The 72,089-nt window shown below is 41.2% G+C and overlaps 2 protein-coding genes across 7 annotated transcripts; both read left to right on the top strand.

The window, feature by feature from the left end:
• The first annotated feature begins 13,931 nt into the window (after positions 1-13,931).
• Positions 13,932-37,987, top strand: LOC144037676 (protein NYNRIN-like). 4 transcript variants are annotated; one of them, XR_013288994.1, is made up of 4 exons: positions 13,932-14,971; positions 28,343-28,528; positions 34,797-35,278; positions 35,355-37,987. XR_013288994.1 is itself a non-coding variant. In XM_077549336.1 (3 exons), exons 1-2 carry the CDS (start codon positions 33,670-33,672, stop codon positions 35,250-35,252), a joined length of 1,395 nt encoding a protein of 464 aa, XP_077405462.1. In that variant the 5' UTR covers positions 29,400-33,669; the 3' UTR covers positions 35,253-35,278; positions 36,390-37,987. The 4 variants fall into 4 exon arrangements, 3 of the variants coding, with proteins under 3 accessions (XP_077405462.1, XP_077405461.1, XP_077405460.1); XM_077549336.1 differs by lacking the exons at positions 13,932-14,971; positions 28,343-28,528 and having other exon boundaries at positions 29,400-35,035; positions 35,224-35,278; positions 36,390-37,987; XM_077549335.1 differs by lacking the exons at positions 13,932-14,971; positions 28,343-28,528 and having other exon boundaries at positions 29,400-35,035; positions 35,224-35,278.
• An 18,374-nt stretch (positions 37,988-56,361) lies between these two features.
• Positions 56,362-60,770, top strand: tac1 (tachykinin precursor 1). Of its 3 annotated transcripts, none has more exons than XM_077549021.1 (5): positions 56,362-56,719; positions 57,320-57,422; positions 57,506-57,529; positions 58,763-58,828; positions 60,696-60,770. In XM_077549021.1, exons 1-5 carry the CDS (start codon positions 56,603-56,605, stop codon positions 60,740-60,742), a joined length of 357 nt encoding a protein of 118 aa, XP_077405147.1. In that variant the 5' UTR covers positions 56,362-56,602; the 3' UTR covers positions 60,743-60,770. The 3 variants fall into 3 exon arrangements, with proteins under 3 accessions (XP_077405147.1, XP_077405148.1, XP_077405149.1); XM_077549022.1 differs by having other exon boundaries at positions 58,763-58,819; positions 60,696-60,742; XM_077549023.1 differs by lacking the exon at positions 57,506-57,529 and having other exon boundaries at positions 58,763-58,819; positions 60,696-60,742.
• Positions 60,771-72,089: the final 11,319 nt, after the last annotated feature.

The raw sequence follows: 72,089 nt of genomic DNA, 5'->3' as shown, positions 1-72,089 counted from the left end.
GTTCTTCTTGTAAAAGATAGCTGAATTGTTGCCTTGTTGAGGAAGAAGTGACGCATAAAAACGCATGCATGTTCATATACCACGCACACACAGTGAGTCATCAATGACCATAAGGGATTGTGATCCCTTGGGCTCTATTTTCATAGACAGGCACCCGTGCACTTATTGGGTTAAAAACGTGGTCATTTTCATGGGGCAACTACTGTGTTTGGGACCGTGTTGCGCCTTGCTTGGCGTTCTGGTGAACACAGTGGCCGCACCCCAGATCAGGCAATTTGGTGACAGAGAGTAAACTGTTTTTGGCCTAAAAGTTGGCACATCGTTATTTTTTTGCCGGGGCAAGTGCAGTTAAGCATGTTTGTGAATTTGGTAGATGTGTCAAAAGAAGACAAGATTTGGAACTTGCAAAAACAAGGTCTAACTTGTGGCACAGGTGGTGTATCGTAATTGTGTTCGAGGCACAGGCAGATTCAGCACTCCACAGGCGTGTGTGGTGGATGTCATCGTATTTCATTTACAAATATGACACCGGCGTGGGACAGTCTCTGAATCATTGTAAAAATCAATTAATTCACCAAATAGTTATCATTATCATCTTAAAAATATTTTAATAGCATCACCATGCTGCAGAACGGGAGGGGTTCACACACACATTCACACAGATTGCGGCTGCAAGGTGGTTTAATATTGCCCACTTCACATGCACGACTGGAGTGACTAAATCATCCACAAGAAAGATCTTGCAGTTAACTTGTATAATCACACACTTTCCTTTCAAATCCAAGTCTCAATACTGTAACGTTTAGACAGAAACAACTCTAGCCAGCAATCCCACTAACCTGGAGTTCCATTTCTGAGCAAATGGGAAACTTGCCAACATTGTGATGTGATTTGTTAATTTTCTTCTCTAAGTCAATCTTCCGATTTTTACAGAACTTTATTTACTCACACATCATCCATAAACACATTCAAACTCCAAATATATAAAACAAGCTAAACATAATTTACACAGAGGATTTACAATCATGTTTATACACACACATTTCTAATAATCAGTAATTTACAATTGTAAAATGTGCCAAGTGAAAAAGTTCTTTGTGTCCTTTTTTTCCCCTTTTTTTCTTAAGTGACAGAGGGTTTGACTGACCACGGTGTTACTTCAGAGCACTGACCGTCATCCAAAATCTTAAACTTTACATCCCCACCATATCTTGTGTCATAAAAAAATAAAACATTTTACATGTTAGACCATTTCAATCAATCTTTAAATATTCATATTTTGAAATAAAGTCACCGAAAAGTAATTTGTATGCCGGACCCTGTCTGGCTCTTCCCACACCTCTACATATAAATTGTGTGCTCTTTGTTTGTGACTGGTCAAGGCTTAGAAGCTTTTATCAGTAAAACCATGAAGCATGTTCCATTTGCACACTTCCAATGTCAACCCCACACATGCAGAGTGAAAATCTCGTTCCCGTTTCTTTCCCATAAAGTCATTGCAACCTTGATCCTTCCTTTTGCAAATGAAAAGGTCATCACATTCAGGAAGAAAAGCTTTTCTCACAAAAGTGCTGCTCTCGGCTGGCTCTGCATGTTTTCAAAATGAATTAAAATCTGTTAGAGGTCCCTACAGACACCAACCACAATGGTTGGTAAAAAAAGAAATATATATAACCTATATCAGCCAATTGCAAAACATAAAGAATTGTGGTGAGACGTGATTAAACATACATAATTTAATTAATTACAGTCTTTGTAATTAACTTATCTTGACACATTTTAATCATATCACATGACTTGTCCTAAAAAGCAATTTTTTTTTAATTTAAATAGATTTTAGTGAATGAATTAGTAAAATAATAAACACAGATGTTATTACCTCTAGGGGAAAAAAAGGCACTTCAATGCAAAATAGTATAAAAACAAATGGAAAATGTGACTGGCCAGAAGTGAATTAAAGTGCAATTTTATAGCTTTTTTCAGAACAGTATTGCTTATTAAATGGTTTCTTCATGGCAGTTGAAAAGTTGGATCACATGTCAATATCTGTAGCACATTTTTTAAACCTTTTTTCTTCTACCACTATTGGTCTACAGTCCAGAGAAATACACTTTGCTAGATTGCTACATTTCTCTGGCAGAATACTGCCCCAGCACTGGCATTACAACTGTTTATATCTACTCCTGTTTGTATTAAATTGTAAGGTGTCCTTGAGATTCCTGGGGCCTCAATTATCAAGTGTGCGTACACACAGAAGTTTGCGTAAAGCTGCCTACGAACATTCCTACGTAAATTTTGGGGATTTATGAATTTGGACTTGTCCGTGATGATGTGCATAAATTCAAAAGTGGGCACTTCTGTTGGTCCTGTCGTTGACAGATGCCCACATTTTTGGCGAGTGCCCACATTTTCGGCAGTGACTTTATGACGCGAAGCCTTGAACAAAATACACAGACTTAGAACTGACTGGAATGGGTTTTTATCCGTCGAACTGGGTCAGTACAGACGGTCCTTTTCGGTGCCTAACTATGTCTTTGTGCATTTGTGTAGAGCTATAGACTGTATAGGTGTCATGGCATATGCTGACATTTGTTTTCAGAGACAATAAGGAGCAAAAATAGCTTAATTACCTTGTGGAGAGAATACACCACTTTTAATGCCTCTTTTACTGTCAGTACACAATACAGCATGCCAAAAGGGCTGCAATTGTAACGCTGTACATTCAAGGTCAGGACAGCAGAAATTATAGTATCTTATGTCCTGAATCTATTATCAAAGCAACTTAATCATACCCCAATGTCACAATGTGATTGCTGTCATCCATTTCTTGTTTATTAACAATTTATCTTTTTTTTAATTAGAGGTTTATAGACAAATAAATATTGCGACCACTAACCTTATGTATTTATAATTTTAAAACAAACAAATTGTGGCTTGTTCAGCAAATGAAAATTACAATATGAAGGAATTAAGAAAGTTCAAGTCAGGGGAGGACAAATTTGTTTGAATAACTCTTAATCACAAAAGAGTCGCAAAGGGCTTCAGAAGCCTTCAATTGACTTTTGATTTTGATATTAATGACATTCCCTAATCCTGCCAAGAGCACAAAGAAAAACTCAAAATCCCAATGCACTAAAAAGAAGAATCCTTGAGAAGGGATCACAGATGGGGGAGGAGGTGGGGTGTGTGTGTGGGGGGGGGGGGTGCCCGGGGGGGGGGTGCCCCCCTTCCAGGATGACCAGGCAGCACTGGATGCCAAGTGGTCAACCATTTATCACATAATGAGGTGCTATCCAATGTTAACTACAACAGTGTGAGAGTCCATGTAATTAATTGAAGTGCTGCAAGAAGACAACTTTGAAGAAATGAGTCCTCCTCAAACATGGCATGATCAGTCAATGCAGAATTCTCCATACCAATACCTCCGGGAAGGTGGCCTACCTCTGACTTTATGTCGGTGCAGAATCCGTACAGCAGCATCAAATTCGGTCATCGTCACCTTAGACCCCTCTCCAAGCAGGAGAGGAGTGGGCAGGACTAAGAAGAAGCTGTAGTGGAACCTAGGTAGGTAGGCAGGCAGGTAGGCAGGCAGGCAGGCAGGCAGGCAGGCAGGCAGGCAGGTAGGCATAATTAAATACTAGAATATAAAAAGAAATCTTAAATTGAGATTTCATTTAATTATTAAATTATATAGAGGGAGGGAGGGTGAGTGGTAAGGTAGGTAGTGAGGCAGGAAGGCAGGCAGGCAGGCAGGCAGGCAGGCAGGCAGGCAGGCAGGCAGACAGACAGACAGACATTAAGGCCTGGACTCACAGTGAAATCAACACTCGCTATTCACGTTAACAAACAAATTATGAAACAACTCGAATCAGTTACTTATTGTACTTTTCTCCAAAAAATGCTTCATAGTCCAACGAATGAAAAATCTAATTTCACAAAATATTAAATGGTAAATAGTACACTTATATCGCTCTTTGTCTTTATCATACATTTACAAAGCCATATTCATTTGTCTTATTCAATCAAATACAGTAGTAGTGTACCCTACACTAGCCGTTGATGTAGCATATCAACCCAAGGAAAGGTTTTTCTTTTTAGTTTAAAATAACTTACAGTACTTTAATTTCCAGGATCCCACACTGTACCGTGGCCAATGGCAGAGCCCAGGATTTTGTTTTCTCTTTGGTCACATTTTAAATCTATGTCCGTTGTTATGTACTAGCCTGTAGCCTAATCCTAGCTAGCACTAAACTAATTAATCTCTTAGGTCCAGCCTGCATGCCTCCATATTTGCAAACTCCCTTCCGTTGGTTGGTAGGAGGATGTGAGAGGCTAACTGAGGCATTAGTTCTAGCCGACCAACAGCAAGGCGTTAAGCAGCCAAATACATTAATACATACAAACTATTCTCGGGTGTCCGCTTAAATCTAGAATGTACGTAGCACGTGCAATCCCCGCATGGCAGGGAGACATCCCATCCAAGCATTCCTCTCTGACGAGAAAATGCTATGACGCATTCTAACTCAAATGGGAAAATTCTGAATCAGCGTTTGTTTTCAATGGCCAACTCGCTACAGGGACCAGACCAGCTCACAAACAGTGAAAATCTTATTTGACATTCATTATAACTGTATTGATTTTTCTTTTTCATCAATATCCGAAGGCGGCCAGTTTGCCACTTGCTATTGAGTGAAAATGACATCATAGTTGCTCAGGTCTTAGGTAACAACCAATCACAGCTCAGCTTCAGAAAACAGATGAGCTGTGATAGGTCATTGCCTGAGCCCAGAGCAACTGTGATGTCATCTTCAGTTGACAGCAAGTGGCAAAATGGCCACCCCCTGAGATAGAAAAAAAGGGCTGAATTTTGCTGCATAACTCATATTCCACAAACGTAATATTAATCAGAATGTCATGTTCAAACTAGTGAGGTCACCTATAAACATATTGTCAAGAAATGCTTAAGGTTGACTTCCCCTTTAACACAAAACTATTTTATAATAAGTCTCCCCCCACAAAGAAACCTAATCTGTTAATTACAATTTTGAATTGTGATTAATTGGATTATTTCAATAGTTAACTTGTAATCAATCATAAATTAATGGCACGTAATTAATATTATTATATGTGTATATATTAAAATGTAAAATACAAGAATATTTTTCATGTTTTTGTTACTCTTGTTAACATGAAAGTGGACAAATATGTTTATCCTGTGGAAATGTTGTCTTATAGTTCACTGGTACAGTAATTAGGGTGATTCCTAGTTATTTGAAGTTTTAAAGATATATTTATATACAGTTAAAAAGAGTGTAAAATATTGAGGCATTGACTTGTATTGAGTTAAAAGTGTATAGAATTATTCTGTTATTTGTACAGGTATATGTACCGGTATGAGTGTATGTGTATGAGATGTGATGAGAGCCAGATGCGACGGTCAGAACAAGCACGTTCACCAGCAAGATCCAGCCGAGTGTTACACATAGACTCACCAACGAGGTCCAGCCAGCGCGCATTCACTTGCTGGGGAGATGACGGAAGGAAACCTCTGAATCGTGATGGGCTCAGCAGTAATTAGGGTGGGATGAAAAGGGCTGGCAATATCAAAATTTATAGAAACATGGTCTACGTATATAGAATTTTTTAACCTAATTCTGGTTACTTAATTCTGTCTGTTAGCGAGAGCCACTACATCGTGATAACTTACATTGATGTTTCTGCATTTGGCAATTTATTATTATATTATATTATTAGTATGGGATTTTTTTTAATGGGCTTTAGGTGAACTGATGAATACACACACACACGCTCGCACGCACACACACACACACACACGCACATACACATACAAATATATATATATATATATATATATATATATATATATATATATATATATATATATATATATATATATATATATGTGTGTATATGTATATATATATATGTATATATATTAAAAAATATATATATATAAAAAAAGGAGAGCAATGATGATGTCAAATCGAATGAACAATACTGAGCTCTCCTGAGAAGAGAGAAAAAAAAAAAAGGGCCCCTAATAATAGAATGGTTTTAGCAAGATAAGAAATTGCATGAAGTGGACTACAATTCTTGATCCTTATTTTGACAATACCCTGTCTGAAATGTATTAAAACACATGCTGTACTCTACCAGTATATCCTACATATCCTAAGAAAATTCAATTAAATTAGTTTTATATTGGAAAATAAAGGTTAACTAAATCTGATTACGTAAATTCTATTTTATTGAGTTTATATTGTTTTAGTACATAGAAAATAGAGCACCAAATCTTACAGACCTCATGAAGGTTTACTCTTCATGGATGGTATATCTAGGACTTATTGACACACTAGAACAGCTCGACACAGGCCCTCAACATAATTAAACAGGGCAGTAATTTCCGTTGTTATGTGATGTGCTTATTGAGATACAGTAATTGAATTCATTTTTACTCCTAAGCTTATTTCATCCTCCGTCTGTTTGGAAACCATTTGCAAGTTCCAGACCCCATCATAAAGTCATGATTTTGTATTTAGTTAGTTGACGCTATGTTGTGGTTGCAGTAACCAGCAAACCAGGATATGAGCTTTCTCAGACTCAACACAAAAGAGCAGTTGTCGCCTCAGGCGATGCCATGTTTGACTTTTGTTTGGGACGTCTGGACCCTTGTTGGGGTGGGGGGTGGGGGTCATGTTATTTGTGTATATCATACGTAGGGTTGTTGTTTTGGCTTTGTGTCCTGTCTTGCTCGTTACTCTGTATTCGTCATCCTGTTCCCCTGTGTCATCCAATCATCCGCCTCCAGCCACTTGTGTCTTGTCCAGGTGTCTCTCGTCTCGTCAGTTTGCTTGTATTCAGGCCCCGTCCAGACGGAAGCAAAACTGGCTTCGTTCCTCAAACAAATCTCGTACACACAGAAGCATTTCAAGACTTGCGTGTGTCCAAAAGAACAGGCTGAAGACGTTTAACGGCTGTAATGTATATGCCAAGTCTGGAGTGGCGCTACAGCGCAGCCACAGGGAGTTAATGAAAAGCGTAGAAGAAAAATCAGTGACGAAGACGAACACTTTTTTTTTTCTAAATTTATTGCAATCTACAGAACAAACATGGCTTTGCATGTATGAAAACAACATGGAAAAATACGAACACAGGAGAAGTGACAATGACGGTGATTCAAGTACAACACCGCTTGTTGAACGTGGGAATAAAGAAGCAAAATATTTTTGGTGCAAAGGCATAAGCAAGCTAAGGAGGCTGCGCAAAAAGACTACGACGCTGACATATGTTCGTGCGCAGCCACGCGAGAATTGGTGCATACGTCATCAAACTGCGACCATTGCGTCATCACTGGAGGAGTATCCTGCATATGGTGTACGGACGGACAAGTACGGGGCACATTTTGAAATCTTTTCACTCTGGAGCCCGGTTTCAAAAGTGATCAGTTTCAAGCTCCGAAACCGCTCCATCGTGTGGATAAACGGTAAGAAACTTGTGAGGATACATTGAAACTAGCTTTCGTGTGGTTCGGGGCCTTAGTTTCCTGGTTTTGTTTAGTCTTGGTTGGATCATTGTCGCTGTCACCACAGTTGTGTTTTGTTTTCAGAACTTTGTTGGTTTTGTTTATATAGAGTTTTACCCATTAACCCTGTTAGTGTTATTGTCAAATAAATTTTGTTCAGTATTCCATGCATCCCTGCCGTGGTTTTCCTGCCTCCCTGCATTTGGGTCCTCCACCCCACCAGCTTACTATGACAATATCAATACTTTTTATTTACATTTTGAAAATTGGGTCGTTACTTTTGGGGTGCGTGACGACACAACGTAAGACACGAAAAAGCTCACGCGCTGTGCACCGGAAACCAGACGAGTTGCTAGTCAATGATCACACACGTTTGTCAATATGGAAGAAAATGAGCTCCCTAATGCCGCCAGTTTTAAAGCGTCACACAGGAAGTGTTGATTGTGTTCACTAGAAGACTTAACAACATTTACAAAGCGTGTGAGCTGTCAGCCATCCCGACTGCTAGAGTTTTATCATCTGGGAGCTAGTAGCATAGCAGCCGGCTCAAGTAAGTAAATGTTTTACTTTCTTGTCACCCACACCTTTGCTAAACTTGTCACCGGGAATAATAATTTGTTTAAAAAAATAGAAAACGTTTCTGTCGTGTTTGACACACGTATCATCGGCTTCGTAAAAAAGAAAAAAAAACTGTGTTCCAAATTCCCAAACCATGCTATACAAAAAACTAACAAACAAAAACGCACCAGATATATCGAATGATGAAAGCCAGTTGGGTATTCTAATGTTTGCTCGCATCCATTCACAAAACATAGAAAGCCTGCTTCTGTTAAGGCTGAATAATTTTTTTGTTTTTGTTTTTATTTTTGAAAATGGTCCTAATTCCGTCATTGTTTATATGCAATGCTAGTAGCTTGGAGTGTTTTTGCACTTTTTTTTCTTGTTTGCAATTATATTTTCTAAGTTATGACAATGTTGAGAACACCAAATTCCCCAACTGGTTATGAAAAATATAATGGCAGCACTAGATATGCGTCTTGACATGCTACAGATTTGTTCTGTTGATCAGCATTCTGAATTTAGGAAAATAAATAATTAATTCATTTTTTTTTGTTTTGTTTAATAAAGGTCAATTTACTTTTTACTTTTTTTACTTAAGTACTTTTTCAAGTTGGTATTTTTGTACTTTTACTTGTGTAAGAGAGTGACTTAAGTACTTCTACTTTTATCAGAGTAGTTTTTTTGCACAAATAACAGTAATCTTACATTATAATGATGGGTCGTTCACGAGCGAGCAGGTACAAAGAGCTCTTTGAAGTGAATGATCAGAGATCCCTCTCTCAAGAGCCGGCTCCGTCATTTTCCTTCGCTCTCTCTCTCTCTCTTCCTATGTCGCTCTCTCTTTTTCATGTGGCTGAATCGAGGTTTGGCTGCGCTGCTCAGAGAGGGAGAGACGGGAAGTGAAAGGGGAGGGGCGAGGCGTGGGCATGCAGTGAGTGTACTGCACGTGCTCCGTGTCTCCGCCAGTCAGAGAGACCGGAGGAGGAGAAAACAAATGGAGAAGAGAGTTGAAGAATTCATTTTTCTGAATGCCAATATGAAACTAGAAAATGCCATTTCTGAGAAATTGCGTGTGAAGGCTGTAAGGCTTAATGAAAACCTGTGGAATAGATGGAAGGGCTCATGGCATAAATTGGTGGAATATATTGAAGTTGGAATGAAGTGAATGGGATGAAAAATGTGGAAGTAAATGTTAAATGTAGAATCTCCCATTAAAAATGAGAGGGGGAAAGTAGGGTACAAAATGGGGAATTGTGGGTAAGGCGTGAATCGTGGGAATTAAAAAAATAAAAGCACCCATGGCGTGAATATTAGGAATAGTTTGAAATTGGAACTGAGTGAATGGGATGAAAAATGTGGAAGTAAATGTGAAATATAGAATCTCCAATTAAGAATTAATGGGGAAAAATAGGGTACAAAATCAGGAATTGTGGGTAAGGCGTGAATATTTGGAGTAAGAAAAATACACCCTAGAATTTCGTGAATTTTTGGAATATGTTAAAATTGGAATGAGGAGAATCGGATGAATTATGTGGAAGCAGATAGATGCCGAAAAAGTGGGAAGTTTTGAAGTATAGGAATAACCACAGCCTTCACACAATAAAATAAGGTCTTTTATCCTGGACCTGGGGCCTAATTTATAAAACTGTGCGTGAGCGCCTGCGTACAAAAACACTTACAAACAAAACTTAACGTACGCAGAAAAAAAAAGAGATTCATAAAACCATGCGTAGACACACATACGCACACCTGCATGCAACTTCCCTTCATAAATGCCACACGTCCCAACCGGTGTGCGCAGCTGATTCAACGCCGTTCCCCACCATAAGTCTGCCTATTTCCCCCCAAATTAGAGAATGCAAATCTCCTCATTAATGGATTTGCATAAGCAGCACGTGACTGCGATCATCAAATCAAAACAATAGATGACGGACAGGGAAAGGCAATATTTGTGTGTGTGTGTATATATGTATGTGTATGTATATATGTATATACATATATATATATATAGGAGAGGCTTGCTTGATCGGGGATCAAGCAAGCCTCTCCTGAGCGATTCTCTGGAGAGCCAGGACAATGCAAGGCCTTTTTAACAGACTGTGACATTCATTTTGAGTACTCCCCCCAGGCTTTTCCCACAGATCGTTCACGGGTGGCTTTCATGATTTCTCACCTGACTGGGAGAGCTAGAGCCTGGGCCACGGCAGAGTGGGCCCGCAGTTCCCCACTCTGCAGCTCCGCCCCAAAATTCCGAGCCGCTCTTCAGGGAGTCTTTGACCCAGCCTGTTCCGACCGGGAAAAGGCCCGGCAGCTGAGCAGCCTGATACAAGGGAGGGACTCAGTGAGTAACTATGCCATACGCTTCCGCACTCTTGCGGCAGAGAGTGGCTGGAACACCACGGCGCTCTACGACGTTTTCCTCAAGGGACTGGCAACGTCCATCCAAGAGCTTCTCATCGCGGTCGATCTTCCACCGGATTTGGACTCCCTCATCGCCCTGGCCATACGGATGGATCATCGGCTGCAGGAGGTGACGCAGAGCCGCGATCGTCGGGCCAGGACAATGGAGGGATCCCCGCGCTTCCCAACATCAGGTGTGTCAGCTCCTCTCGGATCCCTGTCAGTGCAGCGCCAACCAGCTCCCGCGCAACCAGAGGAGGAGCCCATGCAACTGGGCAGAGCGCGGATCTCGCTGGAGGAGAGACGGCGTCGACAGCAGGAAGGGCTGTGTTTCTACTGCGGGAACCGAGATCACCTCGTGGTCGCCTGCCCTTTTAAAAGGATCCAAATGGTGAGTCAAGTCACGACTCCAGCGGCGGTTCCATGAAAACTCACATCAGTGAGGATCAATCATCACACCACTCCAACAGACCTCTATGCCCTGATAGATTCTGGAGCTGACGAGAGCCTAATTGACTGGGGGCTGGTGAGACATTTAGGAGCCAAGACTGAGCCGCTAATCAAGCCCATTAAGGCTAGGGTACTAAATGGAAGTGAATTATTCATTATTACGCACATCACAGAACCCATCCAGCTCCAAGTCGGCAAACATAAGGAGCACCTAGTTTTTCACGTTTTTCAGTCTCCTTCACGGACCCTGGTCCTAGGGCACCCCTGGTTGTGTGAACACAATCCCCATGTAGACTGGGTAACTGGTGAAGTTCTGGGATGGGGAAAGAATTGTGTGAGCCATGGGATTGGTTCACCAAATCGAGAAGTAGACATCACCACGGTTGATCACATTTCTGTCAAATCCTTCACAGACGCAGAATACCCAAATTTGAGCATCGTTCCTCCATGCTACCATCACCTCCAGGAGATCTTCAGCAAGACCAAGGCCATGTCACTCCCACCCCATCGTGCCTATGACTGTGCCATAGAGCTGATTCCTGGTTCCACCATTCCCAAGGGACGCCTATATTCTGTTTCAGGACCAGAGAAGGCGGCCCTTAGGGATTACATCGAAACTTCCCTGAAGGTTGGGCTGATTCGTCCTTCCTCATCACCAGCGGGAGCAGGTTTCTTTTTTGTGGGGAAGAAGGATGGTTCCTTACGGCCATGTATAGACTATAGCCTCCTTAATGACATTACGATAAAGAACCGCTACCCTCTTCCTCTCATGTCCTCCGTCTTTGAAAATCTCCAACAAGCCACGATCTTTACTAAATTGGACTTGCGCAATGCCTACCACTTCATTAGGATCCGAGAGGGGGATGAGTGGAAGACAGGGTTCAATACACCTAGTGGCCATTATGAATACCTGGTCATGCCTTTCGGACTCACTAACGCTCCTGCGGTTTTCCAGGCCATGATCAATGACGTTTTGAGAGATTTTCTGGACCAGTTTGTGTATGTTTATTTAGACGACATACTGGTATACTCGTCAGATCTAGCCACTCATCAGATCCATGTTTCCAAGGTTCTTCAAAGACTACTGGAGCACAAACTGTATGTCAAGGCCGAGAAATTCATCTTTCATGCTGAAACCGTCTCTTTTCTGGGTTTTGTCATAGCCCCGGGGAGGGTTCAGATGGACCCGGCTAAAACTAGGGCCGTGACGGAGTGGCCCACTCCTGTTAGCCGCAAGAAGGTTCAGCAATTCCTCGGGTTCGCAAACTTCTACAGACGCTTCATCAGAGGGTTCAGCGCAATAGCTGCCCCTCTGCATGCCCTCACCTCCTCTCTGGTGAAGTTCAGTTGGCCACCGGCGGCTGAAGCCGCTTTTCAAGCACTCAAGAAACTATTTGTCACAGCTCCGATCCTCATAGTACCAGATCCACAGCGGCAATTCATGGTGGAAGTGGATGCGTCCAATGAGGGGATCGGAGCTGTCCTGTCTCAACGTGCAGAGAAGGATGGAAAGATGCACCCCTGCGCATTCTTGTCACGACGACTATCCAAGGCCGAGCGGAACTATGGCGTTGGGGACAAAGAGCTTCTGGCTGTCAAGCTTGCTCTGGAAGAGTGGAGGCACTGGCTTGAGGGGGCAAAGCACCCATTTGTGGTCTGGACCGATCACAAGAACCTGGAATACATCCGCAAAGCCAAGAGACTCAACTCACGCCAGGCCAGATGGAGACTGTTCTCCAACCGTTTTTCATTCTCTCTCACTTACAGGCCGGGGTCTCGAAACGTCAAACCCGACGCCCTGTCCCGTCTCTACGACCCCGAGCCTGTAACTAAGGAACCAGAGACCATCCTTTCGCCGGACTGTGTGATTGGAGCCGTGACATGGCAAATCGAGAGAGAAGTGAAACAAGTCAATGGTGAGGCAACCCCACCAAAAGGATGCCCGGCGAATAAACTATTTGTTCCAGAGCAGCTGCGCCCACAGGTGATCCATTGGGGTCACACTTCGCTTCTATCCTGTCATCCGGGAGTCCGACGGACAATTTACGCCATCTCCCGGCGTTTCTGGTGGCCTTCCATGGAGCCGGAGGTCCGGGAGTACATCGAGGCCTGCTCGGTATGTGCTCGAAACAAGACATCCACCAGATCACGCATGGGTCTGCTACAGCCTCTTCCCATTCCTTCCAGACCATGGGCAGAAATTTCCCTGGATTTTGTCACGGGACTTCCTCTCTTCAAAGGAAAAACCACCGTTCTCACAGTAGTCGACCGATTTTCAAAGATGGTCCGATTCTTAGCCTTGTCAAAGCTTCCCTCAGCCAAGGAAACGGCTGAGGTCATGATTAAACACGTTTTTCGAGTTTCGAGTTAGAGACATTGTGTCGGATCGGGGGCCCCAGTTTGTGTCACGCTTTTGGAAGGAGTTTTGCCGCCTAATCGGCGCCAAAGCCAGCCTAACCTCAGGGTACCACCCTGAGGCTAACGGTCAGTCGGAACGTCTCAACCAGCAGCTGGAAATCGGTTTATGGAGCCTTGTCTCTCAGAACCCTGCATTGTGGAGCAAACACCTGGTCTTCGTTGAGTTTGCCCATAACTCCTTGCCCACCTCTGCCACTGGACTCACCCCCTTCAAATGCGTTTTTGGATACGATCCTCCTTTTTTTTCTAACCTAGAGTCTGAGGCCTCGGTTCCTTCAGCCCATGCCTTGCCTTGCCCATGCGTTGCCATCGCGTCTGGGCAGCCGCTCGGCAGGTTCTGGAGCGCCAGAGGGACAGAGGCAAGCGAGCAGCGGATCGGAAGAGGAGACCTGCTCCAGTATACCAGCTGGGGAACAAAGTGTGGCTGTCAGCCAAACATCTTCACTTAAAGGTGCCATGCCAAAAGTTGGCGCCTCGGTTTGTGGGTCCATACCCCATCTCAAAGGTGATCAACCCGGCCGCGGACCGTCTTCGCCTGCCTCGGTCCCTGCGTGTTCACCCAACGTTCCACGTAAGCCAAGTCAAGCCAGTCAGGGAGAGTTCTCTGGTTCCGGCTCCTACGCCCCCGCCGCCTCCTGTGATTGTGGATGGGGGGCCCGTCTACAAAGTAAAGCGATTGCTGGCTGTCCGCAAGCGGGGCCGGGGCAGGCAGTTCTTGGTGGACTGGGAGGGGTATGGGCCCGAGGAGAGACAATGGATACCTTCCCGCTTCATCATGGATGACTCTCTAATTAAAGACTTTTTTAGGGATCATCCTGACCGGCCTGGGCCGTCAGGAGTCGGCCCTAGGGGGAGGGGTACTGTCACACCGCGGTGAGGGTTTCTTGTCATTTCCTGTTTTATTTTGAAAAGTCTGACTCCTCTCGTTTCAGGTCACTTGCCCTTCCTCGTGTGGTGTCTGTGTCAACCCTGATCCCTGATTGTGTCCACCTGTGCCCCATTACCCTCATGTGTTAAATAGTCTGCGTTCCCCCTGTCTTGTGCCGAAGTGTTTTCGTTTGAGCCACTGAAGCCTGCCATAGACCACAGCCATGTTACCTTTTTGCCTTGTTGCCTTTATTGCCTTGTCTCGTGAGAGAACCTTTGTTTGTCATTTTTGTATAGCTTAGTTTTGTTAAATCATAGAGTGATTTTTGTTTTTGAATGTAGTTTGAACTTCCTCGCTTTTGGAGCGCTTTCAGTTAATATTTGAATAGCCTTTATTTTCTCCCTTTTCAACGAAGAGCTTTTGTTTTGTTAATTAAAAGCTGCTTAACCCTCCACCGCTTCCTCTGCGTCTGAGTCCAAAAACAGCCTCGTTGTGTCATACACAAAGCAGTGTCATCAAAACCACTTTCGGCTGCCAGTATACGGAATTCAATGGAGCAGTCCGCAACAGAATGGTCTCCTTGGGCATAATCCATCAGTCTACTTCCAGCCTGCTTGCCCTTGGCAGGATGATCAAAGACTCGCTTGAATTCAGCAAGGAAAGCCGGAAGCGAAGTGCGCAATACTGGTTTGGCATTACTTAACACCATAGCCCAAGTTCCTGCTTTACTCGTAAGTAAACTCATCGTGAATGCGACTTTGGTATTATCTTGAGAATAGGTAAAGTGTTGTTGTTCAAAAATTAAAGAGCAGTGTTGAATGAATTCACCACACAACCCGGCTCACCCCCATAGCAAGACGGATGTGGGAGACTCGGTTCGCGAGGTGAGCCCCCCGATGAGTCCCTGGACGAAACATGCGCAGATAAATCATCAAACTGGGTTGCTAATGAATTTAGCGCCTCCCTAAGCTCAGTCAAGGACTGCACATGACGTCCTACCAACTGTCCCTGGGAGGCCAGGGTATGGCACAGCTTATTTGAGTCTGCGGGATCCATATGGTCAGACGATTGTGTTATGTTCAGGAGTTGGATCCCAAAAACGCAGACACAAATAATAGTTTTGACATTTATTTTTAAAACAAAGCTTCAACTGAAGGTGATGCAATCATCTAGGCTAACAGTGACATGACAAAGGGAACAAAAACTCTTGTATCAGCCAGGGCCAAACGCTAAACACGGTAAAAATGTTGAAAGAAATATGCTCACATTCATAGAAGCGATGGAGTGGCATTTGTATGCGAATGATGCATGTTAAGCCTAGAGTTGCGCAGTTTTATGATGTAAATCAATCATTAAACACGTCTTTATATGTGTAGAATTATTAACTGAAGCTATATCACCATACTCTCATATTTGAAAGTGTGCAAAAGTACATGTTTTTCAGAGAGATCAAGTGGAAGTTGATGATTCTGAGGAGTAAATATAGTAGCAGTTATGGCTATAATTTTGGCCATGATAGCATTAAGCACTGTATATTTTAATAGCAATGGCAATTTCTTTTATCTATTATTGATTATTTTAGTCCGCAACAATCATATGGGCTTGTTCATGCTACTCGTTCACGCGATCTGTGCTGGAGTGGGGTGGTTGCTGCCTGTCATTGTCACCTGACTCACCTCTCTAACTTTGCTAACTAGCTAGATAGCTGACCCTCTCCTGGCGGTCTTACTTCACTAGGGTAAGTTATATTGCCGCAGATGTGGTCAGTTTAGCTGGGGGGGAAAGTTGCTATCTGAGGCTTCGCAGACCGGTATCCCTCAACGGGGATTAGTTTACCGCCTGACCATGTGGTCTTGAGAGAGTGCACAGGAGCTTCACAACTACCGGACGATCAGCGTTTAGATGTATGTGTGTGTGTGAGTGGTTGTGTATGGGTGTGCACGGCGGTATACGGAAGTGTGTGGCATGATTAAATTAATCTGCGACAATAGTCTACTATGTTTTTGTAACAGTATAAAGCAGTCATAGTTACCGCCTGCTCGTCTAGTTCGCTTCCGCATTTTTTATTTATTGTTTTGACATTTTTGCCACTCGGCACTGAGATTGGGTGTCCTTGTGTGCATCATTGCTACCTGTGACAACAGTCATGATGCCGCCTAAAAAAGGAAGTTGAGGAGATAAAGAGGGCGCTTGACTTTATGTCGGAAGAGATTGCTTCTGTTGCTAAAAAATTATACTGGACATGATAAGCGAGATTAAAGCTTTGAAAAGTCAGAATGAGGAGAAGGAAAAGAGGATTGCGAGTCTAGAGGGCCGTGTAGCTGAACTGGAGCAGTACACCCGCTTAAATGACGTAATTGTCAGTGAATTAGAGACCAGACCCCGGTCCTACGCCAGAGCAGTGGCAGGGACAGACGGGAGAGAGCCAACAGAAGCTGACATGGGATTGGTGAAGCAACAAGTAACAACCTTCTTCTACAGCAAGGGCATTTCCATTGACAGCACAACCATTGAGGCTTGTCATCTTATACCAAGGAAAAACAGAAGTGATATACTGGCCATAATTATACGACTCAAAAGCAGAAATCACAAAAATGCACTCCTGAAACATGGAAGAAAACTTAAAAGCAGAAATTACCAGAAAATCACGCTTTTTAACTCTTTCACTGCCAGACGTTTTCAGAAACGGGTTGTCCCCATTGCCAGCCGATTTAAGCATTTTGAGTGATCTTTCAAGGTCCAAAGTTTGTTTCTACCTTATTCCGTTCTTCAGTAATCAACAATAGAAAATGGTTACTTTCACCGAAATTCTCTCTTTTGAAACAAAAAACGGAGAAAAAGAGCTTTTTGTGAAACGATGTTATTTCATGCACTCTAGTGAATTGTACACTTCTTTTTGTCCATGAATGATGCCACAAACACCTAAATAGTGCTTTACTTCTGTAAAACGCTTTCACCAACAATGAAAAAGTGTTTTTTGATTGCAAAATACGTTTATTTCCATTCAACAGTGTAACAATTTGACAAAACAATTTCGCAAACTATTTACAAATGTGTGCAACTGCGGTACTACTTACAATTATGTGGATGTTTCAAATACAGTTTTTCCTTTTGTAACGCTCTCCTGCGTGCAAGGAGACGCCAGGACTCGCACAACAGTTTACTTTCACTTTCACATTGGTCCGTTTTGCGTGCAAACGTTACACTTTCTTGACGGCCTTTTTTTCCGGGGAATAAAAAGCAAGTAGCAGACTGTACACACTTCCTCCGATGAATATGCATTGGACTCGGGGCACTCTCCGTCGTCCGATCGAACGTCCGCCTGTGCGTGCTCGGTTGCGCTCCGCGTTACGACACCGTCATAGCCGCCGCGTTAGCGGTTCCAATTTCGCCGTCAAGCTCGGATTCACCTTCATCATCATCGAGGATGATCACCGTCGTCATCAATGTACTATTTTAGCGTTGGTCGATGCCTTTCGTCTTGTAAGTGTAGAGCTGCTTGCAAACGCTCGCCATTGCCCGTTCCCTCCTCCATCTAGCTCCATCTAACGTCTTCTACTGCCGCGTCAATGCTTTCCAACCACGGAGTCACCCTCATCTTCATCATCGATGATGATCATCGTCGTCAACAATGTGCTTTTTCAGCGATGCTTTTGGTCTTTGAAAAAAACGTCTCGGGTGTGAGCTCCTCGCGACCGGCCGCCATTTTTCCTTTGTCTTCCATTCTCATCTCCTGCTCGACGCTCTAGCTCCGCCTCTACTGACGCCCACCCGATCTTGTCAAAAGAGAGTCATCGCTGCCCTCTAGGGGCCAAAAATAGTCATTAGGCACAACAGACAGACTTTCATCAGACATGCGGAAGGGTTTCCTCTACCCGTTTCAAAAAAAAAATAAAAAATCATTGGATGACGTCTTTTGACGTCATTGGCAGTGAAGCGTAGGTTTTTACTTGACGTCTTTAAACGTCAGTGGCAGTGAAAGAGTTAAAAAAGCAGAAGAAAATCCAGTCAAACTGGACAACAAACTGTAAGATCTTCATTAAGCTGAATGGGTCACCGGAGGAGGCCAAATTACTGACCATCAGAGACATAGAGCAGTTGGACCAGTACCAGTGACCCGGGATGCTACTGCAAATGCAAGAATTAAGACATGGATAAACACTATGTGTGCCTTTGTGATCTGAAGGACCATGTATTCCGGCGAGGAAATTTGTTAAAAAGAAATGTGTACTGAGCTGAACTTTAACACATTGAAATTCACGCACCATAATTTACAGGACTTTGAGCGAGCGATCGACCCGAAAACAATTTCTTTAATAGCCTAAACAACAACTGCAACTATTATTCAGAGGATCAATTCAACAAGCATTCAAATTCAGGATATAGGATATCTATTATTCATTTTAATAGCAGGAGTTTATACACTAATTTTGACAGAATTAACGATTACTTAAGTCACCTAAATAAGCCATTTAACGTGATAGCCATATCTGAGACTTAGCTAAGCAATGAAAAGGGTGTGTATTTTGAGATAAATGGGTATGAACTAAACTACTTAAACAGGCAGAACAAAAAAAGGAGGAGTGGCTCTGTATGTTGATAAAATATTAAAATACAAAATAGTGAAGAAGATGAATATCATTATTAGTGATAGAATGTATCACTGTGGGAAATGTGCATGGAAAAAAGGAAAAATATTATGGTTAGTTGTGTATACAGAGCTCCAGGGTCTAATATTGAATTATTTAATAATTGTATGGAAAAAATGTTTTCCAGTGAAAAAAACAAGGAAGTGTTTATTTGCGGGGATTTCAACGTGGATCTTTTAAATCCTAATAAGCATAAACTAACTGATGAATTTATTGATGTAATGTTTAGTATGAGTTTATTTCCTTTAATCACAAAACCAAGCAGGGTAACATCTTATCCCGCTACACTAATTGATAATATATTTACTAACTGTATGGACAATACCTTGATTTGTGGATTACTACTGAACGACATCAGTGACCATCTGCCAGTGTTTGTTAGGTATGATTGGAATTTTGTTATGTCTATGAATGCCAATGTGTTTAAATATAAAATAATAAGAACAGAATAATCTATTGACATCTTAAGAAATGAATTACTAACACAGAATTGGAAAATAGTATATTTGGAGACTGACACTAACAAAGCATATGAAACATTCCTGCTAATATTTAAAGCATTGGTTGATAAGAATTGTCCATTAAAATGTTACAACCAGAAGAAAAGATACACAGAAAAAACATGGATTACGAAAGGGCTACAAAATGCATGCAAAAAAAGAACACATTATACGGGGAAAACTGTAAAAGCAGAAAATAAATATAAGATATACAAAAACAAGTTAATTAATATTATGAGAAAATCTAAGAAAGATTACTATAATGACATGTTGGACAAGAATAAAACAAGCATTAAAGGCATATGGAACGTGTTAAACAATATTATCAGGAATGGTTCAACAAATACAAGTTATCCTGAATATTTTATTAAGGATAACAAAACATTAAATAATATGAATGATGTGGTTAATGAGTTTAATAGAGTTTTTGTAATTGTAATTGTAATTGTAGATATAGATGTAGATGTAGAATTGTGGGGCCAAAACTGGCAGAACAAATTGCAAACCTACAGCCGGAAAAAGGGCTAGGGAAGGTTGGGGACTTTATTGATAGCAACCCTAGCTCAATGTTTTTGAATCCTGCAAATGAAAAAGAGATTATTGACATTGTTGAGAAATGTAAATGTAAGAAATGTAAGAGCAACATTCATATATATATATATATATATATATATATATATATATATATATCATGTATACTCCTGTGAAGACTTCTGGGAAGTCTTCTACTTATTGCTGCACTTCTTATTTATTTAATTTTAATTTCATCTCTTTCTATTCTGTTGTTTTCTCTTACTGTAAACTGCAGCTGGACGGAGTCCAAGAAAAAGTTCCCCACGGGGAAAATAAAAGTATATCGTATCGTATCGTATCGTATCGTATCGTATTTCCATAGAATGGAACGACATTGATATGTTTTTGATTAAGAAATTATTTATGTAATTGCAAAGCCATTGACCTATGTGTGTAATTTATCCTTGTCATCAGGTGTATTCCCAGATAAAATGAAAATTGCTAAGGTCATCCCGATTTACAAAGTGGGAGACAGAAGTCAATTCACTAACCACAGGCCGGACTCTCTACTCTCTCAGTTCTCAAAAATGTTAGAAAAACGTTTTGCAAATAGACTATAAAAATTCATTAAAAAGTATGAATTGTTAAATGGCAGTCAATATGGATTCAGACCAAAGAGATCCACATCAATAGCACTAATGGAAGAAATAACCAGTTCTCTGGACCCCCCCAAAAAATGCAGTAGGAGTATTTGTAGACTTAAAAACAGCATTTGAAACAATAGGCCATCATGTACTAGTTAGGAAACTTGAAAAATATGGAATTAGAGGAGTTACACACAATTGGGTGACAAATTATCTTTCCAAAAGGAATCAATTTGTGCAAATGGAAAATCACAAGTCAACTTAATTGAGTATCTCTTGTGATGTCCCACAAGGGTCGGTTTTGGGACCAAAATTGTTTATTATGTACATAAACAACATTTGTAAGGTTTCAAAAATGTTAAAGTTTGTGCTATTTGCAGCTGACACAAACATTTTCTGTTCTGGAGACAACCTACAGCAGCTTGTGGAGGTGGTCACCAAATAATTAAATAAATTAAAACATGGTTTGACTTAAACAAACTTTCATTAAATCTGAACAAAACCAAACTGATGTTTGAAAACCGTAAAATAAACGCACAACTAATATTAAGGAATGATAACGTTTAAAACCCATGGGCATTATTATAGTTTGATTAAATTCTTGTAATTTTTGCCAAAATCTGGCATTTCCTTTGAAGTGTGATAACTTAGTCATTTATGAATATTTTTTTCACTTTCAACCGCTCAAAATGTTCACTGGCATCAGACCTATCGACACATATATAGTTTAAATTATTATTTTTTTTAATGCCCTCTATAGACAATAATAGCAGTATTATGCTAACAGCAAAATTAACTATGCTGTATATATATATGTAAAATAAAGGTCTAATTTGAATATTTCATATGACATATTTAGAGGCTTGAATAAGTCCATAAGTCATAACGATAGAATTTTTTTATGCATACCCAGTGTTTCACAATGGCATTTTTCTGAATAGCACAAAACTCTTGTAATTTTGTCAAAATCAGGCATTTCCTTTGAAGTGAGATAACTTAGTCATTTATGAATATTTTTTCACTTTCAACCGCTCAAAATGTTCAGTGGCATCAGACCTATCTATACATATATAGTTTTATTTTATTTTATTTTTTTAATGCCCCCTATGGACAATAATAGCAGTATTATGCTAATAGCAAGACTACTATGCTGTATATATATATATACAATAAAATACTAATTTGAATATTTCATATGACATAGTTAGAGGCTCAAACAAGGTCATAAGTCATAACAATAGAATTTTTTTATGCATGCCCAGTTTTTCACAATGTCATTTTTCTGAATAGCACAAAACTCTTGTAATTTTGCCAAAATCCGGCATTTCCTTTGAAGTGAGATAACTTAGTCATTTATGAATATTTTTTTCACTTTCAACCGCTCAAAATGTTCAGTGGCATCAAACCTATCTATACATATATAGTTTATATATATATATATATATATTTTTTTTTTAATGCCCCCTATGGACAATAATAGCAGTATTATGCTAATAGCAAGACTACTATGCTGTATATATATATATAAAATAAAAGACTAATTTGAATATTTCATATGACATATTTAGAGGCTTGAATAAGTCCATAAGTCCTAACAATAGAATTTTTTCTGCATGCCCAGTTTCACACAATGGCAGTTTTCCCAATAGCACAAAACTCTTGTAATTTTGCCAAAATCAGGCATTTCCTTTGAAGTGAGATAACTTAGTCATTTATGAGTATTTTTTTCACTTTCAACCGCTCAAAATGTTCAGTGGCATCAGACCTATCTACACATACTGTATATAGTTTTTATTTTTTTTAATGCCCCCTATGGACAACAATAGCAGTATTATGCTAATAGCAAGACTAACTATGCTGTATATATATATATATAAAATAAAAGAATAATTTGAATATTTCATATGACATAGTTAGAGGCTCAAACAAGTCCATAAGTCATAACAATAGAATTTTTTTATGCATGCATTTTGTATTCATTTATTAGCCTTTGGCGCCACCTAGTGGATTTTTGTGTTAACACTCTCAACACACAAATTCCTCTATTTTCATGTTTATGACTCGTCAAAGAAGCGATTGCATCAGTAATCACGGAAAATGCATTATAACACATCAGGTTTACAGCATATCAAAAACTGTGATTTATAATGGGAGTCAATGAGCCAAAATCGGGCATTATTACAACAATTTCGTGTGAATCTCTCCCTCCTGTTTGGTAATAATTATAAATTACAGCATGGCGCCAATTTGAACTTCTACATTTTTAAACAATCCTGGTAAAATGTCAGGTCCCTAGTGTATTTTTTTCAAATGCTTTTTCTTTGATGAAAAACAGAAAAAACATAAAAAAGCTAGAAAATAGACAAATAACGCCCAGGGGTTAAATTGAATGGGTTTATGAAAACAAATTTCTGGGTGTGATTCTTGATGACAAAATCTACTGGAAACACCATATATAACATGTTAGGGCAAAGGTAGCACGCACTGTTGGATTTTTGTGAAAGGCCAGACACACATTAAGGTAAAGGTAAATTCCACTGATTGTCACACCCAACTAAGTGGGGGCGAAATTCGTTCTCCGCATTTGACCCATCTCCTGAGGGAGCGGTGAGCAGCAATGATTGCGCTCGGGAATCACATGGTGATCTAACCCCCCAATTCCAACCCTTTGTGCTGAGTTTCAAGCAGGGAGGCAATGGGTAGCAATGTATATTTTGTATTGTTCATTAATATTACCATATTTGAATTACTGTGTAGAAGTTTGGGGTAATTCCTACAAAACCACAATGCAATCACTATGCACATTGCCCCCCAAAAAAGCCAAAAGAATAATAAATTATGTAGGAAACCTTGAACACACCAATAAACTCATTTTAAAATTAAGCACACCAAAGTTTAGGGATCTGGTAGATTTTAAAACTGGACAAATAATGTATAGGGCAAATAGTAAAATGCTGCTGGGCAACATACAAAAAATATTTATAGAGAGAGAGGGGGGTTATTATTCGAGAAGGGAATTGAAATTCAAACAACATTATGCTTGCACGAAACTCAAAAGTATATGCATTTCAATCTGTGGAGTGGTTTTGTGGAATGGTCTTGGGCAAAACATTAAAAGAGGTACAAATATTTGTCAATTTAAGAAATTATATAAAAACTTTATTTTTGATAAATATACTAGGGAGGAATAATAAAACAGTGGCTGAAAGTAAAATTTTTGTTAAGGCATTTAGGAATAATGAGTTATAAGTGAGGTGAAATTGGGATAGAACTAGATAAGCAGTTGCTTCATCCTATTCCATTTCGAACAGTAAGACTTTTCTTTTATAAATGAGTTTTTTTGGAAGTCATTATTATTTATGGAGAAAGAAAACAATTATATTTCATCCTTGTTTTGTGGAATAACTTGAATGTTGTTGTTTTTTTGTCACAATTGTGATGAAATTATGCTCTTTTTTTATTATTATTGTCATTTTAAATGTTTGAAATAAATTTTAAAAAATTTAAAAATGCCCGACAAATCCTGGAGGGACTGGCTAGGACTGTCTACAATTTACCTATAGTTGACATATGTGCCACAAATCACCATCTATCCAGTATTTATTTTATTTGTATTATTATTCTGACTGCTGTAGTAACTGGCAGTGGTAGAACATACATCACCAGTCCAAATGTAATGAATTATCATTATTATTATAATTATTAATATTATTATTATTATTATTGTATGATGTGTCATATTATGGAGTGAGCATTTGTGTGACATAAATACTCACAAAAATAAATGAAAACACCCTATATAGCCTGGACGTAATTTGAATTCCTTGTGTAATAATAATAATAATAATAATAATAATAATAATAGATTTTAAAAAAAATAATCCAAATTGTTTGATATAAAACTTTTTTTTAAGTAGTGAAAATAGTTACTTTGCCTGGTTGCGAGTTATTTTTTATTATGAAGTAATTCAATTACTAACTCAGTTACTTTTTTAAGCAAGTAATGAGTAATTATAACTTATTACTTTTTTAAAGTAACATTCCCAACACTGCTAACTACACAATGCAGCAATGGATAACAATGATGTTTTTACATTATAATGAAGAAGGTAAAGCAAAATGCTTTGGCTTCTTCTTTTTAAATAAATAAATAAAAATAAACTTTTAGGTCCATTTAGACATTGTGATATAGTAGGTTTATTTAGTTACACAGTAGCTGAATATTACAGTACGGCTACACCCTCCCGCTTCTGCAAAGGGGAGCACCCATGTATTTTCCTGCCAGTGTGTAATTGAAAAGGTCTGGGCGACGTTGTCTTTGTCATTGCTCCCTGCAATAGCAAAGTGATGCTACAGTCATTACAACTGACTGGAAATATTACGTAAATGGCTGTGAAATTGTTTACTGATGTACGGGTATGCCTTAGCCAGCAATATGTGTAGACATGTTGATGCAGGCCAGGCCATGACTTCAAATTTATTTTTCACAAACTGATTCACCACTTTCTTTTCCTATTTGTGCCATCTATCATGCTGATTTCTTACTGAGTGGTGAATGCTATGCATGAGTGTGTCGACATAAATTGGAAGCATGCATGGTCTCTACTCTCTAGCACTGGCAAATATAAAATAACTTTGGCAACACCGTTTATAGATGTTTGCGACTTTGTTGCAAACAGTTGCACCAGGCTAAACTGCCAGTGTTCTGGCCTGGGTGGGATCGGCAACCTCTTGTGGATGACCAACACTCTGGATTTGCGTTAGTCTAGGCGAGGTGCTGTGATCTCTTCGAAGGTCGGCCAATGCTACTGCAGAGTCCCAGCGTGCGCCGCAGCTGCATCTACAGGAAGGCCCAAGGCACGTCCAAAGTCGCCAGTGCCTGATGGCGGTGGGGCTGCTCATCAGTGAGGTGCAGCGGGGAAGCGTGCAACGCATCTCCATCCTTTCCACCACACGAAATGCTCACTTTGCACAAGTGCAAGTCTTACCGTCTCCGCTTTCCACATTAAAGATGATAAAAACTTATTGTCATCTACTTCCAAATACCTCCACACAGCTGACATACTGCGCAAATAATAGCTAGTTCCTTATTTAGCCCGCTCGACGGCATTCAGACAATACAATGTAGCAAAGTGACACCATGCTGCACACTTAGCTGTGTAGAAAAATGAGGTCTTACTCTGTGCCACCGCGTAACTCCAGATCTAATTAAAAGTTATCAAAATAACCTAATATATTTTTCCGAGCCCTGATGGGGGGACAATGTCCAATTCCAATCGAGTCAGTTACCACGTGATTAGGCCCGATTTCCGATCACGAAACCCTGAACTAAATTGTGCTGCAACTGAGCTAACAATTTTAGAAAATTTGATTAAGGCACATGCAGATAGATTGTGAGATGCGTGTACATGTGTGGTTGCGATCGTATTTCATTAAACAGCATGGAAACAGCAGACATCAAATCCTCTGAATTGTTGTATTATTGAATTATTGTGTTATACATAAGCCCATTCTGTATTTAATGAGGGTACCCTCCTATATTGACAACATTTACATGCAGTCAATATTCGGGTTAAGGTCAGAATTCCGGTTTGTGAAACAATCGAGGTAACAGGTTTACATGCGTGGAGGACAGAGTTATTCATTTGCTCATTTGTGCTTGATAGGAAAATCCCGTTCAGACCGCGACATGTGGACAATGTAATTATGTAAATAAAGTCATGTCTTTTAACTTACTACGTTCAACAAAAGACATAATATTTATGTCACTCAAGATGCCAAATTAAGTAGGTCAGTTGCTCCAGAAGTGTGGTTCTTTGCTACGAGCGTCAAAACCCGAATATTGCCAGTATTCAGGTTTTAAAAGGGTTATTGCCTGCATGTAAATGTAATCATTGTCTGTTGCAACACCAACTAACAGCAGAGACAATGCTTCTGTCATATGGATCGATGCATCCTTTTACGCACAGAGATATGAATTTAAAGGGAATTTGATGAGCCGCTTTGATCGACAGCAAATGGAGGTGATTGTTTTCCCGCTCGCGATGGCGGAAGCCTACTTTTTTATATATGTACGACACCTTCTCGCGAGTGCAAAATTATCAACACCTGGACTAACATGCATCGGTGCAGATTTACGTTGTGCGTCACATGGAATTTGCGGCGGTCATGAAACTAGAGCCCATAACGTTTGCCTTTTTGATGGTTCTTTATTTGTATTACTACAGACAACCGCAAAATAAATCTGTTGTGACCTGTTTTTGTTGTGTAAATTACATTTACTTTTGTTTCATGGCGTTAACCACTTAATCCTAGGCCACATCCCGACCTTGTACCGGTGTCACAAGTCCTGAGGCCATCATCCAAATCTGGAAAAGCCCCATGTGGTTGGCAAACCTTCGTTCGCAACACGCTGGTCTTTTGGTGTTTCCAAGAGCCCAAAAGAAGTCTGCCGGTTCCAGAACGTTTTCGATTCGGGCTCGAGTGCTTTGGAATGCCCTACCCTCGGAGGTCTGTAGAAACGTTTAAATCGCGTCTTTAGACTCATTTCTATATTCTTGCCGCTGCTTTCTTTCCCTCCCTTCTCCACAGCTTGGAGAGGGTGTTAATGACCGATTTGGATGCTGCATTACGTGTTCAGTGGTAGTTGAACGGGATGCGATCCGGACCATCACCTTGAAGTTGCCGCCATGGAGATAGCTACTCCGACCAACCGGGCTGGATTTGGATGAGGACCCACTTCCCTGACGTCTTGCTGTGCTTCAATTTCTTCAATGGACTTTCACACTATTCTAGTTAATAATGATTAGTATCACAAACTATGTACATTTTTGCCCATTCGGCATCCATTGTAGCCTGATCACCCTTGGAAGGGGGATTACCACATTTGCGAGGTTTCTAATTTTTTGCCTGTTTTTTTTTTTTTTATAGTTTTTCCCCGCCCTCTTGTGGTTCGATTAGGGGATGTTGTTGATATTTGTCAACTGTGGGCATGTGAAGCCCTTTGAAACACTTGTGTGATTAAGGGCTATATAAATAAACTTGACTTGTCTTGACTTGTGAATGTGCTGATTTTAAGTGCGCCGCACCGTGTCCTGCTCCAAACCTACAAATGCGTCATCCGCACCGCACGCATCCGTGCTCGCTGGTGCCAAGTACTGTACATTGACTATAAAGTGCAATTGCACCGTCAGAAAATGCTCAGTTGCTAACCCCGCGTTTGGTGTTGAAGGAACATAAGAGTTTGAGCTTGAAGTAGTTCATTGCATCCTGTGTATGTGGGAGGCAAGGGTGTGCAAGAATGGAATGTTTCAGAACAAACGGTGCCAGTCGCGGAGAGGATGGAGAAACAGATAACACGGAGGCAGCTGGTGGAAAAATACTGTGAGGAAACTACAACCAGGAGGAGCCACCAAACGATTCTGCAGGGGAAGAAAGACCAATGAGAGCAAGCTAAAGTTAACTGCAGTATACACATAGCCAATAGAATAATGCCAGGATGCCTTTGTTGCTGTGCCATTTGCATATTGTGTAGTATAACTCATTGCTGGGCAACTCGGATGTGGAGTACGTCTGCTGGTGGCAACAGAGGCGTACAGAGCTGTATTGAGAGGGGCCCGAGACCCAGGTGCTTGTATTAGATCTGTGTGTTAGGAATAAATCCACTCGTGTGTGAAAATGCCGGCTTCCTGATACCTTTCTATTGCAGAACGAGCGCGCATATTGTTGGATGAGTGGCAATTGGGTAAGGTCACAAATTGGAGTCAGATTACTAACTTGAGTTTATGTTGATTTAGAAATAAATTCCAACAATTTATGGTGACCCCGACGTGATGCAAGAGAGGTAAAAGAAGTCCGGGACTCCAAGGAAAACCACAAGAGTCTGGGACTCGGGTCAGGGACCCACGTCCACACCAGGTGACGACCTGATAAAGGAGCCACACGTCCGACCGTCTTTCTTCTTGGGCCCACAGTGAAACAAGGTAAGCAGATTCCTTTTCAAATTCTGCACATTGGCAACGCTAAATTATAAGAGGAAGGAGGAGCGGAACGGCGTAAAAGTGTAATAGTGTGGACGTTAGTAGGGTATATCTGGGATTTACCTACTAGAATAGTTTGGAACTATTCGTGGTTACGATACGGTTTAAAATCTGGGATTTACGTATTAGTGTGGAAGCGGTGTGAGTGTGAAGACTAAAATTGTTCTGCGTAAAGAGTGGTTGGGACACGCACGGGTGGATTTTAAGATGGCGAATAAGAGGAAGTGTGTTAGTGGTCTCGGGTGTGGCACTTCAGACGAACGGACTGAAGTCTGGTCGGAGATTAATGGTCATTACGCTAAGCTGGAATCACAGTTGATTAGTGGAATAGAAAGTAAGAAAATTAAGAAGGAAAAAGTACGGTGTCAGAAGTTGTTTCTGAAATTAAAGAAGGATGAATTGTTTCGCGGAGAACCTGGAACATGGGACATGTCGAAGTTAGCGCGGCAGTTACAGAAAAAGGAAAGCAGAATGTTGGCAAATATTCGAGATATGAAGGAGGAACAGAGCCAAGTCGGATGGCGACAGCGTAATAAACTTGAGAAGGAAGTGAAGGAAGTGGAGAAAGATAGACGAGGCATTCACCAATTGGCAACTATTGCTACTGCGCTGGCAGCGATAAAAGAGGAAAAGAGTGAGGATGAAGTGAAGAAGGAGGATGAAGTGATTGAAAAGGTGGAAGAAAAGACGGAATGTTTTAGAGGCATTTATCCACAGTTGCCGAGCTCGGGACAGTATGTGTGTGAGCCGCCACCGTATCCGACGGCGCCAGTGATGGCCCCCGTAGTCACTTTGGGGGGCAGAATGGTTTTAGATGTGGAAGATGATGGTTCACGGATGACGCCAGCAACCATACAGTTGATTGAACAGGCTGTGAATAATGAGAGAAAGAGAGTACGCGGAGAGCAGCAGGGGAATGTGGAGTCGCCCGTGCGGACGCCAGGGGCGGCGCTAGCAGGAGACGGGGGCACCACTAGTGCAGGGAGTAAGAGGACTCCGAAGCTGATGAGGGAGGAGGCATCGAGGAAGTTGTTTGATGGACATAGGGTGCAAAGTGAGGAAAGAGAGATGTTAGTGAAAGTGATGACAGGGACACGGAGACATGGGCAGGCAACGCCCAGCGACGCTGATCACCGCGAGGAGGAAGTGGAAAGTGATGAGGAAGACGAGGTGGTGTTATGTGAACAGCGGCAGATGCTCAGAGCGTTGAGTGAAGGAGAGAGGCTGGGTGATAGTGAGGAGAGCATGTCCAGGGCGGAGCGAGGCTATAATACGCGTAGTAAAGGGAAAATGATGGCACAGCAGGAGCAGCCTCAAACAATGGCACCCCTAGTGGTGACTCATGCTGGCCGTCACTATGAGCCTTTGGTGCTTCGGGATGTGGCTCCATTGGTGGAAAACTTGCCCCCCCTGCATAAAGGGGCACGAGCCTGGATTACTAAATTCTTAGCTGCCATGTCAGGACAGGGAGTAGCATTGGGGGATTTTAGACAAGCCATTTTGGGATCATGTTCCCTGATTCAATTACAGGAATATTGAGGGGGCAGCTGGCACCCGCCAGCTGGGGAGAGAAACGCCCCTGGCGGAGATCTCGGAGGCCTTGTTTCGGGAGCTGAGGGCGGCCTTTCCCTCCCCAGTGGATGTGGTGCCAACAATTTTTAATTATGGAAAAGATGTGACTCCCGAGCAACATTATGCTCAGGCATTGGAGCTGTGGATTGAGACCACAGGTAAACACCCAGGCAGCTACCCTGAAGCTGAGATGATGTACAGGACGGCGATGCTGAACGGCCTCCCAAATGAGGTGCAAGCGATTATGAGAATTGATCCGGACATTTTGGTCTGTCCGGAACCGAGATTCAAGAGGCATTTGATACACCATTGCCGCATCTACATGGAAAAAGCAAATAAAGATCAAAAGGAAACTGACGCTCTGGCGACTAGTTTGGTTAAACTACAGTTGGCGAAGTTGCATGGTGATGCAAAACAAGAAAAGGTTAAACAAAAACAGATGTATCAGACTCCAGTGGGGGCTGGACGGGGCCGAGGCCAAGGGTTCCGTGGTGGATACAGAGGGCGTGGTCGTGGCGCCCCCCCAGGACGGGGGCGGAATGGGTTCGCTCCAGGGACTTGCTTCAACTGCGGGTCCCCTGATCACTGGGCACGAGATTGTCATGGCAACCCATCACCACCAGGGGCGGAGCAGCAGAACCAGCAAGCAGGGCCACCACATCAAAGGGGACCGCAGCAGCCCCGCCCGTGGCCACAGCCGAATCCACAGGGGCAGTATTACCAAGCCGACCCGTGGTACGGCCCGGACGAATAGGGGGGCCTGGAAAGCTCGGGAAGCACTGGCCAGGCAGAGCCAATGCTTCGGTTGACAGTGGCGGACACTCCGGTCCAGATGTTGGTGGACACTGGAGCAACACATTCATCGATCAACATGCCACTGCCAAGTACAGCGTTGTCGAAACGAGTTACAATGTTGGTCGGCTTCTCGGGACGTCCTCAGACTCTGCCCTTTACTCGGCCATTGAAAACGGAACTCACAAACACCGGACAGAAATTATATCATTCATATGTTCATGCAATGGACACACCCATCAATTTGATGGGCAGAGACATGTTGTCAGCATTGAGAGCCCAGATATTGTGCGGCGAGAAGGGACTTACAGTGACATTTCCTGACGGACAGGTTCTGGAATGCTCCCAGCCTGTGACACCTCGGGGTCAGTGGTTGATGGCACCACTCCCCACAGTACCGGAAACGGCACGAATCTACTGGGCGAGATTGAATCCTGAGACTCCATTTGGGGGAGGTGTCTACTCCATGTACCTCTTGTGGAAACCGTGGATCCAGGCATTGGCACCGTACCACCCCCCAGTGGATCCATTGCATTGCACTGTATATTATGATAGAGAATCAGATGACATATATAGAGATGCGTTTGAAGAAATTGAGGGAGATGATTGGACATTACAATCACCATCTTTGTGGGCCCCGAGGGGGTGGCAGCATATGTACAGATGTCGCCGGAGCAAGAGCAATGGTATCGAATGAGTGAGGAAGGTTTGCCTCACGTGTCGCTGGCTGTGTCGCCAGGCCATGAGCCCCGCCAATTGGGGCCCATGGTGAAACGATTAACACAACAACATGACTGGATGATGACTGAGATTCCAGATGTGTGGCATTCGGCCGCAACCAAAAGTTACAGGATAATGGCAAAAATGGTAGATGAGTCAGACCTTGAATTGGTCTTCCTGGACCGCCAGCATGAACGGGAACAGACGGACCATGAGTCTGCACAGGCGATGCTGGATCAAATGCCACAGACCTTGTGGTCACAGGGTCCATTTGATGTTGGTTTTTGTCATACGGTTCAGCCGATCCAATTGGAAGTTGATTGCTCTAGTCCGGTTCGCCGTCCTCAATATCGATGGCCGAAGGAAGCAGACAAAGGTATGGAGAACACAGTGGCAGGATTGTGGGATGCGGGGGTGTTGGAAACGTCGGCGTCCTCTTGGAACACACCTCTGAGGCCGGTCCAGAAGGCTGATGGGGTGACATGGAGGATGGCCCACGATTTGCGGCCAGTGAATGACATAACTATAACTCCAGTTTTGCCAGTTCCTGACCCCCATCGCATCCTGTCCTCCCTGGATCCTCAGAAACAGTGGTATACGGTAATTGATTTGGCGAATGCATATTTCTGTTTACCACTGGCTGAGTCAATACGACACGTGTTTGCATTTTCTTACAAAGGGGTGAAATTGCAGTACAAACGACTCCCACAGGGCTTCAAGAATTCGCCGGGACTCTTTAATCAGGTATTGAAGGACTTGTTATTTTCATGTGAACTACCCCAAGGCTCAGTGCTCCTGCAGTATGTGGACGATCTCCTCATTGCAGCCGAAACATCCAACCAGTGTGTGGAAGCCACACGAGCAGTGCTGTTGAAGCTTGCTGACATGGGCTTCAAAGTGTCAAGGAAAAAGTTACAGTGCTGTCGTAAGTCTGTGGTTTTTCTGGGGCGTGTCATCACACCAGCCGGTTTGGCTATGTCCCCGGATCACCGCAGCTCCATCTTGCGACACCCACGTCCAGAGACAGTGCAAGACATGCTGTCTTTCTTGGGATTGTGTGGCTACAGCCGAGCCTACATCCCATGTTTTGTGGATGAAACAGCAGGCTTGCGGGCCCTGGTCAAACAACAAGGGGTCCGAAATTTGAAGGCCACGTTGCAGTGGACCTCTGAGGATGATGCATTGTTTGTGCAACTAATTCAGGAATTGGCATCAGCAGCAGCTTTGGCTACCCCAGATTACACTAAGGTGTTTCATTTAGATGTGGCCATGAGTGAGAAGACAGTGAATGCGGCATTGTACCAAAGACATGGGACAAACAGGGCAGTTTTATTGTATTGTAGTGTGCCATTAGACGGAATTGAACAGAAACAAGCAGACTGCGTTAGGTACGCAGCGGGCCTGGCAAAGGTCCTACAGAAAACGGCACATGTGGTCATGGGGTATCCCGTCCAGGTGTTAACAGACCATGCGGTGTCAGCTTTTGTCGCATCAGCGGCATTTACGTTGACACCCCTAAGACAAACACGGATGATGAAGACATTGATGGCACCAAACGTTACGTATGTGCATGATGGTGTGAACATGGCTAATCACCTCCTGGAAGGGGCACATGAGTATGCTCTGAAAGTACAGAAAGATCAAAAGGTCCGTGAGGACTTGTATGTGGAACCATTGGAAGGTGGACGGGTTATGTTCACGGATGGGTGTTGTTGGCGTGCCAAGGATGGGACACTCCACGCGGCAGCGGCAGTGGTGGAGTGGAAAGGTTCTTCCTTCCTCCCGGTGACAGCTCAGAAGTTGACAATAAAACCCTCCGCCCAGGCGGCTGAGGTGTTGGCTCTGGTGTTGGCCTTGGAACAGTGTCCAGGACAGCAATTAACTGTATACAGTATACTGATTCGGCATATGCAGCGTCGGCTGCCCTGATTGACCTAAAGGGGTGGCTGCACAATGGCTGGCTAACAGCGAAAGGCAAAGAAATTGCTCATAGAACTTTGATGGAGCGATTGTATGAAGCAATTAAGGGTCCCCACGAATTGGCAATTGTAAAGGTCCCGGGACACTCAAAGGCCAACACCATGATGGCAAAGGGTAATGAGAGGGCGGATGCTCTCGCGAAAGAAGTGGCTGGGTACACCCCTAAGGGCGAGATGATGTTAGCAACCACGGCTGTGGTCTGGGATGGGGAACCCCCGGATCTTCCAGTGGCGCCCGAGGTTACACTGGAGGACATTATGGATGCACAAGGTAAGTCGTCGCCGGAACAAAAATCTATGTGGATTGCATCAAAGGCGGTTAGGCGATCGGATGGTCTTTGGGTGGGACCCAGAGGCCAGCCGGTCCTCCCTGAAGGACAACTCATGACCTCGGTGTTGACTGAGGCCCATACAGTGGCACATGTGGGGCCTCAGGCAATGCTTCTAAAACTTCGTCAGTGGTGGCATCCAAGGTTGCAGGAGGTGGTCTGGCAGTTTGTGGCGACTTGTGAATTATGTCAAGCATTTAATGCACGACCGACATTGAAACCCAAGCCAGGAGCATTCTCCCCTGTGGCCTGGCCTGGAGCAGAAATTGTAATTGACTTCACGGACATGATTGACAGGGTCAACGGGAAGCGGTTCCTTCTGGTCATTGTGGATTCTTATTCACGCTGGCCGGAGGCGTATCCGTGTGCAAGGGAAGACACCACGTCAGTCATTAAAGCTTTGGTGAATCATTATATTCCGACACATGGTTTTCCTGCTTTAATCAGATCGGATAATGGGACGCATTTTAACAACAAAGCAATGGCTAAAGTGGAGGCGCTGTTGGGGCTGAAGCATCGCTTTGGGTGTGTGTACCACCCCCAGAGCCAAGGCAAAGTTGAAAGGGTTAACAGGAATTTGAAAGAAAAATTGGCTAAGATCATGGCTCAAACAAAAATGACGTGGTTGCAAGCTTTGCCCCTAGCCCTGTTGGTCGTCCGCCAAACTGTTCACAAAATAACAGGTTTTGCGCCGTTCGAACTGTTAACTGGTCGCCTAATGCCAGGGCCTGCTTCCACCTTGGTCCCGCCAGCTGACGTACCGACACCTGATTTATCACACGCTGCATACTGGAAGTACCTTCATTCACTTGTATCCAGTGTGTCTGCGCAGGTCGCAGACAAGGCGGTTGCAGATTCGTCATCAGCATCACCGGAGTCGGACATCACTCCGTACGTCTACCTCCGGGTGCTTTCCCGGAAGTGGACTGAACCTCGCTGGAAAGGACCGTTTAGGGTTTTGGCTAGAACTTCACACGCCGTCCAATTGGAAACTAAAGGACAAAAGTGGTACCATTACTCACAGTTGCGCCCGGCCCCAGACTTTGTGCCTGCCAATGGTGAGCTTAAAGGTTGACCGCCCGGACGGGCAGGTCAAGAGAGGGAATGTGACGATGGCGAGAATTGGATCAAAGTCGGACTCGAAAGTGTCTGAACAAAGATGACGACGATGCAAATGTTTAACTTTATTGACTATTTTGCTTGCTGGCTTGTGCTTTGTGTTTGAACATATGGTGCGGGATGACAGAAGTGATGGAGCGAAAGGAGAACGAGTGATGGTGTATCATTCCTGTAATGGAACGGTATGGTATGAACCGACACAGGTGAACGCTTGGGTGACAATTTTCAACTGGACTCAACAATGGCTTGATTTGTTAGATAAATTGGACAATTATCAACCACGGTACCAGGACTGGCCCTTGGTACGCCCACAGGAACCTAGAAGGAGAAGAGAGGTAAAGTCAGAAAATGAGTGGGAGAAAAAGGGCTACCAGCCTTGGATAATAGGCTGGGCATACAATAATTCGGTGAGAGTAACAGTGGCCCCTAATACAACTACCCAAGTAAATATACCAATAAAGGCACTGAGAGGGTTTCGGGAAGCGTGGTATACATCAGTGTGGGCAGACATGTCATTAGTAACTGCAGACATGTTCCCGGGTTATTGGTGGTATATAACAGGACATGTGACAATGTGGGGATGGGATTCCCTGGTTACCACACAGGCGGGTGATTATTGGACACCGTCAAAGAATAATATTGCTAAGTATTTCCATAATAAGATTCTCCTAAGAAAAGAAGGGGAGATATTGAAATTGACAATTGCAATGGGTAATAAGTCAATTGCGCCACCACACCAAGAAGTGTTAGTGCTAAACACATCATGTTGGGGGTTTAAGTTGTGGGCATATTCGTCTGGAAAAGATCCATATTTTCCAATTATCATTTGTGAAGATGGGACTATGACAAAAGGGGAAGCACCAGTGTTAAATAATTATACCCGTCAAACGGGTACCACGGCCAAAACAATGACAACAGCGGATGACTGGTTTATGAGTCACACAGGTATTTCTATGGTCACTAATAATTGGCTCCTGATGGCTGAACAAGCCGCTAACAATACTAACGAGAATTGTTTGGTATGTTTAGGTGCAAGACCAGTTTTGAAAATCATGGCAGCAACTGCTGTATCCAAAACCTGTCTCTTTGGTTTCCTGTATAACAAGACTCTCCAAGGAGAGTGCAGCCAATTGGACTCGGCCTTTCCACTGACAGATATGGAAAAGAAAAAGCCCATTTTTGACACCCATGTTGCACACCAAAATTTCACCTGCCTAAAGTTAAATGGGACTGGCCCTGGTATTGGAAATATCCAGGAGTCATGGTGTAATGAAAATGTGTCTTTGCCAGCAGGAATCCCTCTCGCTCGTGCTGATGTTTGGCTGTGGTGTGGAGCAAAAGTGTTGTACGATAGGCTTCCCACCAATGCGGTAAGTGCGCCCTAGTAACGCTGATCATGCCAATTAGTGTGACTGCATTAGACATGGCCAGAATAAATTGGGAAGGTGTTGGACGGTGGGGAAGACTCCCCTTCCTTGTGAGGAGGAAAAGGGACATGCAAGAATGGTTGAATGCAGGAGACCCCACGTACATAGATGCAATTGGAGTTCCCAGAGGGGTCCCTGATGAATACAAATTGGTGGATCAAGTGGCGGCAGGATGGGAGAGTATTTTCCTGTTCATTACAGTGAACAAAAATGTGGACCGGATTAATTGTGTCCACTACAATGTCCAACGATTGGCGAACTTCACCACCTCGGCACTCCAGGCAGTGCATGAGCAATTAGCAGCCACGTATCTTATGGCATTCCAAAATAGAATGGGTTTAGATATGGTGTTAGCTGAAAGAGGAGGAGTGTGTGGTATTTTTGGGGATCAGTGCTGTACTCTGATTCCCAACAATACGTCTCCTGACAGTCGCCTTACTAAGGCATTGGAGGGTCTGCGCACGCTAAGTAACAAAATGAAGGAGCACTCAGGTGTGGACACCAGTTGGTACTCTGACTGGTTAAACGTCTTTGGCAAATACAAAAGCTTGATTGCATCAGTACTGATTTCTATCGCCGTGTTTGCCGCTATTATGGTGTTATGCGGATGTTGCTGTATTCCATGTATCAGATCATTAACTGTTAAGACAATTGAACGCACGTTGGGGCCACTCCCTCCGGGTGGCCAGTACATGATGATCCCTCAGAAGGACCCCCAGGAGGCGAAGACAGCTGTGGCCCTCCGGGAGTCCGGGATGTGAGTATGTGAAGGTGGCCTCAGAAACCTGAGGCCATGAGGAGGGAATGAAATTTTCTACTGATTTTCTACTAGAATTAAATTTTTTACTGATTTTTAATTTTCTACAAATTTTTAATTGTTTACTGATTTTTAGCTTATGGCTATTGATTTTTAGCTCGTGTTTAACAATAAAACAAGGTATTCGAGTGATGACCTCAGTCGTCTGAGGTCATGAGAGGGAATGAAGGAACATAAGAGTTTGAGCTTGAAGTAGTTCATTACATCCTGTGTATGTGGGAGGCAAGGGTGTGCAAGAATGGAATGTTTCAGAACAAACGGTGCCAGTCGCGGAGAGGATGGAGGAGCCACCAAACGATTCTGCAGGGGAAGAAAGACCAATGAGAGCAAGCTAAAGTTAACTGCAGTATACACATAGCCAATAGAATAATGCCAGGATGCCTTTGTTGCTGTGCCATTTGCATATTGTGTAGTATAACTCATTGCTGGGCAACTCGGATGTGGAGTACGTCTGCTGGTGGCAACAGAGGCGTACAGAACTGTATTGAGAGGGACCCGAGACCCAGGTGCTTGTATTAGATCTGTGTGTTAGGAATAAATCCACTCGTGTGTGAAAATGCCGGCTTCCTGATACCTTTCTATTGCAGAACGAGCGCGCATATTGTTGGATGAGTGGCAGTTGGGTAAGGTCACAAATTGGAGTCAGATTACTAACTTGAGTTTATGTTGATTTAGAAATAAATTCCAACAGTGTCTAATGTACCATTCGCCAACATGTCTCTGATGTCTGTGGTGTGGACGCATTTCAATTTATATTGTGCTTTGTTAAAATGCCCGTGCTAAATAGGCCTAAATATTTTATAATAATATTATAATTTTAATTAATTATAATGAATGCATTGATAATAAAAAATTGGCATAATTTTTTTTCGGCTTATCGGTTTTCGGCCCAGCATTTCTCATTTTCGGTAATTATTATTATTATTGCTAATACCCTAGACAGTATTAACTTGCCCTAAATATTCGGATAAATTCACGTAGCACTGCCGTGCATCCATCCATTGAATGGCGCCCACTCACAAGTATTATCATAGACAGCATTAACATACACATAGTAGCAACGCTGTCGTGAGTACGTTGACGCCGCAGCCATATTGGATGAGGCAAAGTGAAGCTATTTGAAAAGATGCCTCGTTCAGTTTCTCCTTGGAGATGTATCATCAAGCCACCACTCATTATATTAATAATGAACCATTACCTTTGATTATATTATCCCATTCAAACTCAATCTTACTAATTATTTGCCGATTTAATGGAAATACAATTGCCACATCCAATAAGGCGGATGCGCTGACATATTGCTTCAAACGGACCACCTATTTGAAGGATGTCTGCAGCAGAATTGAAAAGAAAAAAGGAAAGCAAAATCCAACCTTATTTTACAGTAGATGCCCAAACGATATGTGGCTGCTGTGGTTTATTTTTTCAAGTGGCTCTTTAGTTGCCGACATTAATATAGTTTGTAGTAGTGGTGTAGTAGTGCAACACCGATGCATCGATGCGTGTGTCAAGTTAGTAGAGGAACCCCGGTGTCAGCGCGTGTAGCGCTTTGTGAAAACCACGTGACCGACACAGCCGCTGTGTCACTCATCGCTACCTGTTCCTACGTGTCAAGCTTAATAAGGAACTGCCGAAACGCGTCTGTCAGCGGGTTGCGTCTCTAATGACTCACACATATTTTGAGGCTCACATAATTCCCTTCGAGTCAGTGTGATAGAGATTCCGAAAGGAGAAGAGAAAGGATTGTCCTACACAGTAAAATCAAACCACGGTAAAATCTTTTGATTGACCATTTGGATCTCAATTCAGTTTCTCTTGCCTTACATTATAGGAAGTGATTCCCCAATGTATGTACTGTGATCGTTTAGCTCAATGGTTAAAGCGATTACTTGGGCGGAATGTATTGCTTGTGTATTTTGGGGTTTAGGTTCGAGCCCCCACTGAAATATTGTAAACTCCATTTATGCACTTTATTAACGCTAAATTGTTTGCACCAGGTGTTTCATTATTGTAGTTAGTTGTTAGGTTTTTCAGTTTTGAAACCAAACATGCATTGGATTAGACAATTCTGAATTAGGAGTCCTCGTATGTTTTTCACACAGATTTTCAAATTGAGACGTTCACACTATTTATTGACTGCATCTATCCATTCAAACATTTTGAATTTAAATGAAGAAATGAATACAGTAGGAAGTACAAATACCTATTTAATTGAAGTCATCAAATTAGTGTCAGTTGAGTCTGTCACCTTGGTTACCTTTGGTGTATTTGAATATGATAAGACTGTCCATGCACAATTTTATTTGTATTTGAATTTGTGCGCCAGCGTCTTCGGAACTCCCAATTTACAACTACGTACAGTCGCACATGTTATACAGACATTTTGCCACAGTACACAATACCAGACTAAAAAACTTGCAGCTTCACTTGAACAAAATGTACATGGCACGCCAACATTGACGTATTCGTCGCATATAAGCCAGCGTTGGCCTACTTAACATTATTTTCAGTAAGGCTGTGATGGCTGATGCAGAATAAGTCTGGACTGGCCATCAATTAAACAAAACCATACCATTACTGTATTTCTTCATATTGTGACGTCTTGCAAGAATGCCGCCAGCAACAAACGGCTAGTGTTGGCCGTAGCCGATGCCGAAAACAAGAACAATTCACAAGTGGCTAGCAGTAGCAGCAATGAACACAAACAGCCAACACAAACGGAACGTACCTCCTCCACCGTGAGATCTGTGTTGCGTTTACTGACACTAGGACATAAGAGTGCAAAACAAAATTAATGAAAAATATAATAATAAAAAAGAAGATCCACTTTAGAGATGTCTATGGCAACACTAAGCTAGTGGAGGCAAAGTCGTCAGTACATTCCATAAGTGTGCACAGCAAGAAAACCGAAAGCAAAGGGTGCTGGCACATTTGTGCTATGTAATGATTGCTTCCAACGCTGTACAGTACAGTCACAACAAGGGAACTGGGAATAACCATTCACTGGTTTAAAAAAGAACAAGCCTTTTTTTTAAACTGTTGAGCATGTCAACACAAGCTTTGGAATTGACAAAAAAGGTAAACCTTGTAAAAAAGAATTGAGCAAATTACAACTTAATTTTTACTGTATATCCATCCATTGCCTGATGGGAAAGTCACCCTTGCCAACAGGTCTGCCACGTAGGCATGTCTCTACAGAAAAATCTTAATGTGAACTTGTGAAAAGTAAGTAAACTCTCAAGAATTTGTGTTTTAAAATGCACTTGTCACTACTTTGCTGTATCAATATGATACTCTTTGAGTATTTTTATTTTTGTTTAGTTTTTTACCAAAGCTGTGTTTTCTGCAAGTAATTTTATTTTTACTCAAGCTGGTAAGAAATATCATGTCAAAGTGGAGAAAATCTTGGCTTCTACTTGGATGGAGAAAAAAAATGCTTTTTGGGCTACAGTGGAAGAGTACAAATTTGATCAGAGACAGCCAGGGGGAAAAAAACACATTTCCATTTTATGCTCCTGCACCTTGGGATGTAATATAATCATATATCTAGGGATTCAAGTAGTGGTCAATTTAATTAGATTTTGCTGTGAGTGATACGATTGGTCCCTTGTGGTGCTTGACATCATTTGTGTGAACCGCAGGAATAAAATGCCTCATTATTGATCAGATAAAAGCATGCAGAGGGAAAACACAGACACTGATTAAATTGAGCAAACACAAAACACCCAGTTAAGCCTAAAATTAATCATTTAGCCTCAAATTAGGAGTTAAAGTTAATTTTAATTTCGTGAATGGGTGTGGAAATTACATAATGAAGTGTATGTAAGAAGTTGGATTAGAGATCCATGCATCCATTTTCTATACTGTGTCAAGGTTGATTTCAGATTACTTTTGGCAAGAGGCAGCATACACCCTAGACCAGGGATTTTCAATCAAAATTTGGAGAAGTGTTTCATCATGGCAAAGGATCTCAACATGTTTTGCTTTGCATAGCCAATTTGTCCGGCTTGTTCTTTCGTTCAGGACCCACAGATTGTGACCATTAGTGAGTGAAGGAACGGAGCTCTACCGGTAAATCACCGTTCGGCTCAGTTCCTTCTTCACCATGTCAGACTGATACAGTCATCACAGCTGACGTTATATGCACCTGTCGATCTCCTGCTCCATCCTACCCTCATTTGTAGAGCAAGACCTATAGCTACTTGAAGTCGTCCACTTGGGCAGGATCTCTTCCACGATCCCTAGAGGGCACTCCTCTCTTTTCTGAATGAGGACCATGGTCTCAGATTTGGAAATGCTGATTTTCATCCCAACCGCTTCACGTTCGGCTGTGAACCTCTCCAGTGAGACCAATCGCATCATAACCCTACCCCTGACATGTAAATCAAAAATTATGTTCTGATTCAAATTGTTTTTGTTACACCGCTACACTATATAAATCATTGTTTCTGCATAGTGTTGTGCGATATAGGTCATTCAATATCACCATAACAATATAGGCATTCTGCAATTTACAACATCGTGTCATGTGTCGGATCTGTGGGGGTTGGGTTTTTGTTTATTATGCGTGTTCTTGTTGTTTTTGTCTGTGGTTGGTGTTTTTTGTCTTGTGTTTCTGGTTTCCGCCCTTGTCTCGTTATGCCTAACCACGTCCACTTGTGTGTGTCTTCCCTTCCCCTTGTGTGTCTCATTAGTTTTGGTGTATTTAGTCTGTTGTGTTTGTCCAGTCAGTGTAGGTGCATTGTGGAAGTTTGTGTGTCAAGTCCTCACCACAGCCAAAGCCATAGCCACAGCCAAGTCATTGCCACAGCCAAGTAGCCATTGTCACAGTTAAGTCGTCTTCGTCACAGCCAAGTCATCTTCGACACAGCCAAGTAGCCATTGTCACAGTTAAGTCGTCTTCATCACAGCCAAGTCGTCTTTGTCACAGCCAAGTTATCTTTGTCACAGTTAAGTAGTCTTCGTCACAGCCAAGTCGTTTTCGTCGCAGTCAAGTCGTCTTTGTCACAGCCAAGTCGTCTTCGACACAGCCAAGTAGCCATTGTCACAGCCAAGTCGTCTTCGTCGCAGTCACAAGTCGTCTTCGTCACAGCCAAGTCGTCCTTGTCACACCCCAGTCATCCTCGTCACAGCAAAGAAGTCATAGACCCAGCCAAGTCAAGTCAAGGCAAATCAGGTCCTGTCACGTCACGCTTGTTCCAGTCATGGTGACCAGTCTACTCACGTCCTGTGGTTGTCTGCTTACTTTTCTCCGTATGGTTAATTAAAGTACCACGCATTGCACTTGATTCCTGCTTCCCTGCATTTGGTTCCACCATCCCTCATCCACAAAAATACATTAAGTTAATGACAATCAGCTCACAAGCGACTTTAGTTTTGTGGTACAAAAATAAAGTCGCCACTTTAGTACACCATCCCTGCATTTGCTCTACAGGCATAGCCAATAAACCCATGCTTAATCCTATTGTTACTTTAGTGTAACACTTGGATTGAGATTAGTGTAGCAACAGAGCAAACCAAACACCCCACTCTTAAAAATAACATTATATTGTTTTTTAAATAAAAGAAAAAAAAGAGAGCAATGATGATGACATGTCAAATCAATAAAATTACCGAATGAACAATACTGAGCTCTTAAAAAATATATATAAAAAATAAACAAATAATAATATTATATTGTTATTGTATGGTATTTGTTTATTATATCGTTATATCACAACATCTCTATTTATCTCCCACTGTGTTTAAATGTAATATAAACGCACTGGTACGGCGCTTCCGCACTGCTAAAAATCTCCCTTAAGCGTCCAGGTACTTCTCAAAGTGCAAAGAACGTACAGTCAGCGTTCCGGTACGCTTGACAGTTGACAAAAAGCATGTTTTCTGATCCCCCAAAATTTTCTGGTGAGTGCCGCTAATCCACGCATTTACATATACTGTAGTATGGAAGTCCTACGCTCATCACATCACCATGTGCAAGCTTAATCCAGTTACCGTATAGATCTGTGGTTGATGAGAGAAGCGCGCATACGTCATTCAAGTCGGCCCGCTGTAAACATGTTGCTAGCGGCTAGTGATAGATATTGTAACATTTTTAATACTTCATTTCATATATTAACATTTTAATTCTTCAGTATTAACCTTGTCGAAATGTTTTGTGTCCTGTGCAGAGCAAGTGGTGTTGATTTCGGTATAATCTGACCTTAAACTGGGACATACTATTTAGTCTAAAAAAGTTCCTTCTCAGCGTTTTGTGCGAAAACACATTTAGTCCTTGAGAACAGAATCTGTTTTCGAACACGCACTCCTGACTCTGTTTTCGCCATCGCTCATGGAAAAGTACCCAGAGAGTATGTTTTGTCTACAAATGAAAGAGAGGAGGTATTTTAACTATAAGAAGCCATTGTACACGCGGAAGAGCTACATTCAACGCTCTGAAATTCCACCTGTTTAAGTGAAGCAATTGGAGTCTGTAATGAATGTCCAGAGATCTCTGACCTTTTTTTTTATTAAATCATTTTTGCAAAGGTGTTTTTTCTTACATTAAATCTGTCTTCAAGTTTTCGAACACGCAAAGAGGACAAAATAATTTCATTCCTCTACACTAGCCCAATGCTAGCAGACCCTAATGTGTGTGTACAACCATAACTCTTGAGTTAAGAAAGTGAAATAAAAACGCTACTATGCTGTTCTGGCTCAAAGTTTCAAAAAGACCACGGACTCTGGGGTGGATTCGCAGGCTGATACATTACTGATGTTAAAAATAAATAAATAAATAAACCTGTGCTGCTAGCGAATGCTTAACATGATATGGTTAAAGCCATTACTATCTCCTTATTTGAAAAACCGACATAAATGTATTGGCACAAACATCCAAGTAGTACACTACGCAAGTTTTTTTCTCGCAAATCTGCCACTTTATAGTCGCAAATTTGCCACCTTATAAACTAGCAAATTTACAAGTTTTTTCTCTCACAAATTTGCCACGTAAGAAACTTGCAAATTTGCCACTTTATACAGTGGCAAATATGAAAGTTTTTTTCCCGGAATATTGCCTTCACCCTCTTAAAAATTTATTGATACGTGGCCCTGATACGCTGAGACAATCACACTTACAAATGATATTAAAGTGCACCATATACAGTATGTTGCAGCTAGGATACAGAACACCCCTTATAAAATTTTACACACAAAAATTCAAAATTTTAGAGTGTGGCTGCCTTGTCGCCAGGTGGAAAAGTTTAGAACCAAAATACATCTTGAGTGTGACATTATCACTCATTTGCGATGCAAATTGTCAGGAAAGTAAACAAACGATTCATAGAAATCAATTAATAGGAACCGTTTGGAACCATAGTTTCGATTCCCTTCCTTGCTTTTAAACCACTGTATCTTTCTTTTACAAGCCATGTCTCCTGTGGTGACTCCTTACTATGGCTCCAACAGTTCATCACTCCTTTTGGCAGCTTCACTGTAGCTCTTTCCTCATCTCCTTTATTAGTTAGCTACTGATATGCACTAGAGAGAATAAATGCCATGCTTTTACATACAGTACACACATTTCATACATTTGCCAAGAATTGAAAATAACCGTTAACTGTGAAGAAGACACGCTAACCACATTCTTCACCTGGGTTATTTATACAGTAAGCTTATTAATCATCTTAAAAGTAGTGCTGTAAAAATTAAAGCGTTAACTAATAAATTTATCACAAAAATGATCACATTAATGATGTATTAACACAGTTTAATCACACTATTAATTTTGAACGCAGATGATCCTTTAGCTGACAGCGGATGGTTACGTTAAAGGGAGCACAGGTTGTACAGTACATGCAATAAAATGTCAAACTATTGGGGTGATTTTTTTCCCATTTTAAATTGTGCAAGTAATTAACTGATCAGAAAGGGAGGAGGATAAGTGTGTGCAGTGGATAGAATTTTTTGAAGACGTCCTCATAACATTAAATGTGGAAAAAATTAACATATAACAGGTGCTCTTTAAATTTGGCAGGCAGAAACAATAAAAAAGCCTTTTACTTAAAAGAAAAAAACTTCCAAGTTTTTTGGATTATCATTAAATAAATTTACGAATTCCAAGTGTAAACACAAAATACTATATATTTAGAATTATCAAACAAAGCCACTGAGAGGGAATACTGAACCAATAAAATTGTTCATGTATTTGATATTTTGTGTTTAAATTATACTGTAATCAGATTGGCAAATAACAGTCACCAAAGAAGACAAATCCTCCCAGATGAAACATTTGCATTTGCCGAGCACATACTGTAGGTAAATAACACAAACTCATTGTTGATGGAATAAAGCCACTTGAACAAACAAAGCACTTAGTGAGTTGGGTGCATATTAAACTTGTATAGTGGTTGTGTGTGATGTCGACATCTATTCATCCTGAACACAATACTCTTAAAAAATGCTTTTCTGATGCAAATTAGTGGCACTCATCATTTGAGAGGTCCGACCTACATTTTCTTTCAGTTACAAAAACAGAATGTTTGAAAACCATAGGCCAGTGTATAAATAAAATTTCTATACTGCTTGTTCTCATAAGGGTGACGTTTGAGCTGCATCCCAATACTTGTGCCTAGTTGTAGGTGAAATATCATCTCTGGAGAAGCTGTTACAGCAAATCTATCTATCCATCCTTTTATACATACATGGCTTTTCCTGTTTAGGATCGTGATGAGCTGGAGCCTATCCCAGCTGACTTCGACTGAAAGGCAGATAACACACTGAACTGGTCACCAGTCATTCACACTCAGATTCACACCGTCACTGAGTGGGAACTGAAACAACGTCTGCACCAATGTGTCTCACTACATCATCAGTGACTCGACAGTAAATCTAAAAAAAATATTTCTACTTTTTCTTTACTGTGACAAGTCAGGCAGAGTTTTCCAGGTGAAAGTCTCGTTGGAATCGGAAGTTGCATGCTGGTGATCTAAATTTGCTTTTGTTAAAATTGCATGAACGATGAGAAATAATTTACACTGCATGCATAGTATCAGGTGTGTTGGTAGGCGGAAACATCTAAAACCTGCAGGACTGCGGATCTCGAGGACCAAAATTGGTTAACCCTGTTGTATCCCATTATTTGATGCAATAGCATATCTAGCTTTTTTCCCATTTATATAGAAGCATATGTTAGTATATTTATTAAGATAGAATAAGTATACATAACCAGTGATGGTAAATTACATTTTGCAATTGTTTTCATTATTTGATGAATATAATTGCAAGTGGAATTCTGCCACTGACTGCATCATACTGATATACAGTTGAAGCCAGAACGCATACATTGTGCAAAAACACACATTTCATTTTTTTGTCTCACTGTCTGAATTCAATTTAGACTAAACCTGACCTTTTTCAGGTCAGTCAGGATCACCAAAATTATTTGATTTGGTTAAATGCCACAATAATGAGAGAAAAAAATTCTTAGATAATTTTATATGATTTTCTGCAAGATCAAAAGTTTACATACATTTCCTTAGTATTGATTACCATTTCCTTTGAACTGCATGAGTTGGGTCAAATGTTTTTGATAAGCTTCCACAAGCTTCTGACAGTACTCTGCAGGAAGCCTGGCCCATTCATCCTGACAGAACTGGTGTAACTGAGTCAGGTTTGTTGGTTGCCGTGCTCGCACATGCCTTTTCAGATCTGCCCACAGATTTTTGCTGAGATTCAGATCAGGGCTTTGTGATGGCCACTCCAAGACATTGACTTTGTTATCCTCAAGCCACTTTAAAAAAAATTGGCAGTATGCCTAGGTTCATTGTCCATTTGGAAGACCCATTTGTGCCCAAGCTTACTGGCTGATGTTGCCTTAATATTTCCTTGTAATGTTCTTTCTTCATGATGCCATCTATTTTATGAAAAGGCCCAATTCTTGCTGCAGCAAAACAGTCCGACAACATGATGCTACCACCTCCATACTTCACAGTTGGTATGGTGTTCTCAGGTCTACAAGCTTTCCTCTTTTTCCTCCATATGTTACGATGGTCATAATGGCCAAACAGCTCCACTTTATTTAATCAGACCACAGGACATGTGCTAAGATTGTTGTTTTGGTGTCTTTTAGCAAGGTGTCATGTGGCTTTTTTATGTTTCTTTAGGAGTAATGGCTTTATTCTGTGTAAGTGGCCTTTCAACCCATGTCGGTGCAGGACTTGCTTCGCTGTGGATGACACTTTCTTACCAGCTTCATCCAGCATCTTCACAAGGTCTTTGGCTTTTCTTCTGGGGTTGATTTGCACATTTCGGACCAAAACACATTCATCTCTGGGACACAGAGCCCGTCTCCTTCCTGAGCGGTGTGATGGCTGGACATTCAGATGAGGTTTAAACTTGCATACAATTGTTTGAACAGATGAACGTGGCACTTACAAGCATCTAGAAAGGGCAACTAAGGATGAGCCACATGTAAGATAACACTACACAAAGGCACATTTTTTCTTTTCTTTTTTACAATCTGTGAAAAACGAGTTATCTTAATAGAGCTCCAATGCAACTTTCTTCAATTGTGTGTTTCAATCATGTACTATGAACTAATTAATTGTTAAACCAATGAATTTATTCTGAGAAAAAAACTATTCTGAACTAGTTTTAAAACGTGCACGCTTCACTATGAAATATAGTTCTCGTAGAAAATGAACTATACCAACTTTTATTTACATGACATGTTTAACTGTTAATAAAGTAATTGTAAAACTCAATGTTTATATACAGTTGTTACGGAAGCGTATTGCATTCACTTGAAAAAAAAAAAAGTCCTGTTTTTTTTTTTTTTTTTTTTAAATTCCCTCTGTTTTTCTGAATAATTTTTTTTCTGTTTTTTTAAATAATTTTTTTTCCTCTGTTTTTCTGAATAATTTTTTTTCTGTTTTTTTAAATAATTTTTTTTCCTCTGTTTTTCTGAATAATTTTTTTTCTGTTTTTCGGAGTAATTTTCCGTATAGAAAAACAGGCTGAAAAAAAAATTTATTTAAAAAAAAACAGGAAAAAAAATTATTTAAAAAAACAAGGAAAAAAAATTATTCCGAAAAACAGAGCTGGTGTTCTGTTTTTCGGAGTAATTTTTTTTTTACCTCTGAACTCTAATTGATTTGTTGCCGACTCGCTAATGGCGGACACTTTCCCGCATACCTCCAACGTACCTCTTGGCTCAGTTAAGGTAAGGCATGTACCTTAATTGGTAACACACTCACTATTATTAATGTCTTAGTGTAAGGTAGGTATATCATTGTATGTTATGGAGCATGCAAGTACACGTACATATCATTCGATCGGTATGATTTTAGTAAGCTAACAGTTTGCTTAAGCAATGCCCAGCGGGATTCAGGAGGGATTCCCGCTGGGCAATGATCATCCTTCACTTGACAAAAGTAGAACGAGCCATTCGTCATAACGTCGTTTATATGCAAGTACAGTATGCACTACTACGCTCCCGTACCTTAGGTAGAACGAGCCGTATGTAGGCTACGTCGTAACGTTATATGCTAAATATGCGCAAACACTATGCTTAATCAGATAACGTCGTTAGGGTGACTATATTCCCATTTCCACAAAAAGTGGACACTCGCCCCGGCCTTGAAATTGTGGTAGCAGTCGAAGCTACACAGTGTACTTCACCTCCTATAAGTCACGTAATGCCAACCGGACATTTTCATGAATTCATGAAAGGACTTAAAAAATGGTCTGTCGTCCCAAAAAGGACACATTTGGTCACCCTAGATAACGTTCATTATTATTATGGCTCAAATGAGAGTCGTAACATATTGTTTAGCACGGGACACCTGTTTTAAGCATGTAACGATGAGGAAGGACGTTGCAAAGCCCAGATCTTGATGAACTGTTTTCTAATTGATCATTAATAATAACAAAAGTAAGACTACTACTAAAACAATTGATCATTAATAATGACAAAAGTAAGACTACTACTAAAACCCTACTCTGACTACTACTCTATGTTGGCTTTAGTCTAATGTACTATTAGTATAATATTATTGTTAATGAATAAACTTTGACACACAAAAGGACACACAACACAAACCAGTTTGATTGGTAATTTGAGTGAGCACAATATTTACTCTGAGGTTGACTTTGAAATGATTATTCATATAGATTTGGCCTTTTCCTGTATTTTTGTAGTGCCAGCTGCAATGGCTGCATCATCAACCCCTGGCCTTCCACAAGATGATGGTCTGTGGGCATTTTTACGCAACAGAGGTGTTCCTGAGGAGCGCATTCAGAAAATGCAGCAGGATCATGTAAGTCACAGGAAATTTGTTCCTGCAAAGCTACATGTAGTATTTTGTCTCAAGTATATTTTAATATTTAACAAAATTTCAATTATTTTTTTATACACCTATACATATAGCTGACCACATGTGACTCCAGAGGTTCGAATATTTATATTTGTCAATTGTCCCTTCCAACAATGCAGCTTGATGTAGACATCACTGCTATAGAAATATACAAATGAATATACAAACAATTTCCTTTTTTTTTTCAGGATTGGTTTTAAATAACACGTTTTAAAATTATTTTACGACATATTTTCAGAACAAATATACAGTATGTGAAGTGTTCAGTACTGTCAAAGTAAGACTAAGGGTCATCATTGCATTTTTCCAGTATAGGAATGTGCAACAAATGAATCACGCTTGATAACTTAGAGATGCGCTGTAGACGTCATGGTCATGCAAATTACTTACATGGCGTAAGAACAGTTAGAACAACACGTTTACTATCATGCTAAAGTAACTACAGGTGCAACAATTAGTTGATGGGTTATCACTTATCAATTTAAACAGTTATTATGAGAGGTTTTTTTTTTAACCTAAAATGGTCCAAATTTTGTTATTTCAACAGTTAATGATCAATGATTTCTAATAGTCTTCCATGAACGCAGACTGATTGGCTTTGCGCTTAATCAAAGTACTCTCACACATCTGTCAGCACGTCAGCCATGCCCCACCATTCGAACGCACGCACGCACTCACACATATGATGAAGACAACCCAAAGGGGACAACAATATTACAGCACATTTTTTGTTTTCATGAACAAAAGCAATTGTTAGGTCTAGTTAACTGGCCTGTCATTTCTGTTAGGTAGCATTTTCTATTATGGTTTGATAATGCAAAAATCTTTTTTTTTAAATCAATTAATCGAGACGATAATCAGAAGAGAAATAAATTCTCAAAAACAAACCATAGCTGCAGCCCCAAAATTAACACATTTTACCTTAGGAAAAGACTTGCATCCACAGCTTTGAGTAGATTCAGGAGCTGATGGGTACTGCACTGTTACAGGATTATAAGATATGCATTTGCAAAACAAAATGAACTTCTGTAAACTGGTGTAGACTTTACACTTAATTGGGAACAGCACTTTTCACATGTAGTGTCATCAGGTTCTCTCAGTTATGGTCTGCGTATTCTCTATTACTTGTATAAAAATTGTTCTAAACATATATGTCAGATGTTATATCAGCAGATTCAGCACACTTCATTATTGCCAGCTTCATAAGTTTTTGTATTGTTTCATACTGTCTATTGTGTTATCATCTGCACTGATGATTGGTTGTCTTGCCTATAAGTAAATAGTCTTGGACATAAAGTTTCAGATTTTCATGTCTAATGTATATATTTTTGTTTTTTATTGTAGATTGACAGCTCAATAATTGGAGAAATGCTGATGGCGTGTCCAGAGATGTATAAGCTGCCTTCTGGACAGAATTCCTAGACTGTGCAGCTGAAGGTGCAGATGTGAGGGTGCCATCATATCATCATATTGGCCAAGGGACTGGAGGACCATGGGTATTTCCCATTTCGGCTGGCACAAGCTCTGTTACATTTCCCACTGTTAAATAATACAAGTTGAAACACTACCTCATATTAGATGTTAATATTGACAGCAAAAGTGGATCTGTTCAATTAAAAAGTAGTTTTCATTGATTTTTTATTTTTTTCGTGTTGAGTCATGTAGTTCAGAAATCATACTTTCTGAGACATGTTTATGTATGTACTACAGTGTGAATATTGGTCATGTTTCTTTTGGTGCTTTTATTGCAAAAGGTTACATGTATCAAATGTATGCAAACTCAGGTCAAGATGCTTGCACTCATAACAGTTATTCATACAGTATGCTTCATTTGCTGAAAGTTTAATGGCAACTCCTTTTTAACAAATGTATACAGCGACATTGCATTCAAATACATATGAATGTCTGATCTATTTATGATAGATGACATGAAAATCCAATACAATTACCAAAATTGTATTACATGTGCTACAAATTACACCTGACATCTCTTCAAGAGTTACAAAAATTAGGAAGGTACAGTATACTTCCTTAGTGGTATAATGCACAAAAACAAAATATCAAAAGAGGAACAAATATTTCACTTTGGTATTAATAGATATTCTGTTTGTAAGAGCTACAGTTGACATTAAGCATACACACGTGGATAGGATACTGGATCATTTTTTATTTTCGTTTTCCTTGACTGCTCTTTTTATAATGAAACCAAGGTCTTCCATTTTTTTCATTAACTGTCAAAACCGATTTCCTCAATAATGAATAGACAGAAGATATAGAAAAGCACAAAGTGGAGATGTTCATTAGTATAAAATTCACCATTGTTTACAGCTGTAACTAAATACCCTTTACAGGTAAAATTCGGAAGCTTACATCATGTCAATTGATCCAATAAAGCAGATAGCGTTCATACAATCTGAGCTCGCATGTAAGCACGTAAGAACATATAAAGCTCAATGGCTTCCTCTGGACAGGTGGGTGGATGAAGATTATTTTCTGCCATGACAAGGCAGCAAATGTCAAACACTATGTCTTCGCAGGGGTACGGTCCCCTCTGAAGGCATTCCTCTCTGCAGGCTTCAATCTTTTGTTGGGATACCTTTTTCAGGTACTCTCTAGCACCAAGAAGTTGGGGTAAGGTGTACATCATCACTGGGCGCCCACCTGGAGACACAGCATTCCTGCTTGGGCGAATTCTGTGAGTGTTCCAGAGGTGAACAACTTCCTGTAGTTCTTTCTAAATAAGTATAAATAAAGAAAGTGATATACATTGGTTCACACATTTTTTGCAGTACAGTAGACAACATGATCCAAACTAGACAGTAATTTAGTCCAAATCTGCTCTCAACATCTGCAATAGGCTTAACTAACTGCATCATGTAACTAAGAACAAACGCTAACGGAAACATTTTGCTTAATTTTCACACTTTTTAAGTGCTGGTAATTTGAATATAGGCTGCAGTATACTGCTGATAATACTGGCCTCTTCCTTTAATGTGTGGAATCCTATAACCTAAAGACAGTGAACATTTTTCCACTATCTAAGCACATTACATGAATACCACACACAAACTGACCCACAGTGTGGCATTTTACTACGATTGAAGTAAAACATCTTAAGCAGGTGCATTTCTGTTCTTACCTCTATTATTTCAAGACATGTGAACTGAATGATACTTTTATCCAGGAAGTCACCAGAAAAGGAATCCGAGTCTTTTAGGTCTTGGAACAGGTTCATCCAAAACTGTGCGTGTTGCCTCCTTAAAAAACTCCACCAGTTCTCAATTATTTGGTTGTGATTGCTTGATCCATACAGATAGCATCTGTGCGAAAAGTTGTCCTGATGGCCGTCCCTCAAGAACATCTGCATTTGTTCAATATAACAGTTCTCAGTGCCAAGGTCCAAACGAATTCGGGCACAAGTTCCATTCCTTGATGATACCTCATTAATAAAGTATCCAGCGATTATCTTCGGATTACTGTTTGTAGAATAAGCATGTAGCCATATCACCATTCGTGAAAACCCATCTATTGCACCATTGATGCAGATTCCGTACGGTTTGAGTTTGTCATAAGAGTCTACATGCCACAAAAAGTTTGGGCCTGGATTCTGGTAGATACGGCGCCGAAGGCGATTCCTGCGCCTCAGTTGCACACCATGCGGATCCAGTATTTTCATCAGTATCCTGATCGTTTCTTGAGTCACCACATAGCCAGCCTGAATGCATTTCAAATGCATCATTTTGTAGCCATGGAGCATGCCATATCTATCCAACTGATCCTGGACAAACATTGCTATATCTAGCAGATCTGAATGGGCTTTCCTCCTGAACAAATGCAAAGTCCTCAGGTGCCTGCGTAAAGTCGACAAACTAATAATAATACCGTCTATATAACTCAAAGACAGGACTATCTCCCAGGCTTTAAACCCATATCAAAATAAAGCTTGATTAAACTAAATAAGATGGTCATGTTTACTTACTGGCTCTCAATAAAGGAATGAATGTGTATACTGTATTGTTGTTTGTTCTCTAATCTCTGAGGGAAAACCCCTTAAAAAAAAATTTGTCCGAAAAACAGAAAAAAAATTATTCAGAAAAACAGAGGAAAAAAAATTATTTAAAAAAACAGAAAAAAAAATATTCAGAAAAACAGAAAAAAAAATATTCAGAAAAACAGAGGGAAAAAAATTATTTAAAAAAACAGAAAAAAAATTATTCCGAAAAACACAGGAAAAAAAATTATTTAAAAAAACAGGACTTTTTTTTTTTTTTGTCAAGTGAATGCAATACGCTTCCGTAAATTGTACATTGTTTGGAGAAAAACAAAAGTGAGGGACCTCCTGCATTTGGTAACTGGTGAGAGTTTATGCTACCTCTAGCCCAAAGTCAGCTGAGATAGGCTCCCGTTACCCACGATGCCAATTAGGACAAGCATAATAGAAAATGGATTGACAGATATAAATGCGATGTTAAGATGACATCATGAACAATGTGAAAAAATGTCCTTTGATTAGGGTTATGTGGCCAAGCGGCCTGCTCCTCTTATGAGCGGCTGTAGATAACTGGTTAATATCACCTCCTGCTACCATGGGGATCACAGTTCAAGTCATTGACCACCAGCCGATTTGGACAAAAAAAAGTCAAGAGTGGATAGAAGAAGATGGAGAGGATCCACAATGGACCAACCACCCCCAAAGTCCAATGCCTGTGGTGTTCTTGAGCAAGACACTATTACTTTAACTGCTCTGGTGTTTGCCACTAAATATTGTGTGTGTTTGCTGTTTATTACTGTGATGGGTTAAATGCAAATATAATTTTCTTTTCATTACCAGTCATGTTGTCATGTCTGGGTAGAGCTGGCTTTGGTTGAGGGTCCCGATTGGTCCTGAGTGGATGCCTGCCCTTCCGCAGGCTGACCAATCCGGGCCCTCAGCCACTTGTGCCTGGCCCCAGGTGTGACTAATCCCCTAATTTGTGTGGGTGCATTTAATTCCCGGGTGGTGATCAGTCCCTTGTGGGATCATTGCCGATTGTCACGGTCACCCCCGGAGTTTGTTCTGTCGTTTTGATTTTTACAATAAAATACAACAGTCTAACCCGCACTCCTGCCGTGGTTCTCCTGCCTCCCTGCATTTTGGGTCCTCTACGCCACACGTCGACAGACACCACGCCGCTCCGTGACCACACCGTGACACATGTGTTCAAACAGCACAGTTTGGACCATTAGAATTGCCCTTTTGAACTGCACACAGCACCTTCAATAAATTACTTTACATAAAGTAAAAATAAATAAATAATTAAAATCAGGTTGCACTGATTTTATATAAATCCAAGATAAAATAATGGATGCGACTTTTAAAATAATGGATGTGAAAAAAATTTAAAGTCAATTTCATGTTTCTTTTTTTTTCAGTGTACATTTATTTGAACAGTAATAACATTGTCAACAAAAAAATAATAGTAAAAAAAAACAACTCAAGGATCAATACTGTTACACTTTACATCAATATCATCATATATTCTTAGAGAACACGCTATAGCAACTTTTTTGTGATCTTTTGTGGATTTTTACAGTAACCATGGAGCAGACTATATCCCTCCAACTACAGTACTCGCTGCATTTTGGTTAGCATCAGGACTCTAAAGTGTGACCCTCTGGTCCCAATCCTAGGTCCTTACAGATGAGCTACTGCTGCTCTTGCTTGTGGGAAACAATAGACACAGTCACAGATACACATTTCAGCTACTGACTGTAATAAGACAGCACACTCACGCAAAAGCTGCTGTTGACCACAGTTCTCACCCAGATGTTCATCTGGCCAATACCACACGCCACCCTGCCAAGCCTGGTTTCATTGGGCCACTGCACACGGCACAATGCTTCTTTTTAAACCATGTGGAAGGGGTATTTTAAACATCACACTGTCTCTGTTGTGTGGATTTTAATCTGCTGCTGGTGGGTTTGTAATTTATCCCATATGATAATGGGGGTTCACTGAAGAAGCAATTAAAAAGTAAAATTTCCATAATATCTCCCCTAGATGTACAAGTAAAACATTAGGTCATGTTTCTGGTACTAAATCGATGTGGGTGGTGGAGGAAGAGGCAAAGGTTGATGAAGAGAAGATGTAGAAGACTTGGAAACATTTATTACAAAAACACTTAATACATCAAGAGAAAAAATAATAATACAGAGACCAAAAATGCAGAGGGAAAAGGAGAGCACATAGGACAGAGTCAGATGGAAGGAGAGCTGGCAGATACAGGAAAATCATGACAGAGCAAACACAGGCAAAATAAGGAGGGACAAAGAAAGCAGTCATGAAGAAATGACTCGAAATAAGAAAATATGAACTATAAATCTAATAAAATCAAATTATAAAAATATAAGCATGCAAATTAAACGTCAGTCTGGAGACATTGAATTAATCGTTTGTCAGTCAAGAAAAATCAAATAACTAAGACAAACATAAGTCCGGCGAACGCTTTCTGTAAAATATTACTCCAGAAAAATGCAACAGAGATGCAACATAAACGTTGGATTTTTATGATGAAAATGATAATGAAGGGTACCATCAATGGCTTGACTGACGGCAAAAATGAACACGTGACTTTCTCGTGACTGGGTGCGAGTAGTCAGACAACTGTAACAGAATTACAAAGCAGCGCCGAGGCTATATAGAAGGCTTCGTGGAGAGAGCGCACTGAGCAGGAGAGGAGACAAGACCCCCGAAGGTTGAGTGCAGCAAGGAAGACTCATGGAGCACTGAGGAAGACGCAGTTCCCTCACTCACATCGCGGCTCCAGCTTTCAACCTTCTTTTCTCATTTTACTCCCTAGCCATTTAGTGTCATTACAATTTTATATTACAATCGTTTAACAGAAAAGAATTGCCAAGCGATTTGGCATCATGAGCTTGCGTCTTTTGCCACTTTTGATGCTTTTCATCGCCGCAACCCAAGTTTTTTGCGAGGAGAACGACCTGCAAGAAATCGATGACTACTGGACAGACAACAATCACATTCAGGTACAGTCTATTTTCGCGTAAGGATAAATACTTTCCACATTCAGTAACTGCATTGCTTAATTTGCACCGCACCAGCAATTGTACTAAGAACAATTAGCAAAACATTAAAAATAAACAGTGGTGTGTGTGTATATATATATATCTCAACCAATGGAGTACATTTCCAAAACGAATATTGAACAACAGAAAATAGAAGAAAATAATTTGAAGTTCATTTTTATGGCCCCCTAACACACCCCAAAAAGAATGTAAGAAAAGATAGCAGAATAATAGGGAAGCCTTTATCCTAATGAAATGTTATGGTATTGCAGCTTTGCTTGTCGACATTGATAAGAATTGCACGTGAAGGCTTTCTGATAATGAATTAGCCGACAATAAATTATTACAAGACATTTGAGCTGCCTCTCTCGTCTCAAACAATCACACTAATGCAGACAGGGGAACCGTAATAAGAATTTAAAAATATATATTATTCACAAGTTCATTAATGTACAGAAAAATATATTTTATGCATACCTACTATATACAATATTCTGCTTTACAGTTTCTTGAAAAATAAGAATCAATTAGTTTGTCCTTCTGAACCTCTGCCTTCCACAGGACAACTGGCTGTCCAGTGACCCTTTAAGGGAAATACTTTTGAGGAGGACAAGAAAGCCACGGCCACATCAGTTTATTGGCCTGATGGGGAAGCGCTCAATGGGTAACTATTCATAACCAGACTGTTTTTAGTCCTGTTTGCAGCCTGACACTTACAACATAACATTTCCTTCTTTTCTACCAAAGCAAAGACAGAGATTCCACGCAAAAGTAAGTAATTGGCATAATAAGTAAAAATAATAATAATAATAATAATAATAGTTGGGGAAAAAATCGATATTTGCAAATCAAGAAAATAAGCCTAAAATGTCCATGCGCATATACATATTGAAAATAAAAGTAAAAATATTAACAGTGGGGTGGTAAATATTTTCCTTCTAATTTACTTACTTATGCATCATGGAATATTTTTTGGGATGCATAAAAGTAATCAAATGTAGAATGCTTGACAATTAGCAGTCATTTTAGGTTGACATTTATATTCATGACAGTTAAGTAATGGTCACTTCACATGATTGGATGGATTGATTGACAGCAACCATAAATTTTTGTCTGCCGTGCTTTCTCTCTCTTTTGAACATGCTCGAATGCATTCATTTGTGTAGTCGTATGTGTGTGACAAAGAGGAAAGAGATAAGTTGTGCTGAGAAAAAAAAAAAGAGAAGTCGAGTGAGGATTTGTCCCTGTGTTTTTGTCAAAATTAGTCACTCCCACATTAATGAACATTCTACTGGGTTTTTTCTTTTCTTCAGAGCATTACTCATTAACATGAGTGAATGTATCGAGACTTATTGCTCCAAAGACATAAAGAGTTAAATTGTAATTTTCTTGCTTTGATTATAAAACTGGAATGTTGCACATCCATCCATTTTCCATAACGGTTATCCTCAACAAAACACTAATAAATTATTTGTATGTTTACAAATGATCACAGTAAATAAGATAGAGGAAAAGTTTCACTCTTTCATTGTATTTTAAGTTGGCAATGGCATAGCAATATTTGTAATGTACACATATATTTGTAATCTTCAGCCGCACATCATGTGTGTCAATTTGAAGTCAGTATTGTAGTATTTTATAAGGCAAGTAATATTTGGTCATTTGAGTGGCTCACTATATAACCATGTAAAAAGATATTGGTATTACAGTAGTTAACGAAATAACTATAATGGTATATAATTATTCTGATAATTGTTAAGAATTTATAATAAGTTACTGAAGTTTTTAAAATGACACAGTAACAATAAAGAGTAAAAAAATATATATAGAAATTGTGCTATTATTATTCATTTCATTGGAGTTTACTAATGACTAAGTATTTAAATAACTCCTACAAAAAGGTTTAAATTCAGTTTAAAGCCCTTAGACTTCATGAGATCATTGTTTACCTGTGTATTGTTCCTTCTTATTGTGTCTGATCATGTTTTCAACTTCTTTTTAAAGGGCATAAGGTCAACTCTTTTGTTGGGTTGATGGGGAAAAGAAACCAAGAAGAGCCAGGTAAGCCAGGTAAATCTTTGAGCACTAACAGCTGATTCTGAGCCAGTACACACTGTACGCCCATGGTGCCTACTTTTAGACAATAGAAGAAACACACTGAGGTTCAGAAATGCAAACAAACAAGGTTAAACAAATTTTTTTTTAAAAAAAGTTACATTTACAGTATCTGCAATTGGCTGGCAACCAGTTCAGGGTGTACCCCACCTACTGCCCAAAGCCAGCTGGGATAGGCTCCAGTGCCCCCCGCGACCCTTGTGAGGACAAGCGGTCAAGAAAATGGATGGATGTATGGACATTTACAGTATAGTGGTGGACTCAAACACAGGGAAGCAGACGGTGAGGCAAGCAAGGTACTTGGGTTATTAAAAAACTAAAAACTAAAACAAAGTCCAAAACAAGGAATTCAATTATCAAACACAACAAAATGAAAAAGACCAAACGAGGAATGATTTGAGACACCAAAGAACCAGAAACAAGACATGACAAACAATAAACTGACATTGACTGAAAGAAAGCACGGAACTAAATACAAACACACTGATGAGACAAAGAGAGACACCTGGACAAGACAAATGTGGCTGAGGGAGCTAATTGGTTAACACAAAGGACCACAGGTGGACACAATAAAACTTAATGTGACAGACATCGACAAAAGGAACACAAGAAAATTGACAACTTAAATCTAATCAAACACCAAACTGCACAAAATAAGACAAAAAAAATGAAAATGATGAGAAAAGCCCATAGGCTGCCAACCTATATAAACAATTTGGACAATTCGTCTGAATTTTCATATTTTTAAAATTATGTCAAGACTGTCATGACTGTTTTTATTTTTACAGTATAACATTAGAAATTGGTAACTGGTTTCTAGAAGTAATTCAGTTAATTAATTCCAAAAATTCAAGTCAACCCCCAAGAGGGACTGGGGGGCATGAGGTGCATTAGCAGTGTCAATGAGCAATCTGTTGTAAAATTCACATTAGGTCTCACTATTTATTTATTTAAATTTTTTTAGCTGGCAATTAAAATTAACGACCAATTTATTGGTTACAATCTCACAAACCTTAGAGATAACCATTTTTTTTGCCAACTGATTAATGGAATAATATGCCATGTAAAATGCTCAAAGATGTATCACTGTGGTTAGTGAAGCCTGGTACACACGTAAGGATTTTTCTTCTGCTGCAGACCCCAACATGAAGATATAAAATAAGCCCTTAACCATTTAAAAAAAAAACGGTGTTTCTTAATTAGTTCGCTTCACGATTGGCTACATTCCATTTCACGTCAAAAATCTTGAAATCATGTCTCGGGAGTTGTCAGCTTTCCCCATACACATAAACCTTTTTTTGGTCATAAATTTTAAACAGGTTTAATAGTTAGGATTGTTGGCCCTGACCTGTTTCAAACCCTATTAGTGGGACAAATTAACTTTTATCACACCTCAAACCACAGGATAATGTTGTAGGACAACCTTATAAAACATGAAATAATCTGGCATTTGTCGTCCTTGGTTGGGAAGAGGTCAAATCATGAATAAAACAGCCCGATTGTGTTTGTATGTAACAGATTTAACCCAATGAAAGGTTGCCCGAAGTCATGGTGTCCAAATCCACTATCCTGCATGTTTTAGACTTTTCCCTCCAACACACCTGATTCAAATGATTAGGTTGTCAGCAAATTCAGCAGAAGCCTGATAATGATCCTAATAATTTGAATCAGGTGTGTCGAAGAAGTGTTATCCTGGCAAATTTTGACAATGGAAAAGCAAAAGGTCAAATGAACTGTAAAGTTGTTTTTTTTAATGTAGCTGTGCTATTAAAGTTAAACAAGTTGTGTGTTGAGACTCCATGTTATTAAATGTCTCCTGCAGATTCCTCTGAATGGAGCACAATACAGACGTACGACAAGCGCCGCTAAAACTGTCAACTCCTTTCCTGTTTCTCATCTTGACATTTCTCATCTGTGAAAGGAAGCAGTGTGCTTGTTTTTATTTTGCCGATGTTCAATGCTGTTTGTCAAATAAAACAATTCTCTTTACATGTTTTGGTAGTGGCAATGATTTTCTTATCGTTTAGACTGCAGGTGTCAAACTCCATACCTGGGAATCTGACTCGGCTGTCTGCATAATTTTATATTATGTGTCCCACAGAAGCTTGTAATAATTTTACCTATTCATAAATAAACAGTGATCAAATGTATGGATAGTTATGTAATGAACGATATGGTGATTATTAGGGTTCCCACAACGAAAGGTAAGAAATGTAATTGACAGTCATTCAAGCCGCACATAGTCCATAAACAAATATAGCCAATATCTAACAAACACAATTTTAAACAACAGCTTGATATGGAGCAAAAACAATATCAATAACAAGCCCTGACACGACAAGCGATAATCTGAGTAATTTATGCTTTCCCTAAAAATGTTTATAATTGTATCAGGCATGGGCAACTTAAAATAATGGAGGGGTCCACAATTTTCATTAGTGCTACTAGGGGGCCACATAAGACCATGCACTTCCTAACCAGATATGACAAAAAAATGGCATTTTAAATATGGACAAAAATGTGCATATGTCTTTATTGAACCAAAGTGCATCACATTATCTTAATACATTTCAGTTTTCAAAACATGTATGCTTGCATAAAAGATCTAGCCTTCAACAACAAAGGGTGTGAACAATAAAAAAACAACTAGTGCTGTCAAAGTTAAAGCGTTAACTAATTAATTAATCACAAAAAATGATTGCATTAATCATGTATTAACGCATATTAATCACACTATTAAATTTGACCGCAGATCTGACGGGATCTAGAATTGCCCGCCGCTTAATAATGCACAAGCCACCATCCCGAGCTATTTGGAGCGGGGCTGCGGGAAAAACGTGATATGTTATGAGCTCCAGATTCAAAGGGAGGCATGCACCGGGAACAGAGCACCTATTCGGGCTTGCCGCAGCGAATCCCCGGGCGAGCCCCAGCCTACTGATAGCCGGCTCTCAAGGTGTGCGGTGTCAGCAATGCGGACGCCGCGTGGAGGGTCGAGATTGGTGAAATTAAGTGTATATGGAGCTGCTCCGATGAACAGGGTAAGTTGTGATACAACTGGCGCATTGAAATCTCTCTCTCCCTCTCTCGATATCTCTATCTTTTGATCTATCCATCTATAATAAGTATATTTCTATCTGTTTCCATTTTGCAGCAATCAGCATTAGTGTAATGATTTCCGGAATAACCGGATAGTGGATCCCACAAACGCAGAGATACAAAGGGTATCGATTGATAAATTTAATTGTACACAACGGAATTCTACAACACAAAGCGCTGGACGAAGCCAGGAGAAAAACAGTTAACAAAAGTCGCTTGCAAATTATGCAAGGAAAATAAAGTCACAAAAATACACCTGAGGGCTGTAGAATCGCACAACGCGAATAAGAAAAAACAAAATACAAAACAAGCTACACAAAGCGGATAAACTAAAAGCAATGTAGGAAAAAACAACACATGGATACTAATCACTCAAGCGAAAAGCTGAGGAAACACAAAACTACGAAGCAAAAAAGGCTCAATGCGTGGTTAATAAGCACTCAGGCAATAAGCCGAGGAAACAACAACATAAAACTACGTGTCAAAAGACTCATGTGAGAAACTGGGAACAAGAAACGTAGCTAGAGATAGGAATTTGGAACACAAAGTCAGAATAAAGCCCTTGGGCGAGGACGTAGTAGCAAGGTCAATACTCCGACGAGGAGTGTCGACAGTTCCAGTCCTTATAAAGTGTTGATTTGTGAATGAGAAATCGGTGCGGCGCAGGAGGACATGCCCCTCTACTCAATCAGAGACTGAAAAAAAAAAAAAACGCAGCTCATGATCCAGAAGAGGGGAACCCATTGCCGCTCCTCAGGCCCATAACCCTCCCAGTCGACGAGATACTGCACACCCCTGCCCTGCTTTCTGGAATCCAAGATACTTTGGACGGTGTAAACAGGATTTCCGTCGACGATGCGTGGAGCTGGAGGAGGAAGTCCCGGAGGGTTCAGGGAGCTGAAGACACTGGCTTAATGAGGGAGACGTGAAACACAGGATGTACCTTGAGTGGTGGAGGGAGGCGCAGCCGCACGGAGACAGGATTGTTTATCGCGAGATGCTGTGACTATCGCGAGACCTACAGCGAGACCGGGAATACCCAACATGGCGGCGCACTGCTGCTAAGATAGAACTAGCTCTATTATGCTTAACCAAATCCGAATTTAACCACCATATAACTTGGCTTTTCTCTTCTCTCTTTCATACAACAGATTTGGAATACCACCCAGCGTGGAAGACCTTGAACATTTCATTGACGGATACTTTTACAGCTGCGCAATGGAGGATCCGTCCTACGAGAAACCTTCCAAGAAGAGAAAAAATGACTCAACGATGGACACGAATGATCTAGCTCCTACGGACGTTTCGGTCAGTATGCTGGACTGCATAAACAAAAAACTAGATGTCCTCTGTCTCATTCGCGAGGACGTTAAGGAATTAAAGGTGAGTTTGGAACTCGTCGGCCAACGTGTAAGTGACCTCCAACGAGATAATGCCGAGTTACGCTCTTCACTCGCGGCTGTTTCAGCCGAGGTGGAAACGATTAAAAAGGAGGATAAAACCCTAAAAGAAACGGTTTTGGATGTCCAATCCCGTAGCATGCGGGATAATTTAATATTCTCAGGCATATCCGAGAATCTCTGACAATCGATTTTTCGAAATGAATGACCAATTCCCGAGAGAGATTAATGAGCGGCGAAAGGTACTGTTTCCTATAATGAGACAAAATAAGCAGGAGGGTAAACTGACTACGATAGTCGTTGATAAGCTATACATCGATGGCCAACTATTCCGGAACCCCAACTCCACTCCCTGGCTGTTCTAATTGGCATTGGTGGAACTAAACTTTGTTTGATTATTAGATTTATACATCTACTGTATGTGGTTATAAAACATAAAATATGAATACTCATTATGTATAGGCTATATTACAAATACAATATTAATACATAAATAAATCTAAAATATATTTAAACATTAAATATATATTTAAATCTCGCTTAGGTTACCAGTTACTGGTGTATTGTTACATGCTTAATCCCCTGCTAATTTCCTTCACTTTCACCTCCCTCCCCGTTTTTTTTTTCACTGTTATATTCACTTACACGTTACCTCTTATTCCACACAAATCACATAAACCAACTAACCACTTTGATTCTATCCTATAACATGCCAATATTAACAAGTAGTCTATACAGATATATATACAGGACTGAGTTTATATTGTTTGTATGCATAAATTAGTTATTTTTTCCTGGAATGTTTGTGGCGCTCGCTCACAGGCAAAGAGAATAAAAAATTTAGACCATCTCTTAAAATTAAAAGCAGATATTTGTCTCCTACAAGAAACCCACCTACAAAAATCTGAAGAAAAATTACTTATTGACAAGAATTTTAGTCAAGTGTACTCTGCCCCTTATAACAGTAGACAAAGAGGAGTTGTATACTCATACATAAAAATTTATTATTTACTCTAAATAATACAGTAACAAACCCAGAGGGCCGATACATTAATATTTAAGTGACTATATTTGGTAAAAATATATACATTTGGTAATTTATATGCCCCTAATAATGATGATCCGGCCTATTTCCATGAATTTTTCTCTGTTTGATTTAGCAGCGAACTCTACTATTATTATTGGAAGAGACTTTAACACCGTCTTAAATCCATTAATAAATTGTTCTAATAGCACATGTATAAGGCGATTACAATCTACTAAAGTAATAGGGGAATATATGGATGATTTTGGCCTCGTCGACAGCTGGAGACTTAAAAACCCAACTAAGAAAGAATTTACCTTCTTTTCCACTGTGCACCGGTCTTTTTCAAGAACTTATTTTTTTCTTACAAATAATTATATTGCTGATAAAATTGGTACAAAAATACATCCTATTATTATTAGCGACCATGCACCAGTCTCCCTTACCCTGCAAGTTGATTATACCTTTAAACCACCCCCGACATGGCGTTTTAACATCTCACTGCTAAATGACGCAGAGTTTGACAAAATTTTAAGAAGAGAGTGGGCAGACTTTCTGTAAATAAATGACTCTCCAGACTTATCTCCATCTCTTCTCTGGGAAGCTGGGAAAGCGGTAATTAGAGGTAAAATTATATCATATTCATCTTATAAAAAGAAACAGGATCAAAATTTTGAAAAAGACTTGGAAGATAAAATTAAACAACTGACGGATGAGTACGCAATAAACCCAAATAACCAAATATGGACTGACTTACAAAAATACAGTTCGACAATATGTTATCTAAAAAGACTTTATAGAGTTTATAATACAACAAATGAGATACAACAACTTTGAATATAATAACAAATCAAGTACATTTCTTGCAAACCAACTTCAACGCATTCGGGAAAAATCTCTTATAACGGCTATTAAAGAGACAACTGTTGAATGCACACAAGCACCAGAAGAAATTAATACAATTTTTTATAACTATTATCGCAACTTCTACTCAGAAACTAACAAGCCTAACCCTGAGCATATTGAGGCATTCCTCAGTAGCTTAAATATACCTCAGTTAACTACTGACTATAAAGATATGCTAGATGCGCCGCTTACTATAAACGAGTTGTACAATGCTCTAGATAGTATGCCTAATGGCAGAACACCTGGCCCGGATGGTTATCCAGCTATATTTTTTAAGCACTTTTGGTTAATGCTTGCTCCATTATTCTTAAGAGTAGTAACTGAAATTAAAACTAATGGTTACATACGTCCACACATGAATACAGCAGCAATTAAACTTTTATTAAAGCCAGAAAAAGACCCCACCCTTCCATCAAGTTACCGTCCGATTTCACAAATTAACACTGATATTAAAATTATCGCTAAGGCTTTCTTTCGCATCTAGACTAGAAACAGTAATCTCGACAATCATTCATAGCGACCAAACAGGCTTCATTAAAGGTCGTCACTCTACTGATAATATTAGGAGGCTCTTTAACCTTATTAGCATGTCACAGCGGCATGATAAAAAGGCAGTTATTATATCGTTGGATGCAGAAAAAGCCTTTGACAAAGTAAAGGATTCAAGGAATTCACTCTGAGGTAATAGAACACAAAATTTATCTATATGCCGATGATATTTTACTTTATTTAGAAAAGCCTGCTATTTCGTTAGGGGAAGTATTTAACTTAATACCTAAATTTTCACATTTATCAGATTATTCTATTAACTGGACAAAATCAACACTACTACCTATTACAGAAAATTAATGGAACCCTGCAAGCCACACTATTAATTTCCTATAGGCAATTTAAAATACTTTGGCATAAAAATCTCACCTAAATTAAGTGATTTAATTCATTTAAACTTTACTCCACTTCTGGTTAGCATTTATAGTGACTTGGACCGCTGGAATAATCTTCCCATTTCTGTAAGAGGACGAATAGCCACCATTAAAATTAAAGTTTTACCCAAAATTAATTATTTTTTCTTAATGATTCAATTTAAACCTACGTCTAACTGGTTCCAGTTGTTGGACTCGGCCGTTACAAAATTTTACTGGAAAAAAACAACCCCAAAGATTAGTCTATCTACTCTTCAGAAAAGCAAATCCAAAGGAGGTCTAGAGGCACCAAATTTTATGGACTACTATATACCCAACCAGCTACAATGTCTCATTTTATGGGCACAAGTCAACATAGATACTAACTGTTGGCTGGAACTAGAACAGAAAGATTGTGATAACCTCCGACTTTTAGATTGACTCTTATTACAAAATCGATTAAGCGACACAATTGTTTTAAAAACCCAATGATTTCCGCCACCCTTACAAAAGCCCAATTGGAGCCTTGTGGGCATTCTCACATATGGCTTAACCCCATCTTTCAATTTAACAACCAGTGGTTTTATTTAGGTGTGTGGGAGCAGAAAAGAATTACACATCCCCACCATATTTTCTCAGATAATATGTTTATATCATATACAACAGCATTGCTCCAAAAATACAAAATAAAAAACAGATTTTTTTCTACATTATCTGCAAGTTAAAAGTATGATAAAGAAACAAATTCCAACACTTTGGGGTATGCTCCAACCGCCTGTTTTAGCTAAAGATATTACAAAGCTTTCTCCGAAAACAACAAAAAAACTCTCAAAAATATATAAGTTACTTTCGTATACTGATAAAATGTATTTACCCATCTCGAAATGGGAGACAGACTTGTCTACAGCCGATCCGGAATCTGACTTTTGGATTCAAGTTTGTGAAAACGTATTTAAAATGACAAAACACACAAATTTACAACTTATCCAATATAAATTTATTCATAGAACATACATTACTCAATATATGATGAGGAAAATGGGACTCTCAGAGTGTTTATAAAAACACTACAGACACTTATTTTCATGCTTTATGGTTATGCACCCCGGTTATGTATTTCTGGACTAAAGTCTTAGAAAAACTTTCCTCTATCTTGGACTGTAGGATACCTTTATCTCCAAACTTGTGTTTGCTAGGTGACCTAACAACAACTGACTTACCACATAAACAATTTCAATCTACACTTGTAGCCCTTACTATCGCAAAAAAAACAATTCTTGTTAACTGGAAAAATAAACAAACTCTGAATATCGACCAATGGTCTAACCTCCTCATAAATCACATTTTAATGGAAAAAATATCTGCCTCGAATAAAAACCAAATATCAAAATTTATAGAAACATGGTCTATGTATATAGAATCTTTTAATCTAAATCTGGTTACTTAATTCTGCCTGTTAGCGAGAGCCACCGCATTGCGATAACTTATATTGCTGTTTCTGTGTTTGGCAATTTGTAACTAATGCTTGTGTTTTTATAGCCAGGAACCCAGTTGCTGCCAGCAGGATCGAGCAGACTACATAAGATTTAGACCTTACAGTCACCAAACGACACCTTAATCACCAACTCCTAAAGATTCTCCTCCAATGGGCACTAAGGGTTAATATTCGGAATCACTGCATGCCAGTGGGTTAACTTTATAGGTGCTGTCCCCCCTGGCTGAGCGTGGGCGGCTCTGCCCCTCTGTTGGCTGCTGAGTGGCGGCTGCGTCTTGGCCGTTGTGGTGCTCTCTCTGGTGTCCGGGGCGGCGCCGCCCCGGTGCGGTCTGTCGCTCCGTGCCCAGCGACGCGGTTCGGGGCGGGTGGGCCTCCGGGGTGCCCCGTGGTTCCCTTTCTCCTCCCCCTTCCTCCCCCTTGCCGTCTCTCCCCGCCCGTCCTCCGTCTCCCTGTCCCTTCTCCCTCATCAGCCTTCCTTCTCCTTCCCCCTCTCTCTGCTGCCCTGCCGCCGCCCCTTGCCCTTCTTCTCGTCTCCTCCCCCCGTCCCGTCTCGTCCCCCTCCTCTATCCGCCTTCCTCAACGTCCCTTGGGCCGGGGGCTCCATCCATGGCCCGGGTCTCGGGGCTCCGGTGGCCGAGCGGACGGGTAGGGGTGTTGTGCCTGCCCCACTCCAGTGAGCCTCCTGGCACCTCGGGCGGGCCCCAGTATCTGGGAGGCGAGCCCTATCGCCCCGCCTGGCTGTTCCCATATGCCCGCCAGGGTCCCGGTGGGGGGTTGAGGGGTGTTCCACCCCACCCCGCGGCTGGAGGTGGGGTGGGCGCGGGTGCCCTCGCCGCTCCGCTGTCTGGCCCCTCTCCGGCACCGTTGCCTGGGTACGGGGGCCTCTGGGGTTTGGGGGGCTGGTGGGGGTGGTGAGGGTTGGGCTTGGTTGGGGGGGGGGGTAAGGGTGGCTGGATGAGGAGGTGCTGGGGTTGGTGGGGGGGTGTCTGGAGGTTTGGGGGCGGCTGGGGCTGGGTTATGGTGGGTGGCAGGGGTAGAAGGGGGGTGGGGGGGAGCGGGGGGCTGTGGGCCGCTGGGGTGCCTGGCGGGCCTGCCGTGCCCCGTTCTGCTGCGTTGGGCTTGGGGCGTGGGCCGTGTTGGGGGCGCTTCTGGCTCCTGGGTTTGCTCTCTGGCTGGTGGCCCCTGCGGGGCCCGGGTGTTGTCCCTTGGCACTGCCGTGGCCTGGGGGGCCCTGCTTGCTCTGTCCTGGCCGGGGTCGACGGCTCCCTCTTGATGGAGGTTTTCATGCATGGCACATCCACCACACCAGCATCTACCAAAATTCAAACACAATCTGCTTCTTCCTCTGGTCGTTGAACTGGTGGAGGCTGATGTCTGTGGATCTCACTCTGCTTCATCTATCCTTCCTTCCTTTCCTCAGTCTTTCCTTCGGTCTCTTGAGGTCTCCCTAATTTGTTGGACTTTAGATGTTTCTGGAGTTGGTGAAAGATTCTGGTTAACCCGGTGGGTAGTAGGTGATGTCTGGTCGGTGCTGGATTCCACTTTCCTTTCTTTAATCCTTCCTCGGGTCTCCTGATAACCTCACGACTCTAGCTGGATTCAGAAGTATTCGGTTTAGGTGAACGGTATGGGATTTTTAATAGGTTTTAGGTGAATTGCTGAGTACACACACACCGGCATACGCACATAAAAAAGAAAAAAAAGAGAGAGCAATGTCGAATCGGTAAGATTACCGAATGAACAATACTGAGCTCTTAAAAAAATAAATTAATTAAAAAAAAGGAATGAGTTTCGTCTCCACCTCGAATGGCCCCAGTAAACGAGGCCTCAGCTTTCTGGATCCACTCGCCAGACGGAGGTCCCTGATGGACAGCCAGACTTTGTCCCCCGGTTGGTAGACGGGAGCGGGTGTTCCGCAGTCAGTGATAGAGCGGCTCTAGCCTCACGCCACACACGATGGCTCTTCAGGTGGTGCTGGACCGAGAGAATGTCCAGTGGCCCTCCTGGGACGGGTATAAGGGCGGCTGGAACCCATTGGCCACAAAGAAAGGTGACTGACCGGTGGCCGAGGAGACCAGGGTGTTGTGTGCATATTCGATCCAAGGCAGGCAGATGGACCATGTGTTGGCCTGGAATTGGCACACACAACGTAAAGCAGCTTCGAGGTCTTGGTTTGTTCTTTCAGTCTGGCCATTAGATTGCGGGTGAAAACCCAAGGAAAGACTGGAGGTTGCTCCCAATGCCTTGCAGAACCTTTTCCAGACTTGCGAGATAAATTGGGGGCCACGGTCAGACACGATATCTTGCGGGATGCCGTGTAGTCGAACATGTCAAACCAGCAACTGAGCAGTCTCCAGGCCAGAGGGGAGCTTGGGCAGGGCTACAAAGTGTGCAGACTTGGAAAAGCGGTCCACAACAGTCAGGATGACCGAGGAGCCACGAGAATCAGGAAGACCAGTAACAAAATCTAGTGCAAAGTGGGACCAGGGACGAGCAGGCAACGGTAGGGGGTTAAGTTGGCCGGTGGGAGGCCTTCCCACAGGCACAGGCAGTGCAAGCGCAAAGCCCGCCACGTCTTGACGCAGCTCCGGCCACCAATAAAGTCTGTAGAATGGGAGATTCCCGGATGGCAAGCCACATGTGACTCGTGGGCCATCTCTCGCAGGGAGTCCATGACCTGGCTCTCAATCACCCATCGGAGTGCCCACACAAAGCGATGGGCGGGAAGGATGAATTAAGGACCAGTGGCAACCCGGTCCAGGTTGTGGATGCAGGATAGCGCATCCAGCTTTTTGTTCTTGGTTCCATGTCTGTAGGAAATTGTAAAGTTGTAGCTAGTGAACCACAGCGCCCACCTGGCTTGCCTGGGATTCATGTGCTTGAAGAAGAAGGTTAGGGTGACGTAAAACAGGAGGACACGTGAATTCCTGTTTAAAAGCCAAAAACGCAGATTCGGCCTCGTCAGACCACAGGAAACGAAGCTTAGCAGAGGTTAGCCTGGTAAGCGGTCTTACAAGCTGGCTATAATTCCAAATAAAACGGTGGTATAAATTAGCAAACCCCAAAAATCTCTGTAGCTGTTTGCGAGTGGAGGGACGAGGCCATTCGAGGATAGTGCGGATCTTATCGTCATCCGCCCTAATCTGGCCATCCTCCACCACGTACCCCAAAAACCTAACCAAGAAAGAGTGAAACTCGCATTTCTCCGCTTTTTAGTCGCTTAGCAAGTAACCACTGGAGTACACTCCTCACGTGTATACGGTGTTCTTTGATATCTCGGGAGAAGATTAGGATATCATCCAAGTAGACGAAACAAAACACATTCAGCATGTCTCGAAGGACAGGTTTTGGAAGAGGGCAGGTGCGTTAGTTAACCCAAACGGCAAACTAAATATTCAAAGTGCCCCAATGGGGTCTTAAAGGCTGTCTTCCACTCATCCCCCTCTCGGATACGCACCAGGTGGTAGAGCTGCGAAGATCGAGTTTAGAAAAAATCTTAGCCTTTTGCAGAGGTGCGAAAGCAATCAAGCAGAGGCAACGGGTATTTATACTTTACAGTAATATCGTTAAACCCCCGATAATCCGCGCAGGGAAGAGTCTTACCTTTCTTATCTACAAAGAAGAAGCCCGCACCCTTGGGGGTAGAAGAAGGTCGAATCTGCTCGGTGGCAAGCACTTCCGAGATATACTAGTGGAGAGCAGCCTGCTCAGCCTGAGTCACAGGAAAAAGTCAGGAACTAGGAAGGGGTGCATTAGGAATTAAATCAATAGCGCAATTGTACAGGCGGTGCGGGGGCAAGGATTGGGCTCTATCCTTACTAAATACCTTACGGAGGTCATGATACTCTTGTGGAATATTATCCAGACAAATCCCCTCCACCTGAGTAACAGGATGCGGGAGGAGGCCCCCCTCAGCAGAGCGTATGCATTGCCTGTGACAGAAAACACTCCAATTCTCAGGGTTGTGGATTTTAAGCTAGGGCAACCCCAAAACAAGCGGTGCCGAACTCGATGGCATAACCAAAAGACTCAAAGAATCTACATGATTACCCAAAAGGCGAAGAGTAAGCGGAACAGTAGAATGAGTAACAACCCCCAGAAGGGGAAAACTGTACACACTTTGTTCCTTGGGTAATGGAATAGGCTCATAGCCTAAAGCTTTGAGCACACCGGGGTCGACAAAATTGTAGTCAGCCCCCGAGTCGACCAAAGCCACCACCCTGTTAAGCGCAGTTCCCCAAGAAACCTAACCCAGCCAACTCAAGCCTTCTAATGCCGGAATCATCATCCAAGACTTCAGGTAAAACTGTATCACAGTATTCATTAGGGCTGGAGGCAGGGGTGGGCAGAGTGAGTCTCTTGGACTAGGCGATGACCCATTCTGGTCCTA

Source organism: Vanacampus margaritifer, chromosome 17, assembly GCF_051991255.1.
Source record: "Vanacampus margaritifer isolate UIUO_Vmar chromosome 17, RoL_Vmar_1.0, whole genome shotgun sequence".
NCBI lineage: Eukaryota > Metazoa > Chordata > Actinopteri > Syngnathiformes > Syngnathidae > Vanacampus > Vanacampus margaritifer.
This window is presented reverse-complemented; position numbering and strand designations above follow the sequence as displayed.

What these genes read in the sequence shown, in the direction of transcription:
- LOC144037676 (XM_077549336.1), top strand. Translation starts at nt 33,670, where the DNA reads ATGGAGCGATTGTATGAAGCAATTAAGGGTCCCCACGAATTGGCAATT. An exon ending in AGACTTTGTGCCTGCCAATG is followed by an intron (nt 35,036 to 35,223) that starts GTGAGCTTAAAG and finishes GCGGGATGACAG; the next exon opens with AAGTGATGGAGCGAAAGGAG.
- tac1 (XM_077549021.1), top strand. Translation starts at nt 56,603, where the DNA reads ATGAGCTTGCGTCTTTTGCCACTTTTGATGCTTTTCATCGCCGCAACC. An exon ending in CAGACAACAATCACATTCAG is followed by an intron (nt 56,720 to 57,319) that starts GTACAGTCTATT and finishes TGCCTTCCACAG; the next exon opens with GACAACTGGCTGTCCAGTGA. An exon ending in GATGGGGAAGCGCTCAATGG is followed by an intron (nt 57,423 to 57,505) that starts GTAACTATTCAT and finishes TTTCTACCAAAG; the next exon opens with CAAAGACAGAGATTCCACGC.